General features: G+C 43.3%; 3 protein-coding genes across 4 annotated transcripts; 2 read left to right on the top strand and 1 right to left on the bottom strand.

Moving 5' to 3' along the window:
• Positions 1–11,426: 11,426 nt before the first annotated feature.
• PRDX3 (peroxiredoxin 3) lies at positions 11,427–20,825 on the top strand. Its single transcript, XM_081267965.1, has 7 exons — positions 11,427–11,528; positions 12,736–12,871; positions 15,467–15,608; positions 16,156–16,291; positions 17,258–17,361; positions 19,451–19,616; positions 20,058–20,825. The coding sequence occupies exons 1-7, from the start codon at positions 11,493–11,495 to the stop codon at positions 20,109–20,111; spliced, it is 774 nt and encodes a 257-aa protein (XP_081124091.1). The 5' UTR covers positions 11,427–11,492; the 3' UTR covers positions 20,112–20,825.
• Positions 20,826–23,255: 2,430 nt separating this feature from the next.
• Positions 23,256–41,221, top strand: SFXN4 (sideroflexin 4). The gene is made up of 14 exons (XM_081267768.1): positions 23,256–23,523; positions 25,005–25,070; positions 26,829–26,903; positions 27,297–27,323; positions 27,410–27,464; positions 28,655–28,680; positions 29,756–29,809; positions 29,892–29,948; positions 30,113–30,178; positions 31,302–31,380; positions 32,203–32,318; positions 35,736–35,821; positions 36,941–37,058; positions 39,746–41,221. The coding sequence occupies exons 1-14, from the start codon at positions 23,485–23,487 to the stop codon at positions 39,821–39,823; spliced, it is 942 nt and encodes a 313-aa protein (XP_081123894.1). The 5' UTR covers positions 23,256–23,484; the 3' UTR covers positions 39,824–41,221.
• A 1,592-nt stretch (positions 41,222–42,813) lies between these two features.
• Positions 42,814–65,020, bottom strand: DENND10 (DENN domain containing 10). 2 transcript variants are annotated; one of them, XM_081267766.1, is made up of 9 exons: positions 64,839–65,020; positions 61,699–61,895; positions 58,670–58,749; positions 54,236–54,384; positions 52,813–52,924; positions 49,761–49,861; positions 47,587–47,694; positions 46,651–46,745; positions 42,814–44,175 (listed from the first exon to the last, which is right to left on the bottom strand). In XM_081267766.1, exons 1-9 carry the CDS (start codon positions 64,891–64,893, stop codon positions 43,999–44,001), a joined length of 1,074 nt encoding a protein of 357 aa, XP_081123892.1. In that variant the 5' UTR covers positions 64,894–65,020; the 3' UTR covers positions 42,814–43,998. The 2 variants fall into 2 exon arrangements, with proteins under 2 accessions (XP_081123892.1, XP_081123893.1); XM_081267767.1 differs by lacking the exons at positions 58,670–58,749; positions 64,839–65,020 and having other exon boundaries at positions 61,699–61,839.
• Between the last annotated feature and the right edge of the window lie 5,886 nt (positions 65,021–70,906).

The raw sequence follows: 70,906 nt of genomic DNA, 5'->3' as shown, positions 1-70,906 counted from the left end.
CAGCAGACAGTCTAGAGCATTCCATTCATTTTAAGATAAGTGGCTGACACCAGGGAACCTTGGGACCAGGAGATCACCATAGACACTGGGGAGCTCAGGTTTGACTGGGCCCTGAGCAGATGAATTCCTATGTGACTTGAGGCAAGTTATTTAACCACAGGTGATTGCCTCAGCTTCCTGTTTGGTCAAGGAGTGATAAGAGTGAAACTTCATCTCCAATGGCCAAAAAACCTGGAATTGGGCTGTGTGTTGGGCCTCTGTGCCTGCTGAGAGGCAAACAGTCGTGCTCTGTTGAGCGTGCCTAACATGTGGATGTGGGGAATGACTGTTGAATGAGAGATTTATGGAAACAAAAATTACAAAATATCCTGGCTTGATCTACACCAAGGGAAGAAGCAAAGAGATATCTATGAGGAAATGCATTCTTTTTTAAAAAATATATGTTTAGTTGTAGATGGACACACTACCTTTATTTAATTTATATATGTGTTATTGAGGATCAAACCCAGTGCCTCACACATGCTAGGCAAGCACTCTACCACTGAGCCACAACTCCAGCCCAGGCAATGCCTTCTTTTTTTTTAAAATATTTTATTACGTATTGATGGACCTTTATTTATTTATATGTGGTGCTGAGGATGGAACTCAGTGCCTCACACATGCTAGGCCAGCACTTTACCACTGAACCACAACCCCAGCCCCAGCCCCAGGCAATACGTTCTTAAGATGAAACTTAAACCTTATGTTAGAAAGAGATATTAAAAATGTCAGGCACAAGCCAAGACATTGGAAGTTAGGTCTTTTCATCTGACAAAGAGAACTTTTGTTCAAAATCATACCAAGATACTGTACACCTGGCAAGTAGGAATCAGAAGTCTATATCAATCTTGGAAATGGTCAGGATGTCTGCTAAGTTCAATAAAGGGGCTAAGGAACTGAGCAGTCACTTCACAGAAGAAGATATACAATTGACCAACTAAAATATGAAAAAAAATCTCTAGAAATTAAAGAAATGCAAATCAAAACTACTCTAAGATTTCATCTCACTCCAGTCAAAATTGCAACTATCAAGAAATACAAAAAACAATAATTGTTGGCAAGGATGTGGGAGAAAAGGCAGACTCATACATTGCTGGTGGGACTGCAAATTGTTGTAACTACTCTGCAAAGCAGTATGGAAATTCCTCAGGAAACTTGAAATGGAGTCACCATTTGATTCAGCTATCCCATTCCTCATTTTATACCCAAAGGTCTTAAAATCAGCATATTACAGTGATGCAGACACATCAATATTTGTAACAGCTCAATTCACAATAGCTATACTGTGGAACCAATCCAGATGCCCTTTGATAGATGAATGGATAAAGAAACTGTGGTATATATACACAAAGGAATATTACTCAGCTTTAAAGAAGAATGAAATTATGGCATTGGCAGGTAAATGTTTGGAGCTGGAGAACATCATGCTAAACAAAGTAAGCCAATCCTAAAAAACCCAAGGCCAAAAGTTTCTTCTGATAAGTAGCTGCTGATCCAAAATGAGGGGGTGGTTGGGGCAAGGAAGAAATGGAGGAACTTTGGATTGTGCAGAGGGGATTGAAGGGAAGGAAGGGGGTATGGGAGTGGGAAAGACAGTGAAATAAGATGGACATTATTACACTCTGTACGGGTATGATTGCATGACTGGTGTGACTACATCATGTACAATCAGAGAAATGAGAAGTTATGCTCCATTTGTGTACAATGAGTTAAAATGCATTCTGCTATTCATGTATAATTAATTAGAACAACAAAAAAAGAAATGGTCAGGATGTCTTTGTGTGTGCGGCAGGCGAAGGTACAGGGGCTTGAACTAGGGCCTTATGACTGTTAAGCAAGCACTCTAAAACAAGCCTTAAACTTGTGATCCTCCTGCCTCAGCCTCCCAGGTAGCTGTGATTATAAGTGTGCGCCATTGCTCCTGGTACAGGATGGCTTTTCTTTTGGGGAGTAGATTACCCAGGGATGATTCCCAGAGGCATTTAACCAACCACTGAGCCACATCCTCAGCACTTTTTGTTACCTTTATTTCTTGTTTTGAGACAGAACCTCACTAAATTGCTGAGGCTGGCTTTGAACTTGTGATCCCCCTGCCTCAGCCTCTGAGACACTGAGATCGCAGGCATCTGCCACCATACCCAGTTTGAGACGGCTTTTTAATCACACCTAAAGTCTGTTTCAAGTATATGGAGGTCTGATATGTGGTCGTCATAGTTAGCTTTGAAAGAAAAAAAAATGTTAAGATTTCCTAAGCGGGAACAGAGACCCCAGCAGAGGCCTGAAGCAAAGATCAGTCTGTGGTGAGCAGGTGGGCAGTTCCTGGTATCTTCCTTGCCTTGCATGCATATTCTTCCAGCTTCCAGAAGAGCTTAATGCGAGCTTGTTTGGGGATCAGTAATTATACAAATGCCTCACCCCTCATTCCAGAATAAAATAAGGAAGAGGAACTTCATCATTTTGTAAAAAAAAAAAAAAAAAAAAAAAAAGTAAAACCAAAGTCTGTGCTGTTGTTTGGGAAAACATTCTGTCTGCCTCAGGGCAGAATCAGAACTACCATTTATTTAACATACATTCTGTGGCAGCTGCCCCTGTACAAGTCAGCTCTCCATCACTATAACCAAATACCAGAGATAACTAACTTATAAAGAGAAAAAGGTTATTTTGGCTCACAATTTTGGAGGTGCTAGTTCAAGAGTGAGTGGACCCACTGCTTTGGGCCTCTGGTGGGCACGCTGGATGCCAATGGTGGGGAGCATGTAGTGGAGCAAAGTGCTCAGCTCATGACCAGGAAGCAAAAGAGAGAGAGAAAAGGAAAGGGCCAGAGTTTCACCATCCCCTTCAGGGTCCACCCCCAACCACCTCAGGACCTCCCACAAGGCTTCTCCTTCCAAGGTCCACAGCACCTCCTGATAGCACCACCCCGGGGACCAAGACTTTAACACCTTTCAGGGCACATTAACCAATGGTAGCACCCCTAGAAGTGCACATACCTTATCGCACACCCCATGCTGATGCTGTGAGGTAGGAGCCGTCATTATTGTAGCTTTACAATGTGGAAACTGAGGTACAGAAAAGGTAAGTAACTCTTGTAGCCAGAATGCCTAAGACACATGCCCCCCAAGCCCATAGGGGGCAGACCGAGTGACGACATGCCCCGAGGCTCCAAAGCTTGTGCCCTACCATCACAGCAGTGTTTCCAACTAGGGTGATTTGTTTCCGGGGGACCCTTGACAATATCTGAAGATGATCTGGATCATTACAACCTGTTAAACAGGAAGACAGGAGCAGACAGACCCTAGAAAAGGAAGAGAGAGCTGGGGCCACAGCCAACAACAGCCAGGCGAGTCCCCGAGCATCAGTCCAGGAGCAGAACCCACCAGAACTGTTCAGCCAAGAGAGCATCAGAGGAGTGGCTCCCCGGGGGCCCTGGCCGGGGAGTATTTGCAGGTGTTGTGCTGAAGGATGACAGAAGTCAGTGCTCCTTCATGTTCTGGTCCCGCCCACCTTCCTCCTAACATCTGTCACGTGCCCTGTCACTTACCATCTCCTCCAGCAAACGCTGCAGAGCGGGTGCAGCCTTGGGTCGAGAACGGGACTCTGCGGTCAGCGTTCAGGTTTGAATCCTGGCTCTGTCCCTTTCTAACTGCGCACTTTGCGCAAATGACTCAGTGTCCCAAGTCTGAGCATCCTTACCTATGAAATGGGGACGACAGATTAAATACGGCGCTATCTCCAGGGCTATGTGACAATTCTATAAAACACTGCATTCAACCCAGAGCCTGCCCGTGGTCAGTTCCCAGCAGGTATTCACCTAGATGATAATAAACCAAAGGAATGAGGGTCATTGATTACTTCTACCTGTCATCTCCCCCTCTACTGTCCCCTCCCCCCTCCACAGGAGCAGGATTGATGGGCTCCTCTATGGAACCCTTCTTGGTCTCTCTTTTCTAATTCTCATAGCAGTTGGACTTCTATTCTATTTCATATAATAAACACTATGTGCCTGCCAACTGTGCTAAATGCCTTTAAATTATTAACTCATTCATTCCTCAAATAGCCCTTGTGGTAAGTATTAATCTCATTCCCACTTTACAGATGAGAAAATGGCAGTGTTGAGTGACTTACCCAAGGCCACATGCTCCTAAGTGGCAGAGCGGCTATTGGAGCCCAGGCTGTCCACACTCCACCATGACTCCTTTCTCATGCCCCTGAAAATGTTGGATCTTGGACTTCGGTTCTTTTTATGACTCAGTCAGTTTTTAGGATTCGCACAGAGTTCATCAAGAGCAAGGCCTGAGTGATGTGTTCAACACATGTTTATTAACTGATCAAAATTACATTAGTAAAATGAATTCAGCAAAGTGGCAGGATATAAAATCAACACCCATAAATCAAAGGCATTTCTGTACATCAGTGACAAGTCCTCTGAAAGAGAAATTAGGAAAACTACCCCATTTACAATAGCCTCAGAAAAATAAAGTAAAATAAAATACTTGGGAATCAACTTAATGAAAAAGGTAATGACCTCTACAACGAAAACTACAGAACGTTAAAGAGATAAATTAAAGAAAACCTTAGAAGATGGAACGATCTCCCTTGTTCTTGGATAGGCAGAAATAATATTGTCAAAATGACCATACTACCAAAAGCACTATACAGATTTTAATACAATTCCAATCAAAATCCCAATGATATTCCTCATAGAAATAGAAAAAGCAATCATGAAATTCATTTGGAAAAATAAGAGACACAGAATAACCAAAGAAATCATTAGCAAGAAGAGTGAAACAGTTGGCATGACTATAAACAGACCTTAAACTATACTTCAGAGCAATAGTAACAAAAATGGTATGGTATTGGCACCAAAATAGACTTGTAGACCAATGGTACAGAACAGAGGACACAGAGACTAACCCACACAAATACAGTTATCTCATACTAGACCAAGGCACCAAAAACATATATTGGAGAAAAGATAGCCTCTTCAACAAATGGTGCTGGGAAAACTGGAAATCCACATGGAGCAAAATGAAATTAAGCCCCTACCTCTCACCATGCACAAAACTCAACTCAAAATGGATCAAGGACCTAGAAATTAAGCCAGAGACCCTGTGCCTAATAGAATAAAAAGTAGGCCTAAATCTTCATCATATTGGATTAGGCCCCAACTTCCTTGGTAAGACTCCTTATAGCACAAGAAATAAAATCAAGAATCTAGATGGGATGGATTGAAACTAAAAAGCTTCTTCTCAGCAAAAGAAACAATCAGTGAAGCGAATAGAGAGCCTACAGAATGGGAACAAATTTCTACTACATGCACATCAGATAGAGCACGAATATCTAGGATATATGAAGAACTCAGAAATCTTAACACCAAAAAAACAAATAACCCAATCAATAAATGGGCCAAGGAACTGAACAGACATTTCTCAGAAGAGGATATATAATCAGTCAACAAATATATGAAAAAAAATGTTCAATATCTCTCATAATTAGAGAAATGCAAATCAAAACTAAGATTTCATCTCACTCCAGTCAGAATGGCAACTATCAAGAATACAAACAACAATAAGTGCTGGCGAGGATGTGGGGGAAAAGGCACACTCATGCATTGCTGGTGGGACTGCAAATTGGTGCAACCAATCTGGAAAACAGTATGGAGATTCCTTGGAAAACTTGGAATGGAACCACCATTTGCCCCAGCTATCCCATGCCTCAGTTTATACCCAAAGGACTTTAAAACAGCATACTACAGTGACGCAGACACACCCATGCTCACAGCAGCACAATTCACAATAGCTAAATTGTGGAACCAACCTAGATGCCCACTCAGTATTAAAAGAGAATGAAATCATGGCATTTTCAGGTAAATGGATGGAGTTGGAGAATATCATGCTAAGTGAAATAAGCCAATCCCCAAAAACCAAAGGCCAAATGTTTTCTCTGATAAGTGGATGCTGATCCATAATGGGGGTGTGGGGGTAGCATGGGAGGAATGGAGGAACTTTGCAGAGGGCAAACGGGAGGGAGGGGCAGGGGGTAGAAAGACGGAGGGATGAGATGGACATCATTACCCTAAGTACATGTATGAAGACCTGAATTTTGTGACTGTACTTTGTGTACAACCAGAGACATGAAAAATTGTGCTCTATATGTGTACTATGAATTGAAATGCTTTCAACTAGCTGTATAACAAATTAAAATAAATAAATAAAATTTTTAAAAATTACATTAGTAGTCGATACAATTTCCATGGGACACCTGAGGGCCTGACTGGGAAAGAAAGTGTCTGACTCAAGAAGCTACTCGGGGTGGGGGCGGGAGGAGGATGTAGGGGGTCCCTGTGACCTGCAGGAAGAAGGAGGGACCGTGAGGCAGAAAGTGATGCTACCTTTAAGCTAAAATAGGCCCAGCCAATGAGAATGGGCTGATCAGTGCACCTAGGGTTTAACAATGAATGCAGGACCAGGGAGGCTGAGCTGCAGGGCAAGGCCACTCTTCCGCTGGTTTGCCCTCGGCTTCACTCTGTAGTTAAGCTCAGTCATGAACAATCGGCCAGTGGGTGGGAACGAGTGGCCCGCCAAGGCGCCTGGGGAGCCTCTGATACCAGAGACTCAGCAGAATGAGGCTGGGGGAACACAAGTTCAAGGACAGCCTCCACAATTTAGCAAGGCCCTAAGCAACTCAGTGACCCTGTCTTAAAATTAAAAAAAAAAAAAATATATATATATATATAAAGGGCTGGAGCTGTGGCTCAGTGGTAGAGTGACCTTGGGTCCAATCCCCAACACCAGAAAACAAAGCAAAGCTCTAGAGGAAAGGGAGAGGTGAGCTGCGAAGGCCATGGGCAGAAGGGAAAGAGCGGCTCTGCCCCGGTTTGTCCTTGGTTCGTCCTTGCCTCGCACCTGTTCTGGACTTGAGCTGTGGCATCTGCCTAGAAACCAGCGTGAAGGAAAAGATGAGAGGGCCAAAGAGCGCATGTCATCTCTCACAAGGGCCGGTGACACGGAGGCTGCTCTGGCTGTCTGGAGTGAGGGAGTTCTGGCTTTGAGGTAGGATAGAAGCCTAAAACGGCAGGTAAAAAGGAGACACAGGAAAAACAAGGAGACGGTCACTTTAATCTCAGTCTTGTGCCAAAGTTGTTCAGACCTTCACTTCCCAAAGCCAGTTCTCTCTCCCAGGCCTGTCACTCCAAATTTCTGGGAAATCGATAAATCTTCGCTCACAATCTTAAGGTTACTGAAGATTCATCCACTTACAAAATTTGCCCTCTGCACTGTAAATTAGCCCACAGATACATGTGTTTTTTGAATAGATTGAGCAAAGGGAATGCAAGACCTATAATCTAGGGCGCTTTCCCAACATTACCTATTGATCAGATAATGAACCTAAGGATCCTGAGGCAGGAGGATTGCAAGTTCAAAGCCACCCTGTGACCGCCAGACTGATGTCCATCCCACTCGCCTTCCCAAACCCACCCCTCACCAAGTGTCTTTGGAAAGAAGAATGGAGAACTCCAAAACACCTTCCCCCTTGAACATGCATACCTTGCTTTCCTAAATAAATCTCTGTGTCTCAGCATCTGTCTCTGTTCAATTATTTTCTGTCACATACCTCAAGGACCTCCATTGTCATCATGAAATTCATTTGGAAAAGAGGCCTAGAATAGCTAAAGCAAACCTTAGTGAGAAGAGTGAAGCAGGTGGCATCACAATACCAGACTCTTAATTTATGCTACAGAGCAACAGTGGCAAAAATGGCATGGTATTGGCACCAAGACAGACACGAAGACCAATGGTACAGAATAGAAGGCACAGAGACAAACCCACTAAACATAGTCATCTTAAATTGACAAAGGTGCCATAAACATACATCAGAGAAAAAACAACCTCGTCAACAAATGGTGCTGGGAAAACTGGAAATCCATATGAAGCAGACACTAAACTGCGATCTCTCACCCTTCAAAAAGCTCAACTCAAAATGGATCAAGGACCTAGGCATTAGACCAGAGAACTTACACCTACTAGAGGAAACAGTAGGCCTGGGGCTGGGGTGTAGACAGTGGTAGAGCACTTGCCTAGCATGTGTGACGCACTGTGGTTGATCCTCAGCACCACGTAAAAATCAACAAGCAAAATAAAGGTATTGTGTCCATCTACAACGAAAATAAAATTAAAAAAAAAAAGTAGGCCCAATTCTCCATCATGTCAGCCTAGGAACTGACTTTCTCAAGAAGACTTCTAAAGCATAAGAAGTAAAATAAAGAATCAGTTAATGGGATGATATCAAACTAAAGTATTTCTTCACAGCAAAGGAAATAATCAAGAATGTGGAGAGAGAGCCTACAGAATAGGAGAAAGTCTTTGCCACTTGCACTTAGATAGAGCATTAATCTCCAGGATATATAAAGAACTGAAAAAACTCAACACCAAAAAAAAAAAAAAAAAAAAAAACCAAATAACCCAATCAATAAATGGCCACAAGAACTGAACAGGCACTTCACAGAAGAAGAAATACAATTGGTCAATGAATATATGAAAAAAATGTTCAACATCACTAGCTATTACAGAAATGCAAATTAAAACTGCACTGAGATTTCATCTCACCCCAGTCAGAATGGCAATCATCAAGAATACAAGTAACAGTAAATGATGACAAGGATGTGGGGAGAAAGGCACACTCATACATTGCTAGTGGGACTGCATATTGGTACAACACTTTGAAAGCAGTATGGAGATTCCTCAGAAAACTTGGAATTGAACTACCATTTGACCAAGTTATCCCACTCCTTAGCATATACCCAAGGATTTAAAATCAGCATACTGTAATGATCCAGCCACATCAATGTTTATAGAAGCTCAATTCACAATAGCTAAACTGTGGAACTAATCTAGGTGCCCTTTAACAGATGAATGGATAAAGAAAATGTGGCATATTATACACAATGGAATATTACTCTGCCATAAAGAAGAATGAAAGTGTGGTATTTACTGGTAAATGGATGGACCTGGAGACTATCATGCTAAGTGAAATAAGCCATCCCAAAAAACCAAAGGCCGAATATTCTTTGATATGCAGATGCTAACACACAATAAGGAGGTGGGGTGGAGAATAAAAGTTCACTGGATTAGACAAAAGAAAATTAAGGGAAGGGAGTGGAGATGGGAATAGGAAAGACAATAAAATGAACTGAACATAACTTTCCTATGTTCATATATGAATACATGACCAGCGTAATTCCACATCATGTACAATAACCGCAAGAATGGGAAGTTATACTACATGTATGTATAATATGTCAAAATATACTCTGCTATCACATCTAAAGAGTATTTTTTTAAAAAAGGACCCCATTGTCCTTAGTTGAGCTTCCCCTCTTGGGAACTTCCTCAGGCCACCTTCAGGCCTGAGAGGTTTTTGTCCCCCCTCTACGTGGCCTTGGGAAAGTCTTTCCATCTCTAACAATCTCCATCTTCTTGTCTATTAAACCACTGGGCTAGACTATAGTATATTTTTGTTGTTGTAAGTCTTTTTGTTCTTTTGCTTTTTGTTGTGCCGAGTGAAATCCACACAGTAAAAAGTTAGCCACTTAAAAGTGTTTTGGGGTGTAATGGTGAACACCTGTAATCCCAGCCACTTGGGAGGCTGAGGCAGGAGGATTGCAAAGTTCAAAGCCAATCTCAGCAACGAAGTGAGGCCCTAAGCAAATTAGCAAGACTCTGTCTCAAAATAAAAAATAAAATTAAAAAAAAAGGCTGGGGATGTAGCTCAGTGATTAAGCACCCCTGGGTTCGATCACCCCTGATACTAACCCCCCAAAAAAACATTAAAAAATAAAAGTGTTTTTATAATTCAGAATGTACAATCAACATCTCCACCTAGTTCCCCAATATTTTCATCAATCCAAAATAAAATTCTGGCAGTACCCTCCTCACAGAAATTGGCTATCATATAAGACATACAGTAGCCTTTTGTGCCTGGTTTCCTTCACTTAGCATAAGGCTTTTGAGGTCTTACAGTTGTTGTATAAATCCATTCTTCATTCCTTTTTATAGCTGAATAATATTCCATTCCATGTTGAGCTCCAACATGATCCTCTTTCATTTCTGATCAACTGCTCAACATGCGCATAATGAACACAAATTAAGCACAAGGCAGGTACTGAGAGGAAATAGTTGGGAAAATGTGTCCCCTTGAATCTATGGCAGTTCCTTCTAAAGCAGGGGACAGGAGCAAATGGTGCCATCTAGTGCTACTTGAGATAATTTTAGGAAATACACAGCTGGGGGAGTGGGGGAAACAAACAAATAACACCAATTCTCAATTATTCTCTTTTTAATTATCTTTCAATCCTTCTGATTACATCAACAAAAAAGATCTGATCCAAGGTTAGAATGTCTCTAACTGCCTTCTCTCATTCTCCCCTTTTTAACAAAAAGGCTTAGACTTTTGGCAGACAACTGTACCTAGCTGGAACTGTATAATATTTTACTTTAATGTGTTTATTTTAAATCACTTTCTATTTTACAGCAAATTATAAGGTTTTTCCATGTAAGTTGTTTAACATTTTCTTTCAAATAAATTCATTTATGTTTTCAAAAAGTGAGTTAGTTGAAAGAAAACAGCAAATAACATTCAGGTGTTGCAAAGATTTGAGGAACTAAATTGGTGCTTGGTGTCAAACCAACTTAGAGACTGCAGTTTGTCACATTCACTGTGAGGCACTGGGTGATTTTTGTGTATGTTTGGGTGCTTCTTCCAAGTACTGCGCTTATTACTGCTCTCCTGGTTCCAGTAATTGACAAAAGCCAAATTTTAAATTTGTCCCAATTCTTCTAATTTGGGGAAGAGAGGCCAAATGAAGTAGCATACACAATCCCAAAGGTTTTCAGGCAAACAGAACTCCATGGGTCTAAGTCACTTAGCTCATTAATAGGGCTCAATTAATAGGGCTGGGGATGTGGCTCAACTGGTAGCGCACTCCCCTGGCATGCGTGCGGCCCGGGTTCGATCCTCAGCACCACATACCAACAAAGATGTTGTGTCCGCCGAGAACTAAAAAATAAATATTAAAAATAAAATTCTCTTCTCTCTCTCTCTCTCTTTAAAAAAAAAAAAAAAACAAAACTCAATTAATAGTTGACTCCATTTCCTGTAGAAGCCAGAAGCTTTACAAGAGCCAGAAATAGAAATAGTAAATGGATGCTCCCAGGGACCCGATAGAAACGGGAATCCACACGAGGTCAACAGGAAAAAACAAATCAAGACACCCAGCTCCCTGCCTGGATTCGTTCTTTTTAGGTGACGAGGTACAAAGAACACTTTCCTGGTGAAGTTAGGGAGGAGACCATGGCTCCTCCGGCCCCGCCCCTCCGAGGCCCCGCCCACACCACGCCTCCGACAGGCCCCGCCCCTCCGCCACGCCCACTCCGCGGCTCCCGCGTGCACTGAAGATGGCGGCGGCGGTGGGAAGGTTGCTCCGGGCCTCGGTGAGTGGCTGCCGGCTGGGACAGGTGCGGAGATGCTGCGGTGGCTCCGCGACCCGTTTCCCAGGCAGGATCTTGCCCTCCTGGGCCCGGGGCCGTCCGTCTTCCTTGGAGGGCGCCTGCAGGTCACGGACCCAGAGGCCTTCGCCTGGAGGGCTCCCTGCGCCTGCGCAGTACCGCCTCCCCACCCTCTGCTCGCGGTCGGGTCCCGGGGTCCCTCCGCGCTCCCGGGTTCCTGCTCCCCTTAAGCACCTGGTTATGTTGCTGGAAATAGGCGTCCTGGTCCGTGGTCCTGCTTCTGTCACCGACTCTATGACCTTGGGCAGGTGACTTCGCCTTTCTGAGCCTCAGTTTACTTTCCTCTAAGTTGGAAAGAGTGATGCCTAAATCGAGGCGTTGCTGCAGCATGGTCTTAAATAGTGGATGGAAACACAGAGTGCTGCAGTAACAAAAGCCACTTTCTCCGCCCACCCTGGGTGTTCTCTGTTACCTGCTTTTCTCCTCGTGCCCTCTTGCTCCCCAACCTCCTCCTTTCTCATCGTAGGGTTCACGGCAGGCCCTGTCTCTTTCCTGCGTCATGCTGGATGTTAGTTGAGCAAACATTTCCCTTGAGCCCTGTCCAAACTTTGCCAGAGGCTGAACTGTGCTCTACTTATTTGCTTATCTTTTGGGCTGGAAAGACCTTGCCTTTTCTAAGGAAAACCTTGACATAACACACGTGCCAGATAGTGCAAGGTAAGGACTTAAATACCCAGGGCCTGGCCAGGTCTCCCTAATTTTTTAACCTTCAGTGTTGCTCTTAAGAGTATGGAGTTTTTGATTCTTGAGTGTTTGTGTTCTTAGTTTCCCTCCACCTTACAGTCTTTGCTTTTTTTTTTTTTTTTTTTTGGTACCAGGGATTGAATTAAGGGGTACTGAACCACACCTCCAGCCCTATTTTGTTATTTGTTTAGAGACTGAGTTGCTTAGTGCCTCACTTTTGCTGAGACTGGCTTTGAACTCACTATCCTCCTGCCTTGAAGGAGAAGGAAGCAGAAGAGAATATCAAGAACATGGGGACTCAACCCATGCTCCTAAGAGTTTTGGATGTGGTATTTGGTTCACAGGGACAAGGACAGCTGAGGCCATCATGGACACGAAGCCCTTTCAGCAAGGCCAGCCTTTAGTCACCATTTGGAAAGGCTTTCTAACAAAGTGTTTCTCTTTCCAGGTTGCTGGACATGTGAGTGCCATTTCTCGGGGCATTTCTGCCACTGCAGTCCTTAGGCCTGTTGCTTCTAGAAGAACACATTTGACAAATGTACAGTGGTCTGGCTCTGCTCTATCAAAATTCACTTTTAGTACCAGTAAGTGTTACTGTGCCATGGTTGGACTCAGGTATAAGGAAACACAAATTATTCTCTCTGGACAGGACAACAGCGCTGACCCCTGGCTACCCATTAGACACTCCTAGGAGCTTTTGTTTTGATGGGGCAGCCTTGTTAACTAAGTACTCTACCACCGAGCTACTCCTCAGCTCATTTTATTTCAGCCACCTGAGTAGCTGGGATTACAGTCTATTGCACCCAGCTCCTTGGAGCATTAAAACACATAGCATGATGGTATTCAGATCCATGAGAAATTGTGTCCAAACAGTAGGTAACTGACCTCATCAAAACTTTAAGATAAACCTATCAGAAAACACTAAGAAGAAAATGAATAGACAAAGCCAGGCTCAGTGGCATGCTCCTGTAGTCCCAGCTACTGAGGATGCTGAGATAGGAGGATTGCAAGTACTAGGTCAGTCTAGGCAACTTAGTGACACTCTGTCTAAAATAAAAAATAAAAAGGGCTGGGGATATAGCTCAGTTATAAAGCATCCCTGGATTCAATCTGCAGTACTTGCCAAAAAATCAAAAAGAAAAAATGAACAGGCAAGTCATAATGTAGGAGAAAATATTCGTAAAATATATATATCTAACAAGGATGATTATCTAAGAAAGCTAAAGAAATATAACAGCTCAATAAAGAGACAAACAACTGGATAAAATAAAATAGCAGTGCCTTAGTCCCACCCCCAGATAAATTAAGTGACTCTGGTAAGACCACTAGTTCAGTATGTTTATTTACTTGTTAGTTTATAGGTGGACACAATATTTTATTTTTATGTGGTGCTGAGGATCAAACCCAGTGCCTCACACATTGTTGGCGAGTGCTGTACCTCTGGGCCACAACCCCAGCCCTAGTTCAGTATATTTTAAAAGTTCGCTGGGTAGTTCTAATGTGCAGCTAGGACTGAGAATCACTGAGGCAAACTGTTCTTGCCTGTGTTGCATTTCCTTATTGGTTGCCTCTGTTGAGAGGCATGGGGGCACTCAGGTGCCTTCTGGGCCGACTGTGTAAGAAGGGATGTGAGCAGTTGGTGGCCACCACTGGGAATCGAATCTGTCTGCTGGCACCAGCTGGCCACTTGGGAGCCAGTCCTATTCAGTGGCATCCTTCAATATTTGTGTGAACCTTAGACATTTTTGAGCTTTCTACTTCGTTCTCTAAACTGGACTTTGTGAAGATCAGCCTTGGATAACAAGTGATACTTGAAAATTCCTCCTTAAGATTTCTCTTGTCCTTGAGAAATGAGTGTTTAATATGTAATGGTTTGAGGGGAATGTTCTAAAGTTTCTCACAATTTTGAAAATACATCTAGTAGTTATTTGATGCCAGAGGCTTGGACCTTTCCTCCACTAGTCCCAATCCCTGGCCCCAGCAGCTCCTTCTGTTTCTCTTGGTGTCAGTCCTAGGCAGTTTAACGCTGGATCTCCTTTGTCCCTCATTCCCAGGCAGAAGCAAATCCTCTTTAGCTTTTTTATTTTTACTGAGGTGCTGGGGATCGAACCCAGGGTCTGGTGCATGCTAGGCAAGTACTCTACCACTGAGCTACACCCCCAGGCCTCCTTTACACTTTTATCATATCTTTTGCATCCATTCTTTTCTTTTTTCTTTCTTTTTTTTTTCTGTTCTCTCTGCCACACCTCAGTACCTCTCACTGAGATAATTGAAATCACCACCTAACATCAGTTTTACCCGCCTGCCAGACTTATCTGCTGGAAAACAGCTGTCTGGGCTCATCTCCTGTAGAAGAACCTCCCCTGGCTCCCAGTTCTCTCTCTCTGACTGGCCTGGCCTGGCCTTCCATCATTCTTGCTTGCTGTGTCTCCAGCTCTTCTTCTCTCCAGACCTTTAGATTCTGTTCATTCTAACCAAATTGCCATAGGCAGTTCCTTTGACACACATGTCCTGTTCCTGCCATTCCTCCATACCTTTGCCCTGTCCGCTCTAGACCTGGCAGAATCTGAACAATATTTAGAATCCCTCCCCATGTCTCTTGCCTTCTCTAGTTCTACCCCTACTGCCTTTGTCTTCCTCTGGTTTCTGGAGCACTTCCTTTTGTTCTCGTCTTTGTCTTTCTATTTATTTATTATGGCACTGGGGATTGAACCCTAGGGTGTTCTACCACTCCTATATCCCCAGCCCTTTTTCATTTTTTATTTTGAGACAGGGTCTCCCTAATTGCTAAGGCTGGCCTTGAACTTGAAATCCACACCTAACTGTTTTGTTCCTTTTTGAAGTTTCTCCATAGCACTTTGTATTGAGTTTGAGCACAGTCTAGAGGCCCTTGCTCATCTCATCTTGCACCTGCCTTGTTCCAAGTGTATTTTATTTTTTAACTGACAAATAATATATAATATACAATGAAAACATTGTGTGTGTTTATGAGGTACAATGTAATGTTTTGATATAGGTATACAATACATTGTGGAGGGAAAATTTACTTAAGATATACATTTTCATTCATACTACTAGACAATTTATATTGCAAGTTAATTATCATGGGAAGTTTAAATACAATCAAATCAATGCTGTGTAGCAAGTGGTGAACTCATGTGGGTGTGGGTTTTTTCCAGGCTCCTCCTACCATGCTCCTGCTGTCACTCAGCACGCGCCCTATTTTAAGGGTACAGCTGTTGTCAACGGAGAGTTCAAAGAGCTAAACCTTGATGACTTTAAAGGGAAATACTTGGTGCTTTTCTTTTACCCTTTGGATTTGTAAGTGCAATTTCTGTCACATTTTCCTGTTATTTTATTTTATTTTTTTTTTTTTCAGTTGCTCTTCTAGTTCAGGGGAGGACTCTTTCTGGCCACTTGTCACTGATTGCCTTGTTAATCTGGGGCTACTTTACAAGTGGTAATACAGCAGGAGGGAGTGGCATTACCTTTGAAGGTGCATTTTAATGTGGCTCTGTCTTGGGGGCTTTGGAGCAGTGGTTCCCTAGACCAGTCTTTGCAGATGTTTTTGCTGGTCTAAGGAAAGACTAATGATAATAAATTTTTGTTCTAAAGCTACTTTATTTAGGTACAGTTTTTAAAAGCATTCTTAAAATGTGCCCCCCACTTTTGGTATAATTCCTTAAACAGGACAGTGATAGGAGATAGTAGGTCTTTTTCGGGTGTTAACACAGGAGTCTGGTGAGGATGGTTAACCGATGTGCCTTTTTCACCTGTGAGCAAATCAAGCTAGTTTTTAGACTACTTATTGTTCAGATTTTAAATTCTTGATATATTATCTGATGAAACGTTTTACTTTTTTTCCAAGCACCTTTGTGTGTCCTACGGAGATCATTGCTTTCAGTGACAAAGCCAATGAGTTTCACGACGTGAACTGTGAAGTGGTTGCAGTCTCGGTGGATTCGCATTTCACCCACCTTGCCTGGATCAATACACCCAGGAAGGTAGGCTCCTGCTCACCTCATCTTGCACCTGCCTTGTTCCAGGTGTATTTTATTTTTTAATTGACAAATAATATATAATATACAATAAAAACATTGTGTTTACGAGGTACAATGTAATATTTTGATCTAGGTATACATATACATTGTGGAATGATTACATCAGGCTAACACATCTAGTACCTCAAATATTTATCAGTGGTGAGGAAAATTAAAATCCTCTTGTTTACCTGTTTTGGAACATACTGTCATTGGCTGAAGTCACTGTGCTGTGCAGTAGTTCACCGGAACTTAGTCCTTCTAACTGTAACTTTGTACCCGTTGCCCAGCCTTTCCATTTCCCAACTTCCCCAACCGTTTATAGGTCTCTCCCTACCTGGAAAGTCTGCTGAACTGTCTGTTTCCTGATGTATATGCACAGCTCACTACTCTTGTATTTTTCATGGAAACAGACTGTTGTGGAGACAGGCTCAGCAAGCAGGGGACTTGGTTGGAGTCTGTTGGCCTTCCCTCAGGCCTGTACTCTGTGGATCCCAGGTACCCTGGGTGGCATGTCGAACTGTGGTGATCTGTGTGATCAGTATTGCCTAGAACTTTGCTTGGAAAAATCCAAATTTCTAGCTATGCTGTAGGACCATCCATATGGAAGTATTCAGTGTCTATTATTCTAATTTTTGTGTTTGAGAAATTGGTCTTCAATTCAAAGAATGTTTTAAGAATTAGGAAAAGAAAGGTCTGTAGTATCGGCTAGGTTATTAAATCCTGCCTCTGGAAGGCACTTCGCCTTTGTGCCTCAGTGTCCTCATCTGTAAAGTAGTGTCTGCTCCAGGACGAAGTGAGTTAGCAGGAAGAATTCATTCCTGCTCTTACTGTTACCTGTTGACACTTTTGTGGTCTCAAACATTGTTACATGGTCAAAAAGGTTGTGAGAGTAGCACAGACAACCAGTCACCTTTGTGTTCTTATTAGAATGGCGGTTTGGGCCACATGAACATTGCTCTCCTGTCGGATTTAACCAAACAAATTTCTCGGGACTATGGTGTGCTTTTGGAAGGTGCTGGTCTTGCACTCAGGTAAGAGTCTGTTCCTTATGAATTCAAAATGGTTTTCCATGTTCAATATCATCCTACACGGACCCTGGCAAAGTGTTTCTTGTGTTTTTGCTGTGGTGGGATGTTTTATTTTTCCTTTTGTTGGTTTTTTTTATTTCTTGTGATTTTGCTGTGGTGGGATGTTTTATTTTTCCTTTTGTTGTTTTTTTTATTTATTTATTTTTTTACAAAAAAATTTTTTTAGGAAATCATTTTTAAAAGCAAAAATTCCTTAATTTTAGTCCGAATAAGCATTGATGAAATTCCTCCTGTGAGAACCCGGCAGTCTCTCAGAAGTAGCCCAGACAGGTGTGCCTCATCCACAGCCTGTGTCTGTTCTGGAGAAAGCTGTCCATGTCTCCATGGGCACACTGCTCCCGACCTCTGGGGGCCCCTACCATGCCCCCCCCCGCCACCCCCCTTCCTGGCAGCAAAACCCTCAGGCTATTTGGAGAAGGCGCTGTAGCAGGGCAAAGAGGCCACCTTCTGGTGTAGTGACAGAAATATCCCTGGAATCAAATAGATCTGGACTTGATTTTTTTTTTTTTTTTAATCAGCTACTTAATGGCTGTGTTTCTTTGAGAAAGCTATTTACTTCTTGGAGCCCAGTCTGCCTTTAACTACAGTGAAGATGAATATCTCACAGGTTGGTGGTGGGGCAACTGGAGCTTTTAGTGAAGTTCCTGGCAGCGATTGCAGCTGAGATCTGCCTCCAAATGCCATTTCTGCCCTCCCTTGATCTGTGATTAAACCTCGACTCCTTTGGGTGTGAAAAGCTTTCAGTCTCCCACAGTCGCATGCTCAGATGCAGCCTTCTTGGGAGGAGGGGAGCAGAGCGTTAAGAGCTACCCTGCATCCCGAAGCTTATGGAGAACAGAGTGGGATGAGGGAGGACTGGGCGGAAGTTGACCTCAGGAAGGAGGGCCCCACCCTCAGGTACCTCCCTGTTTTGCTGGAGTCACCCTGAACTCAGGAAACCTGCCCTCTCTCTCTTTGCTACCCTCTGACCTGCTCTCCTCCTGGGTTACACCTGAGAGTTTAGCTCTGGGCAGCTCCTGGTTGATGTCAAGGTCATTGTTATGTCCTTTAATAAATCACAAGCTGGCTCCCTTGGAGGTGGCAGTAGCAGGAGAAAGAATGTTGGCTGGCTTTTTTCAGGGTCCCTTTCCCCGTGGGGTCTTTATGATTTTTAAGTTAGCCCCCACCAGGGTCAATATTGGGATTACCAATGATCTTTAATCAATCTAGTAAGTTAACCTCTCTGGAGTGTGTGGGCCCTGTGTCCTCCCTGCTCTGCCTCTGCTGCTGCCAGAAGCACTTACCACGGCTGGTTCAGCCTCAAAGCCGAGCCCCCTAAGCACCTGGCCTGGGGAGGGACAAGCCCCTTTCACCTGGAGTGTTCTTGAATGTGTCTTTTCCCCGAGTGACTAACACTTGGACTTCCCACACCCTTAGGAGAGGGATGCTACAACCACTGAGTTGGGTGTACTGTGTGCATCAGAGCCTGAAAACAGTCACCATGGGGTGGGCAGCCTGCCACACTACCACTGAGTGACCAGTCGTCAGGAGCCCACATCTGCTCGGGTGGACTTGAAGCCAGCTTGCTCTGGCTACAGATATTTCCCATGGGATTTCCCCCTAACCATCCAATAATCTGCTCATTTAATAAGTATTTGTTGGATACAGATAAAATACATCTCTGTCCCTTCCCCTTTGCCTGTGGTTTCTTGCCAGGGTTTGATTCAGCTGCCCAAAGAATGCTGGCCAAGTCATTAATAAGTAAAGAAGTCTTTGCTCTCTCTAGTCCAGTGACTTTCAGATACTATGTGACGTTCAGGGACTATCCTGCATGTTTTCCATGGTGGCCTGGTTCAGTCCTGCATCATTATCTGTCCTTAATAAGAGATGATAAGCTCTTTATACATTATATACTCCAATTTTAAACATATGACAGCGCTTAATTTAATAAATGTTACATTAAAAGGAGAATTAAAGACAGGAAAGGGTGGTAGTTAGTTGTTTCAGTTCTGGTACTGTTGTGTTACTGAGGAGAAATTCTGAAACTCTGCAGAGGTCTCTTCATAATTGACCCCAATGGAGTCATCAAGCATCTGAGCGTCAACGACCTGCCCGTGGGCCGGAGCGTGGAGGAGACCCTGCGCCTGGTGAAGGCCTTCCAGTTTGTGGAAACCCACGGAGAAGTCTGCCCAGCAAACTGGACACCAGATTCCCCTACAGTAGGTTCTTTTCCCAAAAGTAACAGGATCTGGCACAGGGTCCCAGGTCCTCTCTGCCTCAAGGGCATATCTATCAGAGGGAGCCTATCAGGGGACCAGGGGTAGACTGTGCAGTGGGAGAGGCTGTGGGGGTGGGGGTGGGTTTACAGAGCCAGAGATCACATATTTTAAAGAAACAGGCTGATTTTTAAAAATTGTAAAGAACACCAGGCATGGTGATACACACCTATAATCCCAGCTACTTGGGAGGCTGAGGAGGAGGATTACAAGTTCAAAGCCAGCTTGGGCTGGGGAAATAGTGGTACAGTGCCCCTGGGTTCAATCCTCAGCACTGCAAAAAGAAAAAAAAAAAAAAAAAGAAGAAGTTTAGGTTAAAAATTGGGAACTTATCAGCTTCCAAAGTCACTGTTACACATTTATAAAATATTTTTGTATTTTCAGATCAAGCCAAGTCCAGCGGCTTCCAAAGAGTACTTTGAGAAGGTGAATCCGTAGATCATGGCCCGTGCCCCTGCAACTTCTGATGCCAGGAGAGAGCCACAGCTGGAACCTTTTTAGCATTGCAAAGATGATTATTTATAGAAGGAAAAACCTAATTATGCTTGTATTTATATATATCACTCTGAATGTTTTTGTTTCTGTGACACTGGCTAAGCCTTTCTAACAGTAATTGCTTAACATCAGGAGTCACTGGGATCATCTTGATGGCTAGTAAGTTTCCATAGAAGGCCTGGCTTCTGTTTCTTAGATCATGTCTTTAGTGGATAAAGGAAACACTCTTTAGCCTTACTTGTTGTACCTTTGTCTACGTCTAAGTAGCACAATAAGTGCTTAAAGCTTCTGATCAATGGTCCTGAAAATTTCTTTTTGAATTTCTTTGTATTAAACTGCTTTTTTTTCAAGGTAACAGAGATCATAAGTTTTACATTATTAACCTCAGCAGTCCAAGTTAACTCTCAAAATGGAGATATATGTGATGGAAAGAACTGTGAATCATGTTATTTAAAAAACATGGTGGCAAAGTGACATAACTGATCATGCATGATCCCTATCTCTGAGGTTTATTGTTTACATAGTTGATGAGGTGTGATTATAAAGGATATATATTGAATTATTAAACCCAGGGATTGCTTTGACATTATTTTAATTATTTGCTTTCTTGAAGTGATCAAAGTGATATGTATTATAAAAAATAAATGTTTAAAAATATCTGCATCTTTTTTTTTTTTTTTTGGTACTAGAGATTGAATGCAAGGCTGTTTAACAACTTAGCCACATCCTCAGCCCGTGTGTTTATTTTTATTTTTTTTAATATATTTTTAATTATAGGTGGACCCAATATCTTTATTATATTTTATGTGGTGCTGAGGGTCAAACCCAGTGCCTCACGCATGCTAGGAGAGCATTGAACCTCTGAGCTACAACCCCAGCCCGTGTTTTTATTTTTTGAGACAGGGTCACACTAAGTTGCTGAGGCTGGCTTTGAACTTGCTATCCTCCTGGCACAATATTTGCATTTTTAACATCAGCTGTTGGGTCAGCTTATTCTGGGCTCTACTCCTCCTCCTCTGATTACATATCAACAAATAATCATTGGGCATTTAACACAGGAGCCACTTGCAGGGAACTCATTTAGGGGCAAGACAGATATGGAAACATTGTTTCAGTGGCGACCATGTGCTAGGCACTGCTATGGAAGTTTAAGAATGAATAAAAAAGACCCTGCCTGGGCTGGGATTATAGCTCAGTGGTAGGGGCTTGCTGGCATGTGAGAGGCACTGGGTTGGAGTCTTAGCACCGAATACAGAAAGCAAAACAAGGGTCCATTGACAACTAAAAAAAAAAAAAAAAAACACCCACTTTATGCACTCAATCCAGAGGGAAAGCACAATAAATAATAGAAATACAGAGTATTAGGAAGGAAAGTAGGGCGAGGCAAGGGTCTGGAGCAGAGTTGCAGGGTTCTAGGTAGGGTTGTCAGAGTATGCTGCTATAAAGATTCAGTTTTCTAATCTAAAAATGAGGACAATAGTTGTGCGTATCTCAGGGTTTTTATGAGAGTCAAATGAGAGGAAAAAGGAAAATGAGGGTGGTGGGGGAATAAGGGTTTTCCTGGCAGAGGCATGGAAAGAGAACTGAGGCAAGGGTGAGCTCTGGGTGGAAGAAGACTTGCTAGGAAGACAAAGGTGGAGCATGAATAGTGAGAATAGCAATAGGGCCTCACAGAGGGCCTCTTGGGCAAGATAAGGACTTTGGAATCTGTTGTAGAACAGGGAACATTTATCTGAAAGGTTTTGGGGGAAAAAAATTGACAACCTGTGTGGCTGGGGTTGTGGCTCTAGGCCCTGGGTTCAATCCTCAACACCACATAAAAATAAATAAAATAAAGGTATTGTGTCCAACTACAACTTTAAAATAGACTGAGGGCATGCCTGTAATCCCAGGGACCCAGGAGGCTTTAGCAAGAGGTTCACAAATTCAAAGCCAGCCTCAGCAACTATGTGAGGTCCTGAGAAATTTAGCAAGACCCTGTCTCTAAAAAGAGCTAGGGATGTGGTGTGGTGGTTAAGTGCCCTAGGTTCAATCCCTGAGTACCTGGTACAAAAAAAAAAAAAAAAAAAAAAAACTGAACTGTAGGGCTCCAAGGTGGGGAAGCAGAGAGGCCAGCTGCATTGGATTTGTGACACCTTAAGGGTAGAGCCAACAAGGACCATGCAGCTGCTGTAACACTGGCACAGTGGGTGTATGGGAAGGAACACTGAAGAGGGCACACCTTACCCAGCAGAGAGGTCAGGGGAGGGTTCCCAGAAGAGAACTGCTCAAGACTTTAGAACATGAGCCAGATGAGCTGAGCAAATACCAAATACCAGTGAAGTCACATAGACCTGAAGAAAGTCCCGAGCTGGACTCCCCTCCTGGGTGGAAAGACCAGGGGGGAGAACTAGGCCCCTGGTTCATTGCCAATACTGAGCGTTTGCACTGGATCCGGAGCTGTGGGGTCATTTACGGGTTTTATTCCCCTTATCTTCAACAAACCCATAAAATTGGAACAATGGGTTATTCTCATTTTAGATGAGAATACAGACCAGGGACATTAACTTGAACAGCTAACTGTTGTGCAGGGTCCCCTAGCCCAGGACTTTAGAGGCCCTCTGAACACACACATTGGTGGCTTCCATGAACTCAAGTGCACTCACTCTCCACCCACCCTGATGATGGAGGACAGGGATGGGACAGAGGAGGGAAGACATTTTCCTCTACAAATGGTAATTAATCTGGCATTCAACCAAAGAAGTAGATTTGGCCAAACGCTGGAAAACAATGAACCCAGAGCCAGATGCCAGGGACTGGCAGCAGGTCTCTACCCTGGGTTTAATATTCCGCCTTTGCCCTTTTGCAGTTGTGAGTGCGTCGCTTTCATTTTTCACTGGGCTTTGCAGACTGTATCCACCAAGTGCGCACCGGACAATAAGGGCAACTGAAGGGATTTTCGCGGGTAATGTCCAAAAGCTCGGGCGCACGGTGGAAGGTGCGGCAGGAGCGGAGGGCAAGGTTGTGGACGGTCCCTCGCATTGCTTCCAGGGTCTTCTCGACAAGTACTGAGATTCCCCACGTGACCGGGCCTGGTAGGACCCGCTAAGGTGCGGAGCGGGATCTGCAGACTTTGCCCTCGGGAGTAGCCGGCTCTTTGGAACCCGGCGCGGAGCCGGGGCGCGTGCGCGCGGTGACATGAAGCGGCGCGCGCGCGGGTGTGGGCGGGGCACGCTGCCCAGCTCCTCCTCCGCGCCCGGCCTGGCGGCGACGGCCACTCCAACCCTACGTAGGTCCCAGCAAGAGGAGGAAGCGCGAGGCCAGCGCCGCCAGACGCATGGAGCCCAACGTGCGCTTCTGGATCGCGGAACGCCGAGTACGCCCGGGCCCGCGCGGCTGGGGGCGGGGAGGGCGCGCCGCGCGCCGTGTGGAAGCCACCTGGCCCTGGCGACCTTGGCGGCCCACGTGGCTGCCCTGCGCCTCCTGTCCCTAGTCCCAGAATGGCCCTGGAGGATGCATCCCCCTCCCACCACCATCGCAGGCCCGGGAAGGGGGACGGAGGGGTAACCCAAGCTTGCGGGTGGCCACGGCGGCTGTTAGTGTGCATCCTTTATTCCCCAGACTGGGCTGGGGAGGGTCGCCACAAGGTCACCACCCAGATTCCCCCACCCCCACCCCCACCCCCAGCTTGGTCCTACTGGTGTGTGCGGCCTGAGTTGCCCAGCAGCAGTTTGGTCTGAACAGGATTCCTGGCCTCCCACCCTTGATAGGCCAGCCACTCAGTGAGACCCCAGGTCGTCCCTGCACAGGAAGTTCCAGGGCTGATAGAAATGTGACCTGAGCCACAGAGGTACTTAAAAATTTTCCAGAAGCCTCATTTAAAAAGTACAAAGAAACAGGTGAAACCAGTTTTAATAATGTTTTAACCCCCAACAGATGTGAAATAGCATTTCAACATGTAATTTTAAAAACTTTTTTTTTTTGGTACCAGGAATTGAACCCAGGGACACTCAGTCGCTGAGCCACATCCCAGCCCTATTTTGTGTTTTATTTAGAGACAGGGTCTCACTGAGTTGCTTAGCCCTCGCTAATGCTGAGGCTGGCTTTGAACTTGCGATCCTCTTGTCTCAGCCTCCCATTATTAGACTCATTTTTGGTACAGTTCTTAAAAGCTAGGTGTGTTTGCTATACCTAAGTCTATCCCGTGCTCCATAACACACAGGGCAAGCTGGACAGTGGGGCCCCAGGCATTCCTTGCAGCCTTGACTTAAAAGTAGGGCCTAGCTTTATTTTGGGTGAAGAATTTGAGAGTGGACCAGGAATTCGAGTTCTCTAGGTAGAGCCAGGACTTAAAGGCTGAACCCCTGCAAAGTCTGGGGCCTGGTTGGGAGCCTCTTTTCTGCATGTGATCTGAGCTGCACTGACTGAGGCTTTACTGGAGTGTCTATCTGTTCTTTACTATTGGGACTAATAAGCCTTACAGAAACCAGAGGTCCAGGAAAGAGATTTTGAGACCTTCTAGGTTGTTCCTCTGAGGTCATATATGGGATGTGAACGCAGGTGTGTTTGATTGCAGAGTCTGGGATGTTAACACTCGATGGCAGCTTGATCCTGAGTGGTCAGTCACAGACTGCTGCCTGATCCTGGCTGTTGCCTGGACTCCATCCAGGAGTCCTTCTAAGCCTCAGCTTCTTTACCTCTAAAATGGGCATGTTATGAGGACTCCAGGAGGTGATTCCTCTAAAAGGCAAAACACAAGACAAGGCCATAATAAGTTAAAAAGAAAAGAAGAAGTTCACTGTTACTGTATCCATATGTCTGTTTTTCTGTTAACCCTTATGGTCTTTTCTCCTTCAGTCTTTTGTTCAGAGGCTTCTTCAGTGGACAGAATTATTAGATCCTACAAACTTGATCACTTCAATTGTAAGTTCTTGTTTTCAGAGATGGTGAATTTATTTTGAATTTGAAGATTGTGTGTGTGTGTGTTTTATTCCTTTCAAATGGGCTTGTTAGATTGAAAGAGTGATAAACATAAGCATACATCTGGTTAGCAGGGAATAGCACGCCTGCATCTGGGGTCAGAAAGTCGGAAAGAATCGAGACTATCTTTCTGTGTAGCAGGACAGGCAGCCAGAGCCAGTCAGCAGCCTTGACCGAGGCCCCAAGGGAACAGGACGCTGTGTCTGGGTCGGTGAGAGAAGGCTGGCATGGGAGCCAGTGGGCAGAACTGTCAGCAAGGGGCCGTCAGCAAAGCCCAAGGCAGAAGGCCAGATAGCACCAGGTCACTGGCCTTTGATGCAAGAAGAGGATCTTGCAGGACTTTGTGTGTCACTGAATTGAGCAGGGTTGGCATTTGTCCTCTGAGGCCAGGTGATGAGGGTTTGGTCTCTGTGTGGTGACAGCCAGAAGGGTCAGTATGAGGGCAAGGCCGTTCTGAGGATGGCTCGTCATCCCAATGAAAGATGAGGGTTTGAACCAGCGTCCCTGGGCGTGAAGAGGAGTTGCCCTGTCACCAATAACCCTTCAGGGTATGACACTAAGGGAGACTTGCATATTCATGCTCAAGAGGTTTCTTACAGTTTTATTATAAAAGCCAGAAACTACCTGAGTGCCCATCAGCACGAAAATAGATAATGTGGCATATCCTTGCAGGGTCACGCCGAATAGCCATTTAAAGTGATGAACTTGTTATCTCTCTGTGTGTGTGTGTGTGTGTGTGTGTGTGTCTTTTTGTGGTGCTGGGGATCAAACCCAAGGCCTTGCACATGCTAGGCAAACACTTTACCACTGAGCCACACCCCCAGCCCTATGTTTTTCCATTTAACATAGTATATATTCTAAGTTTCCACTTAGTGAAACACTGAGGCCTGGGGATGTAGCTCATTGGTTGAGTGCTTATCTGGTATGTACAAGGCCTTGGGTTCGACTAGATACATACACATACACACACATACACACAAAACAAAACAAAACAAAACATGATGTCTGTAAAGTTTCATGGAAAAAGCAAGATGCAGAAAGTATATGCTATCTATTTGTTAATGGATACATGTGTTCGTGTATATGTAAGTATAAAAATAGGGACTGGAAAGGTATACCTGAACCTGAACTCATAGTGGTGGTTTCCTTTGATAGGATGGGGAGGGATGAGATGGGGCCGGTGGGGGTAGTGGTAGTGATAGCAGGGAATAATTGGTTTTGAAAAATAAAATGAAAGCAAATATAACCGAATGTTTCACAGTTGCTACTGCTGGGTAAGGGGATTAGAGTAGGCAGTCAAACTAAGATTGTATTGTCCTTTGTGTTTGATTTTCTTTCTCAGATTAAGAAAAGTTCAGGGAATTGAACTGATTAGACCTGTGGTAGGTAAGACAGGAGGCACTGCCAGTGTTCTGATTTGTGCAACCAGGAAGGTAGTTGATGTCAACAAGCTGGGAAATGGTCACACAAGCAGGGCTGCTGCTGGAGCTGTCCAGGAACCTGGAAGGTTTAAATCTGAGTGACATGTGGGACCATCCTAATGGAAAATTTCAGGGTAGAGAGCCTTAGTCTGCACACTGAAATCAGGTGTGCAGCGAAAATACTGATGACTCCTCTGTGTGTGCTGGTGAGTTGTGACTCTTCAGTATGTAAAAATCTGAACAGTATTGAGATGACTGATTTCTTGGTACTTGATTACAGGAAAAAATAGAAAAATCGAGGCAACTGCTGTTTACCAGTGAAGATGCATACAGATTCGATGTGGATGACCAGAGGGTATGTCCCATGTGCTCAGCTGTGCCCAGTTGCCTTTAGGTGGTTCCATTGTGCATGGTGTGAAATCAGGTGGCATTTTGGCCATCAGTCTTGTCACTGTACATACTACCTAGGGATCAGCCTTGCAAAACTGGGTTAGTTTATTAAATGTAGTTAGAATTCCATCTCATAAACCACATAGAACTGGGCATGTTACAATCCCAGTGTCTCTGGAGGCTGAAGCAGGAGAATTACAGGTTCAAGGCCAGCCTCAGCAACTTAGCAAGACCCTGTCTCTAAATAAAATTAAAAGGACTGGGGATACAACTCAATGTTAAAACACCTTTGGGTCAATCTCCAGTACGAAAAAAAGGCTATTGCTTGTTCTTTTTTTTTTTTTTTTTTTCTTTTTAGATTAAAAATGCTTGGAAAAGAAGCCTCGTAAGTTTCAGCTCCTTTCTAGTTTTTAATCTCCTAAAATCACAAAACTAAACCTCCAACTAACCTTTGCATCTGTCCCTTTGAAGTCAACCGTGCATCCTGACAGCAGCAGGCTGATACCCATTCTTTTCCGACCTGCAGGTGAGCTGGTTCTCATTTCAGAAGTGGGTTGGGAAGGGCTGGAGTTGTAGCACAGTGTTAGAGCACTCGCCTGGAACATGTGAGACCCTGGGTTCAATCCTCAGCACCACATAAAAAAATAAATAAATAAAAATAAAGATACTGTGTCTATCTACAACTAAAAAAAGAAGAAGAAGAAGTGTGTTGGAAGATATAATTTGCAGAAAACCCTGCCTGCTTTATTTATTTATTTTATTTTTTGTGGTACTGGGGATTGAACCCACTCGATTGCTCAGCTACATCCCTTTTATTTTTTGAGACAGGGTCTTGCTAAATTGTAAGGCTGACCTGGAACTTAGAATCCTCCTGCCTCAGTCTCCTTAGTCTCTGGGATTATAGCCTGTGCCACCTTGCCTGATTGCTTGGTCTATTTTATTCTACTTTTTCCCTAAAGGGATTTCTGTGGAAATTCTGGAAGCCACAGCTTCAAAAGAATACTTGAAAGGTCTGGTGTTGACAGTGAACAGCAGGCTCAGGGCCCAGAACTGATTCAGTCCTGTGGAAAGATCTGGGCTTTTGGAACAAGCACCAGGCCTGTGGGTAAATCTCACTCTGCACCCTCAGGCCCCGGGAGCAAGCCAGGATGCAGCTTGTCAAAGCAGGATCAAAGCTGGCCTCTTGTAAGGGCCACTTATAAGCCAGCCTCAGCAATATAGCAAGGCCCTCAGCAATTTAGTGAGACTCTGTCTCAAAAAATAAAAAGGGCTGGGGATGTGGCTCGGCAGTTAAGTACCCTGGGTTTAATCCCCAGTACCAAAAAAATAGCATTAAGGGGGGAAAACTTAGCATCAGGTAGTGCATAGTGACCCTGTGTGGATGGTAAGGCCATCTGTAAGCGAGGCTTTGTGGACATTCTGAGAGACCATCCCAGACTTCACCTGCAAGGTGATAAGTGTGTACACCGCTGGCCTTCAGGGAGAGGGCCTGGGAGGGCTGGTGGCAGCCCTCTGCTTAGGTCTTTCTGTACTGTGCTGTTTTAACTTTCTGCCATGTGCACCTGGTTGTTATTTTTATGTGAGGTGAGGAGTATAAATCGTTCCCTGAGGCCTGAGCCCTGGGGAGGCTGGAGAAGGGCCTTCAGGGAGTGGCACCCTGGAGGCCACCTCTGCCTTAGCAGCCATGGTCACTGATGCTCTGCTCTTCTCTGCCAGCTTTCCTGCCTTTGACGGTGCCCACGGTGAGTAAGCCGTCATTCACTATAAGGTTTGGGAGGATGTAAACTGTCTCTTGACCTTGGCCACGTCTCCCAGTGCTGGATCCTTGTCCTGGGCCTTCCTGAAACATGATAGCTGTGGACCCTACCTGTGGCCTTTGTTGCTGTTCCTATATCGGCACCCCCACCCCACTTACCAGTGAGGCCTCAGGCTTCTCGAAGGCCCAAGTCACCAGGGTATCCTTTTTCAGGTCTCTTACTATACAAAGCACCATAGAAGAGGCCCGTGAGTTAAGATGTGCAACTAGTCACAGGCTTCCTGTGATTGTCTGTTACCTCTTGTGTCAGTCAGCTCTCTGTCACTAGAACAAATACCTGAGATAGTCAGTCAGCTTATGAAAGAAAAGATTTACTTTGGCTTTGAAGGTCTTGGTCCGTGATCAGTTGCTGCGTTGCTCCTGGGCCTGGGGCGAGGCATCCCAGCACAGTGGAAGTGCCGGGGGGAACAGGACTGCTCACCTCGTGGCAGCTGTGAGCAAAACAGAGAAGAGAAGAGACTGGGGTCTCACAGTCCTCTCTGAGGTCATGCCCCCAGTCACACAAAGACCTCACACCAGGCCCACCTCTTTGTGTCCACAACCTCCTAGTGTCACCAAGCTTTTAACACACACAGTTACAGTCCCTCTGGGAAACATTCAGGTCTAAACTAATAGCACCTTCTTTCCCTAAGTCCCCCCGCCACCCCCACAGGGCTTCTCAGCTGGGACACTGAACTCCCTTCCAGGAACGTCCTCCCACAGGGAGGTGCTCTTTGTCACATCCCTGGGTGGTCACTGCGCCACACCTGCCCGCTGTTTCCCTCCTTGGCAAGTACATGGGCTGGCAGGAGCTCCCAGTGTCCTCGGAGCCTTTGGTTCAGGGCCTGCTGGGTGCTCGCTCGCCCATCCGGGCTTGTCCACTGGCAGTCATGCACCTGCCACCCTCCTGCTGTCCCAGCCCCTGGGGGGCGCAGTGCTGCGGCTCCCTTGGGAAGTCCTGTGCTGCTGCCAGCTCTGCCTCCTCCAGACATGTGCGACTCTGCTCCATTTTCTTCTTTAAGGTATTTTTGTCAATGATGCCAGCAAAAGGGATGAAGTCCATGATTTTACCCCAGGTAGTAGCTCCTCCTGTCTCCTGGTGTTGGGGTCTGTTGTGCTTGAAACCAGGCTGAGGCCTGCATGCCTTTCATTCTGCAGGTTTCCTTATATGCCTACACCACAGGGTTCACCATGGTCAACGGAAACGCAAGTTACGTGAGTGTCCTGAAACCCAGAAGGGACGTGATTTGGGGTTATTTCTTCTGGAGGTTATTTCCTTTGTCTGTGTGTGTGGTTTAGGTTTCTGTTGTTGTTGCTTAAGTTATTCTTGCTGGGCAAAACTGTGCATTTGCTAACTATGTACTTCTCTTTTCCTTAAGAGTCACAGTCTACCAGCAAAAATATTATTAGGAGCAGGAGTAATTGCTTCTTCGACCTTCTTTGGGGTAGGTATTTTTACAACCTGTCAAATCTTTTTTATTCCTCAGAATCAAAAAAGCTTTATTCTGATTATAAATTTATATTCTGACCTAAACGACTCGGGAGGTGTGAATAGGAAAGTGACTGTGGGCCTGTCACCTCAAAATCAGGACCCTGAATTTCTAGGCATGCCCAGTGTGCCCTTTGCGTTCACATCTGTGTATTCAACCAACTGTAGATTCAAAGTATTTTAAAAAAATTGTGTCAAGGGGCTGAGGTTGTGGCTCAGCGGTAGAGCACTCACCTAGCACGTGCGAGGCCCTGGGTTCGATCCTCAGCACCACAAAAAGATAAATAAAGATATTGAGTCCAACTACAACTAAAAAAAAAAATAAATATTTTTTTTAAAATTGTGTCTGAACTGAACATATATAAATGCTTTTTTTCTTCTTGTCATTATTCCCTAAACAATGTAGTATGATAGTTATTTACATCACATTTACCTTGTATTAGGCATTATAAAAAATCTGGAGATAATTTAAAGTATGTTTATGGAAGGATAGGGTAAGGTTATATGCAAATAATATGTCATTTTATATAAGGGACTGGAGAAGCCTCTGATTTTGACATCCCGGGTGAGTCTTGGAACTAATCCCCTATGGATACTGAGGGATGACTGTACTTAGTACTGTTATCTTTTTAAAAATTAACTTATGCTGCACAGATGTATTGTTCAAGTTATGTGTTGCTTTGAATGCCCAGACACTGAAATGGTTAAAAATGTGGACCAGAGTCAGACAAGCCTGAATTCCCATCCTGACTCAAGCCCTTTGCAGCTCTCTGACTCTGGACAAAGTATATAAGCTAAGCAAGCCCTCGCCTACTCATGGAATGAACAAGGATAGCACCTCAGTGTCATAAGAATTCAAACAAGTGAAAATGCTGGAAGTGTAGCTCAGTGGTAGAGTACTTACCTAGCACATGCAAGGCCCTGGGTACAGTCCCCAGCACCATTAAAAGAAAAAAAAAAAATGCATGTACTCACTGGCCACCATCTGCCCTGGGACTAGGTCAGTTTTTGCTTTGCTTTTAGGTGTGTTTGGCTGATTTTTTTGTTTCCGTGCAATAAGGATCTTTCTCTCTTTCTAGTTAATTCCACATTTGGTACAAATGAAGTATCATCTGGATAACCCTTGGATCAAAAGAGCCTTACCGATTTTCTTTCTTGGTGAGTTATAAGGGTTGGGCACATGCAGTTCTGCTTGTTGTTGTGGGCTCTGAGTTTTCCTCTGTCTCCAGACACCCTGGCTCCCTGGGCCACATTGAGACTGATGGCCCCCACCATCTGCAACTTACCAGGGCCCCAAGCCCAGATGGGGTCTGTGGTTTGAGAGATGGCACTTTCTCTGTAGATACCCTTTTAATTCAGAGGACAAACTCAAGCCTGGAAACACAAATACATTTTTTTTCCTTCAGTTCTAGGGATCAAACCTAGGGCCACATGCATGCTAGGCGAGTACTCTACCCTGGAGCTGACCCTCAGCCCCCACGTACCACGTTCTAACGAATATCTGCACAAACCCTCTATTTCCACCTCTTCACTTAATCCTGACAGCAACTTATGGGTAGGAAATATTCTTCCCACTTACGAAGAGACTGAGGCACAGGGAGATTAAGTCACTTGCTGAGAGTCACACAGTAAGCAAGCACTAGTATAGGAATTCCAACCTAGCGATCGGACTCCAGAAGGGGTGGCAGAGGTATTCACGGAATATTTTGTGTTCACCAGCCTGCAAGTTCACTAGTTCATGTTGCACATTTGGGTTTGGGAATCAAAGCAGTTTGAAGAGTTGGCAGAATAAAATCATTGGAAAAATTATGTTACAAAAGCCTAAGTGGTCTGCTGGGCCTGTGGGAGGTGACCATTTGAGGGTCAGGAGGAAAGCAACTGTCCAAGAAGGGCTGGAAATGGACACAGCCCTTTAAAGATGTCCTTTTTCTGAGCTGAAGCTCTTCCTTTGGTTTCATGTTCTTTTCCTAACATCCACAGCACAAGTCAGTGGAATGAATGTTTTTGCTTCTCGGAGTTTGGAGCCTGTCCGAGGGATTGAGGTCATGGACAAGGATGGCAATGTCATAGGACGTTCCAGAAGAGCTGGAAGAAAGGTACAGGGACTTTGGAGCTCAGCTGCTCCAAAGAGCTGCTGGCCCTTTGGGCAGAGTTGGATTTTCTGTTTCCTCTTTTCTTGTTCCCATCCCCCACCCCATGCCACCAAGAGTTTCTGCATTTTACACCCTGAAGTTTAGAAGATGGCACGTTGGTTTAGACAGTGCTTCCGTCTTGAGGCAGTTTCTTCTTTGGGAAACCAGTTTTTGCCCTTAAGGTCTTTAGCGGCCATCCACATATGGAGGAGGGTCTTCTCCCTTGTGTCAACAGATTGTGGATGTGAACATATCCCATAGCAAAACACCCCACATCAGCAGCTTGGTTAATGTCTGGTTCAATAACTGGGTACTTTTGCCAAGCTGGTCTGTAAGTCTGACCATCATGGGGGCATCGTAGGAGCTAGTGTGAGGCCTCCTTCTTCCGTTCAGTATCAGCGTGTGCTGCCTGGGGCCCTCTTGGAGACCACCCCCTCCCAGCCTGCCCTGCCCTCCTGCTCTCTGTCTACCTCACAGTAGATTTCTCTACCATCTTCATCTGTAGAGACCAGTCTGTTGTCAAGGATGGGCCTGGGAAAGAAATCCAGTCCTCTGAAGTCAAACTCATTTAAATGTCCTCAGTTATTAATCATTTTTAACATTGGTTTATTCTTTTGTTCAATTCAGCAAGTAGCCTCCATGTGTGTTTCATTTATAAGAAACTAGAATGGTCTATGGTAGTTTCATTTTGGATAGGGACTTTTAAAATCATATACACACATATACATATATGCCCATATTTATACATATACATATGCATGTTTATATACACAGATGTATGTGTATGTGTACTTATATACGTATAAATACATTACATATATGTATAAATATGCATATAGATTTTTTTTCTGTTTTTTTTTTTCCAATACTGGGAAGTGACCCCAGGGTCTCGTGCATGCTTGATTTTCCACTCAGTTTTAACTCCCAGGTGGTGGTATTGCCTTGAGCCATTCATACAGCTGAAGAGCGAGAGCCAGTAGTAATCAGCACATGGCCGCCTAGCTCCTCCTGCTTGCCTGGCACTGCTGGGCTCTGGAGACCCAAGCCCTTATCAGTGAGAACCTCTGCTTCCAGGAGAACCCACCCAGGCTCCCAAGGGCAGGGAGCTCAGGCCTGACAGACACTGAGTCTGTCTCACCAGCAGAAATTTCATTTCTTGCATAAGGGCCAATTGAGGGAAAAAAAAAAAAAAAGGCTTGATAATGTGCTTTAAAAAAAAAAAAGTATTTGTCTCTTAGGAATAGTGTCTGCCACTGTGCGTAAGCGTAAGCAGTCTTCTGTGTTTCCCTGTCACTGAAAGGCTTATTTTGTTTGGCTAAAATTTCAGAAACTGCGTAACCAGCAATATCTGATTGTAATAAGGCACCTGGGATCAGATTTCAGGAGGTCGGTCCCAGTTGTTCCCCCCTGGCCTTGTAAGCCACTCACTTGCAAACAGGGGTGAGTCTACCCATGTCGGGCATCTTGTTTGAAATGTCCTTCTGTTTTACACACAGGACAGGTGGACAGAGGCATCTTGCCCACCAGCGTGGAAACGCCATGCTCAGCAGCCCCTGTTCTTTTCCTGAAGCCAAAGGATTTTACTTCATGTTCTTGAAACTTATTTTAAAAATGACCCTCTCAGCTCCTTCTGATCTTGTGTGGGGAAGGGCCATCCCTGCCCAGGGACGCCTGGAGCCCAGTGTGGGTGTGTGTTGTTACGGTCTGTGGGTGGTGGTATGAGCAGAGGGCAGGCCGCAGGCCCCAGGAGAGGAGCCTGGGAAGGGAGGTTGTACCAAGTCTGGAAAACAGCAAGGGGCGGAAGGAGCGCAGGGGAGGTGGGAAAGGTGTGCCTGTACATTTTTTTGGTGGTATTAGGGGTGGAAGCCAGGGCCTCACACATGCTAAACAAGTGTCCTTCCACTGAGCCACGTCCCCAGCTCTTGCCTGTTCTTGAGCACAGGACAGTGCTGCTTGTCTGCTCAGGGGCTGGCTCTGAAGTTAACATGTGAAAGCTAGGCACAACAACATAGTCCTGACTCAGGAGGCTGAGGCAGGAAGATCACAGGTTTGAGACCAGCCATTTTAAAAAATAATAAGGGCTAATGCAGCTCAGTGGCAAAGCTCCCCTGGGTTCAATCCCTGGTACGAAAAAAGTTAACATGTGAACCATTTTATAGTCAGATATTCTCTTCAGAGTCCCTAAAATTGCGCTCAAGAATTCATGGTTTTGTGCTTATAATCCATACAATTATACCATTAAGTGTTTAACATATGGAATTTGTGTGTGTGTGTGTGTGTGTGTGTGTGTGTGTACCAGGGATTGAACCCATGAGTGCTTAACCACTGGGCCACATCCCCAGCCTTTTTTATTTATTTTTTTAATTTTGAGACAGGGTCTTGCTAAGCTTAGGGTCTCTCTAAAATTGCTGGGACTGACCTTGAACTTGTGATCCTCCTGCCTCAGCCTCCTGGTTTGCTGGGATACAGGCGTGCACCACTGCACCTGACTTAATATATGGAATTTAATGTTTAATATTTAACACATAGAGCAAGATACAGTAGAGAAAAAAGATGACACTTTATTTTTTATTTTTTTTTTAATATTTATTATTTTTTTTTTAAAGAGAGAGTGAGAGAGAGAGAGAAAATTTTTTTTTTAATATTTATTTCTTAGTTCTCGGCAGACACAACATCTTTGTTGGTATGTGGTGCTGAGGATCGAACCCGGGCCGCACGCATGCCAGACGAGCGTGCTACTGCCTGAGCCACATTCCCAGCCCCAAAAGATGACACTTTAAAAAAAAAATTTTCCCCATGGTTCTGGGTGTGCTGGCAAGCCTCTACCACTGAGCTGCCCCCTGGTCCTGTAGAACACTTTCTATCCCACAGGTGAGGGCTGGGTCCTGACATTTGGTCTTGAGAGGGGCAGTGCTGTAGCAGCATACTCAGCTGGGCTTCTGCTGACATCCCCATGGGTAGGAAGGAACCCCTGGGGAGCAGGTCCAGGTCTAGGCTCTGAGGCAGAGACCTGGGTTGAGAGGAAATTACACCGTGAACAGAAGGGGCAGATCCAAGGTTCCCTCCAGTGAGGCTGCCATCTGGTTCTGAGGCTTTGTCTGGAAGCTGCCTTGGTTCCTACGTGGTGGGAGCTCATTTGGGTGGTTCTGTGGCCTGATGGAGACATTTGTGGGTTTGGGAAGTAAATCCTCTTTTACTCCTCCTGGCGCCAGCCCTGCCATCCTGCTGCGCCTGGCCTGGAGAGGACAGTGAAAGTGTCACTCACTTATTTCCAGTGCCTTCTTTTTCTGGGTGGGAAAGGGAGTTGTGTTGGCTCATCTCTGTCACAAGACCTTTCATTTCACTCGGTGTCCTAAGCTGTTCTCTTTGTGTCTTTATCAGGCTGTTAGAGAAACAGCAGTCTCCAGGGCAGTGCTGTTTGGGACCTCGGCTTTTATTCCTGAAGTCTTCACCTACTTTTTTAAAAGGTAAGAGGGGCTGGGCACAGTGGCACATGCCTGTAATCTCAGCAGCTCAGGGGGCTGAGGCAGGAGGATCCCAAGTTCAAAGCCAGCCTTAGCAACTTAGTGAGGCCCCAAGCAATTTAGTGAGACCCTGTCTCAAAATAAAAAATAAAAAAGGCTGGGATGTGGCTCAGTGGTTAGTATCCCTGGGTTCAATTCCTGGTACCAAAAAGAAACAAGGTAAGAGGGACATTCATCTCCCCAAGTAGGAATAACATTTTGAAGGTCAAACCCCTTATAAAACTTGTCTGATACTGAGACTAGAGGGAGAGTGGGAGGAGGGGGCTTCAGTGAACTTCCTGCTAAGCACCTCTCAGAGTTAAGATGATTGATCAGGGGAGGTGTGGAAATCCAGAGATGCACATTGCAGCAATCCTGGAAGCTAGCCCAGGCCCTGCCCTGAGTCTGCTCTGTGTCCTTGGGCATGTCAGAGGACTCTCTGAGCCACATTCCTTTACTTCTAGAATGATAGATTTGGATGATTTGCAGGTTTGCCCAGCTCTGATGTGCTATGAACTTTGCTCAAGCTCCCCTCTCCCCCCACTGAGCAGGTTTTAAATGAGCTTGAGAGCCAGGCATGGTGGCACATTCCTATAATCCCAGAGACCTGGAGGCTGAGGCAGGAGGGTACAGCTTCCACCAGATCCTGGTCTCAGACCACTGTGCTGGGGTTCCATGCATGTTACACTGTCTCTTACACTCTCCCAAGGTCAAGGTCAGTGTCACATCCTTGTCTGGACCAATGGAGGCTCTGGAGTCTGACCTTTTGTGCTGTGGGGCTTTGGGCAGGTTGCTTTACCTGAACAAAACCCAGTGCTTCTGTTTCCTCGTTTCTGTGGAGGGGTTGGTGACCACACAGACCTCCCAGGCTCTGGGGTCGGATGAGCAAGGGCAGGAGCACTCATCTCCTAGCGCTGCTGCATGTTGAGCTGCCAGTGTGGCTGCTTCACTGCCTGCTCATGGGTTGTATGGTAACCAAGGCCTGGGCCTGCAGTTACACAGGAGGCGGGATTAGCCACCATGAGAGCAGGCCAGCCCCAAAATGTTTAGTAAAATTTGTGAGCTTTACCTGGTGTCTTCTAGAACCCAGTTTTTCCTGCAAAATCCACAATCCTTATGGACCCTAAAACTGTCCTGTACTCTCCTGGTGATGGGGGTGATGGTGCCCGTGTCTTTCAGTATGTTTCCACAAATTGGACAGGTAAGTCCCCTGTCTCTGATTTCTTCTCAGAGGGAAAATGGGATTTTATTTCATGATCATGAGAGTAATATAAGTTATTATTTTTTTAATACAAACTTTATCAAAGTATAAAACAAAATAATATTTAGACATAATTCCATTTCCCAAATATCTTGTCGTTTTGAATTCTGTCTTTTTAAAAAATATTGTTAGTTGTAGATGGACATAGTGGCTTTATTTTGTTTATTTATTTATTTATGTGGTGCTGAGTATCAAACCCAGTGCCTCACATGTGCTAGGCAAGCCGTCTACTACTGTGCCACAACACTAGCCCTGGATTCTGTTTTTCTTTTCTTTTTTTTTTAATATTTTATTTGCATTTTAGTTTTTGGCAGACACAACATCTTTGTACGTGGTGCTGAGGATCGAACCCAGGGCCACACCCATGCCAGGGGAGTGTGCTACCGCTTGAGCCACATCCCCAGCCCCTAAAAAATAAATATTAAAAATAAAAATTAAGGGCTGGGGATGTGGCTCAAGCGGTAGCGTGCTCGCCTGGCATGCGTGCGGCCCGGGTTCGATCCTCAGCACCACATACCAACAAAGATGTTGTGTCCGCCGAGAACTAAAAAATAAATATTAAAAATTCTCTCTCTCTCTCCTCTCTCACTCTCTCTTTAAAAAAAAAAAAAAAAAAAATATTTATTTTTTAGTTCTCGGCGGACAGAACATCTTTGTTGGTATGTGGTGCTGAGAATCGAACCCGGGCCGCACGCATGCCAGGCGAGCGCGCTACCGCTTGAGCCACATCCCCAGCCCTGTTAAATTTAATTTTAACCTATGTGCTCACATGTAGCTAGTGGCTACTGTGATAGCACAGTTCTAGAGACAGTTTATAATATATTGTAATTTAATTTGTAATGACTGCTTGGATTCAAATTCCCAGCTTTTCCATTATCTTGGTCAATTTTCTGTTTCCTTACCTATTGAAGAGAGTCCAAGGTAATAGTAACAGTGTCTCAGAAAAGGGTTGTTCTTTATATATTTATTCTATACCTATTTAAAATTCTGCTGCTGGGGAAGAAGAGAACAGACATTGGGGGACAGGTAATAGTCTCTCATGGGTGTTTTCAGGAAGGATAGTGGGTTGAGTGTGGAAATCTCAAGAGACCAGAGGCAGGAAGTGGAGTCCATCTCCAGGTGTGGCCCCAAGCACCAAGATCTGCTGGACCTTGAAAATACCTGCCCCCAACAATATCAACAACAAAAAGCTCCCTTTTCTGGGTGTGAGAGGTGCTCAAGGAAGTAAGACCAGCAGCTTGTGAATGGTTGTTGCTGAGTGGGTATGGAGGTACCTAATGCCTGTCCTGGGCTATTGGGGGTCCTTACCTCCCTGTCCCATCTTGGGTGACCAACTGCATTCACAGAAGCCCAAGGGTGGGAGGGGTTCAGTGCCCAGGGCATCTCAGGAAGGCCAGAGGCTGCATTGCCTTCTAGAACTGGCCTGGGAGTTTGTCCCTCCAGAGCTTTGCCGGCCACCACCTATAGTCTCATGGGCCTAGAGATGGGTATTGGATGGTGTGAAGGGATAGCTGTTCATTTTGTTAGGTGTGATAATAGCACAATAGTTCTATAACTACATGGAAGAGTTTTTTAATCATTTGAAATTTCATACTGAAGTATTTGTAAGTAAAATGGTACATCTGAGAATTCCCTCAAAATACTCAAGAAAATCCAGGCCTGGTTGTGCACACCTGTGATCCTAGCAACCCAGGAGGCTGAGGAAGGAGGATGATAAGTTCAAGGCCAGGCTTAGCAACTTTGTGAGATCCTATTTCAAAATAAAAAACAAAAAGGGCTGGGGATGTGACTCAGAGGTTAAGTGTCCCTGGTAACCGTGCCCCCAACAACATATCAACAACAAAAAGCTCCCATTTCTGGGTGTGGGAGGTGCTCAAGGAAGTAAGACCAGCAGCTTGTGAATGGTTGTTGCTGAGTGATAAGCACATGAAGGACCATTATATTCTTTCTACATTTTTTGGTTGGTTGTTTTATCGTACCAGAGATGTTTAACCACCGAGCCACATTCCTAGCCCTTTTCTTTTTAATATTTATTTTTCAGTTGTAGTTGGACATAATAACTTTATTTTATTTATTTATTTTCATGTGGTACTGAGGATCAAATCCATGACCTGTACATGCTAGGCAAGCACTCTACTGCTGAGCTACAACCCCTCATTTTTTAAAAAAATACTTTGCTATAGATGGCACAATACCTTTATTTTATTTATTTATATTTATGTGGTGCTGAGGATTAACAGGGCCTCACACATGCTAGGCAAGTGCTCTACCACTGAGCCACAACCCCAACCCCCCTTTTCATTTTTTGAGACAGGCTTTCACTAAGTTGCTTAGGGCCTCATTAAATTGCTGAGACTGGCTTTGAACTTGTGATCCTTCTGCCTCAGCCTCCCAAGCTACTGGGATTACAGGCCTGCACCATTGCACCCCATCTACATTTGTTTACAACTGAAATGTTCCATTAACAAGTTTTTAAGAAGTTAGGTGATCCTTTTTGCTATTGGTTAGATATCACTGAAAGAGATGGACTGAGTGAAATGGTTACTCTCAGAAAATGCTTTTTAAAAACTTGATTTCTAAAGCAGAAGTCAGAGTGTAAATATTGAGGATTTAACTTTGTTTTTCAGATAAAGTACAGTAAACTTGAAGAGGAAATTCAGGCTTTGACGGAAGAAACAGAACTGTTCTATAACAGAGGGGTGTAGGCGCCAGGTATAAGTGATTCTGGCTCCTGCTTGAAGACCTCCCTGCCCTCCAGGTTTCAGTTCACAAAACCCTGAGAACCTCTAGAAGCAGGATGACTTCTAGGGACTTTGAGGCTGGTGGAAGAAGTGATGGGAGTGTGTCCTGACCAACACCCCACGTGAGGCTGCTGTCCAGCAGCAGCCTGTGGGAGGACTGTGCAGCTACTAATGAACTTTGTCTAAAGTTGAATATTGAAACAGTACAATGAAGGGTGCACCTGGCCCAGGAGGTGGGCACTAAAATGACATCCCATCTCCAGATAAGCGCAAGCAGCCCTGTTTCCCTCCTCAGCTCACTCCATCCTGGACAACCTGCAAGTCCTTCTATGCTGCCCACTGTGCTGTACCCGCTGCGCACTGACAGGAGGCTCTCTGCCTCCTTCCATGGAAAACCAAGGATGTTGGCCAGCAGTGACCTCCTGGTTGGCGCCCAATTAGCAAACCTCCTCCACTCACACCCAGCCTGTCCATATAAGGTTACCTGTCCCTAGGTTTTGGGCTCCTCCCTTCAGGCCTCAGGGCCTTGCACTACAGCCTCTGCGGTCCCCTCTGGCCTCAGCCTCCCTCTCTGCTGGCTCCTCCCCAGGAGCATTTAAACTGCCTCATTAAAAAAGCAAAAATCCATCCACAGTCAGTGCGCACTGCATCAGCCCAGCTTCCATTCTGCCGAGACTGCTGTCACCAGTGCCACCCAAAGGCCTCACTGCCACCATGCTGGGCCCTATGACAGTCCTGGTCCTGAGGCTCTTATCCAGCTGCCTGCTGCACCTGGCTCTTGGGATGCCCATGGACTCCTCACACTGGCTGTGTGGACAGGAGCCCTGGTGGCCTTAACCCCCTCCCCCTCCCTCCTGGTCAGCAGATTGGCCCATCTAGTCAAGAGTCCAGAACACTTCATGATCTCTGCTGCCAGCTAAGCTCAGTGCAGCAGTCCCCCCTGCTGGTGCTCCTCATCTGCTGCCCAGTGTTGAGAGCCACAGCCCAAGGGGCCCCAGCAAACTTCCAGCTGCCGGCTGATGATTGGCTCACAGTGGCCCCAGCAACATCTAGCTGATTGGCTCCTCTGCGGTGATGCTCATTGGGCTGTTTCCCTGCCCTTTCAGACCACGGAGCTGCTCATTGGGGGACTTCTTTGGCTCCACCCATGCGGCCCAGCCAATCAGCCTCAAGAACAGGAGGATTGTGGGAGGGGGGGAGGCTGGTGGGAAGCCGGTGGTGGCAGTTGGGCTCTGAGGGTTTTTCCTGAGGAGCTGTTTTGTGTGGTTCTAAAAATAAAGTTCATTTCTTTTGACAAGTGGCTCCTGAATTGTGCCCAGCCAGACTGCGGCAGCCCAGCTCCAGCCAGTCCATGCACCAGCCTGCTTTTCTAAACCATGCCTGAGAAGCTACCCAGTGTGTCAAGTCCATGCCTTGCCATGCCCCACAGGAGCTTCTGCCTTACTCATCTCTCCTCATTGTTTCTCCATGGGCTCTGGTCTCCTCTGGGCCTTCACATAAGCTCTTCCCTCTGCTCTGGGTTTGGACAGTTGCTGCCTCCAGGAGGCTTCCAGGATTCACAGTGCTGAACTCTATGTCCCTGCCTGGTGCTCCCATAGTGCCCCATGTTTCCTATGTGGGATTTAAGTCTGGCCACAATGAAGTACAACCTGTTGGCTGATCCTATTCCCCCCAGAAAGACTTCATGTGCCTGCAGAGCAGGGACTGTTGCTATCAGGGTAGCCCCAGGATATAGCCCAGGGCATGGCACAGAGGTGTCCACACACTTGGGTACTGGAGCAATGTCTCCAAATGCCCTACCCAGACCACCAAAGAATGTTTCTGTGACTCACTTTTCCCTTGGTTAGAATAACAGTTATTTCCAAACTTAGTAAAAAGGAGTTTTACAGAAGCCTATAGAACAAAACCAGTAAAAATTACCTACTGGATGGCTCAGTCTGGCCACAGGCTTACTTTAAAGGTAGAGATCAAGATGGAAAAAAGGAGGTGGGTGCAGTGGCACATCCTGTAATCCCAGCTACCCAGAAGGCTGAGGCAGCAGGATCACAAGTTTAAGGTCAGCTTGGGCAACTTTGTTAACACCCTGTCTCAAAATAAAAAGAGCTGGGGATGTAGATCCACGGTAGACCACTTGCCTAGCATGTGTGAGGCTCTGGATTCAATCCCCAGTACTGGTCAGAGGTTAGGGTTGGGGGCACACAGGGGGAATGGGCTGGGTGCAGTGGTATATACTTGTAATCCCAATGATTTGGGAAGCTGAGGCAGGGGGATCACAGGTTCAAGTCCAGCACTAATGCAAAGTAAAAAGGGCGGGGGATACAGGACAGTGGTAGAGCACCCTGGGTTAAATCCCAGTGCACATACACAGGCAGATGATGGACAAAGGCCTAATGGAGGTTCAGCCACTTACAGATGAGCAAGTAGAAGCGTGAAGGCCTCTTCCCAGGACAGTTCTCCTGGAAGTGGGGGTGGAGTGGGGCAAGGCTGGGAGCCTCGTGGTAGCCTGGAGACTGCTTTACCTTCCAGGCAACTCTTTTCATAACTCCTCAGTCCCTTAGCAATTGGAAAAGAGGATTTTTTTTTCTCTTACTTGGAATGGGGAGAATGAGAGAGAAAGCCATCTTAATTCTGCATCATAAATTTGTAATTTTAACAAGTTTGTCCATTAGCTAATACAATATTACCCCCCAAAGGGGGGGGGTGTTAGTATTCATTTTCATAAAGTGCAGATTTAATTCTCAATCATTTGCCTCAGTAAACATCATCTCATCTCAGGTCCTCTCTGGCCCTGCCTAAGGAAGGAGGCTATTTTTGTTTTTACTTAACAATTGTCTAACACCCAGGAAAAAAAAAAAGAAAAATCCAATAGATAGTCTGTTTTTTTTTTTTTTTAAAGAAAGAGTGAGAGAGGAGAGAGAGAGAGAGAGAGAGAGAGAGAGAGAGAGAGAGAGAGAGAATTTTTTAATATTTATTTTTTAGTTCTCGGCGGACACAACATCTTTGTTGGTATGTGGTGCTGAGGATCGAACCTGGGCCGCACGCATGCCAGGCGAGCACGCCACCGCTTGAGCCACATCCCCAGCCCTAGATAGTCTGTTTTACAAACGTTTCCAGGTAAGATTTCAAGGACAACAGTTTTGAGTAAAAAGTAATCTTTCAAAATTAATATGAATATACATAACAAAATAACAAGTATATAATTTCGACCTCTAGGCTTATTTGGCAATTTAAAGTTCTCCAGTTATGAAGGTATACAACTGAACAAGAACAGTCACCTTGATCTGTAGCCAAATTATTTTTACTGAAGTCATTTGGAGACATTCTCTTGTTTTGGCCCCTGTAAGAAGCTGATTCTCACATTTCTTTACTGATTATTAAAAAAAAAAAAAAAAAAATCACTGTTTCAGTCCTAAGACACTAATACTCAAGATGGGTTATTTGCTCCACCATATAAGGACTGGCATCTCCTCTGAAGACTAGTGCTAGCACAGGGTTAGGTGCAGAGGTCTAATGGCTTCTGTGGGAGTATAAATATGGATTATTAAAGTATAAAATCTGCAAAACCCTCATAATATAGGCAAAATGTTTAAAGGCCAAGAAAAAAAATGTTTTCTTTTATAAGAAAGTGCAACTGCAGGGTCTCTTGAATGATCTTTTAGACAGTTCTGCAGAAAACTTAGCAGTTTGGCTCAGAAAGAAGAGTTCCTTGTGAGGAATGAAAGTTCTTCCTAGAATTACAAAAGCAAAATTTCAGGCAGCTTTCTGGTAACAAACTGTTAGTTTATGGTACACGATGAGACACATGGGAACTAATAATGAAGGCTTTTGCATCAGCTGTGATTTGCCCAAGGACAGAGCTTCCCCTCACTCCAGGACACTGGGCAGAGGCATTCCTCACATGGAATAGTTACAGACAGCACTTTGTCAGACGCTGACAGCAGGCAGGAAACTAATAGCTGGGAGAAAATCACAAGTGTTTTCATGTGTTTCAGTGTTTTTCAGGTCAAATCTCAATACTTTCAAATAAATCACTGAAAATATAGCATTTCCTCTTATCTCCAGTATTTTCCACAGTCAACGGATAATCAGAGTGGAAGGAGAGCTTTCCAGCGGTCAACAGCGCACATCCTATCTCACAGTCAGAGTTTCAGCATTTGTTCGGCTGCTGCTAGGTGGTAAAGGAAATTCTCTGTTGCTGGTGGAAATCTTTTTTGCTTGAGCGCCTCCAAATTGAGGACTCGTTTTCCTCCATCACCCGAAACTTCAGAAAATGGTGCTAGGTTGGTGAAGATTTCTTTTGTTTTTAGGGCAATATCCTTTATAATAGAATAGGAAAATATGCAAAGTGTTAGTATGTGAAAGGTTCAACAGTTATTCCCTAGAATTCTTCCTGCTATTTTATAATTTATCAAACTAACTTTATACATTATGAAACAAAATGACTTAGAAAAACATCATTGATTCTTTTAACCATTTTAGCCATTTGTAAGTATATACTGCAGGAGTGCTAAATTTATTCACCATGTTGCACAACCATCACCACTATTTCTAGAAATTTTCCACTATCCCAATCAGAAATTCCATCCCTATCGACAATAACCCTCCTCCTCTCCCCTCTCCTCCCCTCAGAACACTGTGGAGCTCTATTCTGCTTCTTCTAGCGAACTGCTATTCTAGGTACCTCATCTAAGTAGCATCACACGGTATCTGTCCTTTTGCGAATGGCTTATTTCACTTAGCGTAACATCATGATGTCCTCAAGGTTCATTTGCAATGCAGCATGTGTTATATCTTCATTCTTTCTGAAGCTGAATAATATTCACTTGTATTTATGTGCCACCTGTTGTCTCCCCATTCATCTGTTGGTGGGCACCTGGGCTGTTTCCACCTTGTGTGGATTATGAGTAATGCTGCCATGAACACTGGTGTACAGACACCTGTTTGAGTCCCTGCTTTCATTTCTTTTGGGTATATTCCTAGAAGTGCATTGTTGAATCACGGTCATTCTATGTTGATTATTTTTTTAATATATCTCTTCTCAATAGCCCTCTTTGCCAGGGACAAATAACCCAGCACCTGCCATGGGCTTTCCTCCTGTTCACTGACACTCCTCTGAGGGCTGAGGACTTGCTGAAGCTCCCGTTACAATCATGCCTTTTCCTGGTTTGCTGACATCATTAACTCAATTGTATTTCAGAATTTACAACATGCTGTGCCTTCACTTTCCTTCCCTGAGGTCTCACACTTTATACTGAGTCATCTAAGTATCACTTTTTTTTGTTTTTTGGGATGCTAGGGATTGAATTCAGGTGCATTCTACCACTGAGCCACACCCCAGCCCTATTTTGTATTTTATTTAGAGATAGCATCTCACTAAGTTTCTTAGCACCTTGTTTTTGCTAAGACTGGCTTTGAACTCCCAATCCTCCTGCCTCAGCCTCCTGAGCTGCTGGGATTACAGGGATGTGCCACCGCACCTGGCTTATGTATCACTTTTAGTCCATGAAAAACAATCCAAATCCAACCAAATCCAAATATCCCAAACTCAAATTTATATAATAGTGTTTTTTACTGTCATGTTGATGGGGACAGTGCCAATTCATATGGTAGGAAAGAAGCATCGGCACATTGTCTCATGTCCTTGGAACAAGACCTGTCCACTCTTCCTGGCCACATCCGGACAGGCCGCCAGCACTGAACAGAAGAACAGTGCTGTTGGCCAGTCCCTGCCAAATCCTGCGGCCCCTCATGTCCTGCTCAGAGGGCTGTCTTACCCCCTCGGCCACCTCAACACAGTATTTACTAAGCTTCACAATCATCCTGTTGTGTATTCATTTTTACTCATCTGCTCCACTAAAACACAGGCTCTCTGAGGGCAGGGGCTCTGCTCACCACGTGTCTATGCTATTCACTGCTTGATGAGTACTGTCTGGGTAAACAGGTATGTGAAGAAGTGTGCCAGGTGGGATGAGGCGAGTACAGCCTGATTACCAGAGGTGCCCCCAGGTGCCTCAGATGCCGACAAAGGGAGACAGTCTTTCTAGGCTCCCCAGTCCCAGGGTCTAAGACAGGTTCCGGAGCAGGCACTGGAAGAGGGCAGGCCGTATTCCTCAGGAGAGGAGCAAGGAGCTGGGAACAGGCCAAATACAAAGGGGTTGCAGGCTAGGGGGAGGAGACTAGGCAATACAAGAGAAGTGGGACTCTGGCACCATGTGGAAAGGCCCCAGAAACATAAGCCCTTGCTATCCCATTCTGGCAAGGGCAGAGGAGAGGGTGACAACTGGTGCACATGGACAGTGGTCAGCTTGACAGGCAGACCCCAAAGAGGAGTTGTCTGTGCAGCGTGTGATGGTAGCCTTGACTCCACGACTACTGCTGTTCTAAAGACAATATGGCAAAGCTAACTCCTAGCATCTGTCTAGTTCCCTGCTCAGCAGCACTCAACAATCTGTTCCTCTATGAAAATTCCCCTAGAAGGAGAAAAATGTACTGGCCAGCCCAAAATGCATTCCAGTCTGCTTGGCTGTTCACGTCTTACCACCAGTGGTCGGCATCAGCACCAGCCCCTACAAGACCTTTCCCCGGAGCCTAATAAACTAACGAGGCCACAGTAGCCACCCCTGCCCACCCATCATCACCACGGACATGCTGCAAACCCCCACCTGAGCCCTTGCTGCTGGCCTGACCCCCAGTACGTCACTCTGCTACTGTGCACAGCACAGAACAAGCTGGATGTGCCACTCAACAAGGCTGCTGGGGACTTCTAGTGAATGAGCAGGTCAAAGAGTCACCTGTATAACCTGGCTGTCTGACTTCTCTGGATCCTCTGCAGACTGCACAATTAGCTGGCCGATTTCTTTGTGCAGTTTTCCCATTGTCATGGACTCTGGTGAGAGCAAGATAAATAAGTTGTGTGAATATTTAGAAATTTAAAGAATAAAAATAACCATGCCATTTAACTAAAAACTTGAAAGACCATATTAATCAAAAGGCAGCAGATGACCCCCCACACTTCCACTTTATTACCAAATGCCAATGTGACAAATGCGAGGGGATAGGGCATCATTGGATTTATACACTTCATGGTTCAATACAAAGCATGTCAAAACCAAACCAGATTTCCCCTCCACACCTACCTGATATGAATTTTTATTTTTCTTTCCAGACAAAACCTAATGAAAACTTTAGACTACAATTAAGCTGTGACTTTAAGGCAAGAGTCTGGCTTCCTTGTCCAAGTCTTTACAGTTGAGAATTTTTCCTCATAAGAAAATCTTTATGAAAGGAATGTTGTGAAAGAAGTGCTTCCTGTCAGTTCTGCAGAAGCCAACTGCGCATTCTGTGTGTTAAAGTCCATAAAACATGAACAAAGGGAACAACCTAAATGACATAAACACTGCTACTGTCCGCAGCATCATTAACAGAAAGTTCCTTTGCCACTCCATTCAGATGGTGCTGCATGGGATAAGCCCATTTTATAGATCCAGTGTAACGGAAAAATCTATGTATCAATGATCCCTAATGAGCTGACATTCATCAGCCCCCACCTTTAGAAGAAAGGTAAGTGACCACACAAAAGCTGGGATCAGTAATTCCGTCTGCACTACTAACAGTCTAGGTCTACGGGATGAATACTGAAAAGCCCCTCCAGCTTCAGCAGAGCAGGCTAAACAGGCCTTGAGTGCAGCCACTGGGCTTATATCTCATGTCAACAACAGGGGACTAACCTTTTGCAAGTGGAGCAATGGTGATCTCGCTATCTGCCAGATTCACAAACACGTCATAGAGATCTGGTCTGTTGCTCACCTCCAGGTCTACGAACCCAGCAATGTAACCTGTATCACAAAGATGACCAAATTACTGGAACAGGAAGCAATCATACTGTGAATGTATCAAAAGGGATTTGAGTCTAACAGCTCATCAGTTACTTATCTTCATGATTTTATTTATTTTGAAACTTTTGCTGTATCCTGTGACATTTATTAAGAGTATATGACTGTCAACTGCCTAAAGAAATTCACACAAATTTCAGAATTCCAGAATTTGACTTTGCCATTAGGAATAAGGCTCAAATAAAATATTTACTGTTCAGTCACTGCTTTCTGGGTCAACAATGCCAGGAGGCCGAAGGTAGCACAGACTCACTTAACTGATGTTTCCACCTCAGATCTGTCCCCAGGGAATCAGAGCCAAATGTTGTGTTCTCAGGGACTACATGGACAGGGCATCATTCTCTGCTTTCAGATCTGATATCATAAATGCTAAAGGAATCTCGACAAGACACTAGTATGGCAGTAGGTAAAAAAGTGGATGTGTAACCAATGTGAATCTGCAATATGAATACAGGGTAAAAATGGGAGTTCATAATCCGCTTGAATCAAATGTATGAAACATGATATGTCAAGAACTTTGTAATGTTTTGAACAACTAATAATAAATTTTTTTTTTAATTTAAAAAAAAAATAAATAGATAAAGGAATCTCGACAACTTAAGAATTAGCAGACTTCTGGAATTGGTGTCAAGACAATGTTCCCAGATTGTTTTAATTTCACAGAGCAATATAATTTGAAAGATGTTTTTTTAAATCATTGCAAATTTTTCTTTTATCAAGTAAGGATATTCAAAAAACTAAAGAAATAAAAACAAAACCCACTACTAAAAGTTAGACCCATACCAATCACATGAGAAAATATGATACCTGCCAGAATGACACTGCTGATTGCTAATTATTCAATAAAGGTCCTGGGCCAAGTGGTTATCCATGTGGAAAATAAATGAGATCAGGGGCTGGGGTGTAAATCAGTGGTACAGCTCATGCTAAGCACATGAGGCGCTAGATTTAATCCTTAGCAATCCCCCCAACACACACACACAAATCAGATGTCAACTTACTACACACAAAAAAAATAACTCCAGGTAGAATGTGTAAGAAAAACAGTTTTGATTAGAAAATATAAGAGAAGCTGGGTGCCATGGCATGTACCTGCAGTCTCAGCTACTTGGAACACTGAGGTGGGACAATTACGTGAGCTGAGGAGTTCAAGGCCAATCTGAAAAACATGTCAAGACCCCATCTCAAAAAAAAACAAAAAACAAACAAAAAAATAATCAAGGGGGAGACTATCTCTTTACTCTTGTGATATAGATTTTTTTTTCTAAAAATCATAAAACTCTAATAAATTCCAGTGCATTAAAACTAAGAATTCACTGTGGTGTAATCCCAGCAGCTCAGAAGGCTGTCAGGAAGATTGAAAGCTCAAAACCAGATTTAACAACTGAGTGAGGCCCTAAGCAACTTAGTGAGATCTGTTTCAAACTAAAAAATAAGGGCTGGGGCTGTAGCTCAGTGGTAGAGTGCTTGCCTTGCATGCATGAGACCCTGGGTTCGATCCCTAGCACCACATAAAAATAAACAAATAAAGATATTGTCCATCTACAATTAAAAAAAAAAAAAACACTAAAAAATAAAAAGGGCTGGGGATGTGGCTCAGTTTTTAAGTGTTTCTGGGTTCAACCCCCAGTACCAAAAAAAAATAGGTTGCATTTTGCTGATGGCTACATAACAATGTGAATATACTTAAAAATAGTTATAATAATAAACTTTATAACAATTTTTTAAAAGTTAAAAATATTTTTTAAAAAACCACTGCATTTGCCAAAGAAATAACAATGATCAGGATTCCCTTCAGGAATGAGTGTGCGCCTGCGCGCGCGCACTCACACACACACACACACACACAAAACTTAAACGGGGGGGGGGGGGGGGGTAGCTCAGTGGTAGAGCACTAGCCTAGCATGTGAGGCCATGAGTTCAATCCCCAACACCATAAATCAACAACAACAAAAATATAAACCCTCTTTCAAGCAGGGTCCTTCCTCCCCTGGAATGCTCTTGTCTACCTGTGCACATCTGCAGGGCTTCTAGCTCATCAGTGTTGAGGTGCACATAAGAATGCAGGATGGTCCAATCCTGTCGATGCCACACCAGGGCAGGCAGAGTCCTGGGGAATCAAGGCAAAAACTCAATCACCTGGTTGCTGGCCCACACCTTAGAGAACTTTCCCTTTCTTTCTTCCAGTGGTGAAAATTCAGTGGGTAGAGTCCTTCGGTAAGTCAGAGGCAAAGGTAAGACCACGCCCAAGTGTGCTAACACATCCAGGCTACACATCAAAGCAATGCCATGTTTGAAACTCAGCTTTTGGGGTCATTCTGGCTACAAAAAGTTGAGGTTTCCAAGGATCTGCAAAGAGTGATGCTTCTAAAGCTTTCCTCCAAACATCCCACTCTGCAGCCTACCACAGAAAAACTAGGAGTAACAACCAAAGTGGCCTGTCCCTCTGGAAGTCTTTCATTTAAATCTAAAATTCCAGTCAATCTTGAAAACCACATTGTGTTTGTTTTCAGATAGTGTAAGATTCATTAAAAAAAACTTGTACTATAGGGCTGGGATTGTGGCTCAGTGGTAGAGTGCTCGCCTAGCATACAGGAGGAACTGGGTTTGATCCTCAGCACTACATAACTATAAACTAAAGATATTATGTCTGGGCTGGGGATGTGGCTCAAGTGGTAGCGCACTTGCCTCGCATGCGTGCGGCCCGGGTTCGATCCTCAGCACCACATACCAACAAAGATGTTGTGTCCGCCGAGAACTAAAAAATAAATATTAAAAATTCTCTCTCTCTCTCTCTCCCCTCTCTCACTCTCTCTTAAAAAAAAAAAAAGATATTATGTCCACCTAAAACTAAAAAATTTTTTAAAATTTTTTAAAAAGACTATACTACAGAAAGATGTGCCAAAGTTAACTGTGGCTTTGGGAACACACTGGTGCCTGGTGACATATCTCAGAAGCTATGGACACTGCAGTTTAAGAAGTATAAAGTGTGTGCTAGGGTGCAGCTCAGTGGTGGAGTGCATGTCTAGTGTACAGGAGGCCCCGGGTTCAACTGGAAGCCCTGCCAAAAAGAAAAAAGAGTGTCCTGCTTCACTCAGAAGTATACATGTAGGGAGAACAAGTGAGAGGGGAGAAACATACAGAGTTTTAAAGCCAGAGAGGGCAGGGTTCAAATTCTGGCCCTCTCACTTACTAGGAGGCAATCATGAACAGTAGTCACCTCTAAATCAAGAATGAAGGGCAGGACACATACTAAGCACATGGGCATAAATTATGTTCAGTCCTAAAAACCAGTGTATAAAGTATTATGATCCTGCCTTCAGAGACAGAGAAATTGAGGCTCAGAAACACTTAGCATCTTTTTTTTTTTTTAAGAGAGAGTGAGAGAGGAGAGAGAGAGAGAGAATTTTTTAATATTTATTTTTTAGTTCTCGGCGGACACAACATCTTTGTTGGTATGTGGTGCTGAGGATCGAACCCGGACCGCACGCATGCCAGGCGAGCGCGCTACCGCTTGAGCCACATCCCCAGCCCTACACTTAGCATCTTTTATGTGGTCACAAAGCTAACAAGTTGTCCTCCTAGGATTTGAACCCAGGTCTTTCTGACTACAAAGCCTTTCTCCTCAGTATCCTGCCACTTAACCTCTTGAGCCTCATTTTTTTTTTTTTTTTTTGGTGCTAGGGATTGAACCCAGGGCCTTGTACATGGGAAGCAAGTACTCTACCAACTGAGCTATATTCCCAACCCAGCTTCAATTTTTTCATTCATAAAACAAGGCAATGATGTATCCTTGCAGAGTTCCCTATCCCAATAAATAAATTATTTCAATTTAAGGTATCTTACATACAGTAAACCTACCACAAATGCCAATTCCTCCTGCTTTTCAAAAGGATCTAAGAAAAAGTTAGAAAAAGTTAAATAAAAACTCTTTAAAAAAAGTACATTTAGGGGCTGGGGATGTGGCTCAAGCGGTAGCGCACTCGCCTGGAATGCATGCAGCCCGGGTTCAATCCTCAGCACCACATACAAACAAAGATGTTGTGTTGGGCTGGGGATGTGGCTCAAGTGGTAGCGCACTCGCCTGGCATGCGTGCGGCCCGGGTTCGATCCTCAGCACCACATACAAACAAAGATGTTGTGTCCGCCGATAACTAAAAAATAAATATTAAAAAATTCTCTCTCTCACTCTCTCTTTAAAAAAATAATAATAATAAGGACAATAATCATTATCATCATTTAAAAAAATAAATAAAATAAATAAAAAAAAAAACAAAGATGTTGTGTCCGCCGAAAAACTTAAAAAAATAAATAAATAAATATTAAAATTCTCTCTCTCCCTTTCTCCTCTCTCTCTCTCTCTCTCTTAAAAAAAAAAGTACATTTATTTTAACAATAAGAGAGATTGGCAAATTGGAATAGAAGAAACAAAAACTTATCCTTAAAATAAAGGTCAGTAAACTATAGCCTGGGGGCGAATTGCCTGTCTTTGTAAATAAAGTTTTATTGACACAACCATGTTATTCACTTATATGTCTGTGGTTGCTTTTGTGCTGCCTAGTAGCCAAGTGATTAGAATAGAGATTATGTAGCTCACAAGTCTATAATATTCATTCCCTGGTAAAGAAAGTTTGCTAACTCCTTGCTTTAAAATAGTCCCATTTTTTAAATAGACCCATTTCTAAAGTTAAAGAAGAACCTGTCCAAATCCTTGAACCACTAGATCTAGACTGAAACATTAAACCCCAATGGTATTTTACCATCAGAGTAATACATGCTATTCATACCAAATGTGCAACAGAACAGAGCACGTTACCAGCTAGTGTTCTGAACTGTCTGCCAAGAGTGTGTGCTTTTTAATAATTGGTGACAAGAGCCAGGTACAGTGGCCCACATCTATAATCATAGTGACTTGGGAGGTTGAGACAGAAGGATCCCAAGTTCAAGGTCAACAATTTAGCAAAAATAAAAAGGGCTGGGGGAATAGCTCAGTGGTAGAGCACCCTCGGATTCAATATCCAATACCACATACACACACAAAAAGACAATCAGTGACAATACCTGGTAAACTCCTGAACAGCTTCTATTTTAGGGTGATAGACAGCAATTCGTTTTTTTAGCATCAATGCCGTGTGTAAGATAACAGTTTCCATTCCAAATTGAGATACAATGTCTTAAAAGAAAAATGATCATGTTATTACATTCAATATTACATAACGGTATAAAGTTTTTAACAGAAAGAATTCTTGTCATATGAATGCAGAATTATTTTTAATACAGAGAAAAAAGTTAGGCAAATGTTTAAGCACAAAAACACCTCATTTGGTGGACAGGCATATCTACCCACGTGCTGGATGCAAAGATGAAGCCAAAATGATAAGGGAACCAACATCTTTCTGTGTCACAAAAATTTCTAACTAAGCAGGCACGGTGGTACCCCCCTGTGATTCCAGCTACTTCTGCCTCCAGACTGAGGTAGGAGGATTCCAAGTTTGAGGCCAGCCTAGGCAGTATAGTGAGAACCTGTTTCAAAATAAAATAAAAAATTATTGGGATGTAACTCAGTGGTAGAGTGACCCTGGATTCATCCCCAGTGCTGAAGGGAATAGAGAGAGAGAGAGAGAGAGAGAGAGAGAGAGAGAGAGAGAGAGAGAGAGAGAGAGGAAAGAGAAAGAGAAAAAAGAAAAAAAATCACCTAATTAAAACAAAAAACAAAAACAAAATCCATTATTTTAGTTCTTTTTCAGCTAGCTTAAAGAACACTAAACACCTCAACAGGATGCTTAGAAATCACAAAGGACAGGAGATCAAAAGCAAAAGGCAGGGAAACAGTTTTCCCTCCTAAAAACCCTAAAGTCTGGGGCTTAGTCTGGGGTTTCTGCCATTTTGGATTTCCTAGCTGGGCGTTAGATTAGGGCTTGATCTTTCCAGATGGAAGCACTAACTGATAAGATCTAAGGAAAAGAAAAACTGTGGAAGTCAGTAGAGACCTTGAGCCATGAAGTTCAACTTGCTAGTGGAAGAACATTCCATTCTGTAGGGTGTTAGACACTGGAAATTGAACCCAGGGCTTTTCTTTGCCAGGCAAGTGCTCTTCCATTGAGCGACATCCCTAACCCTCTTTATCTTATTTTGAGACATGTCTTGCCAAGGTGCCCAGTGTGGCCTCCAACTTGAGATCCTCCCAACTCAGCCTCTTGAGCAGTTGGGATTATAGGCATGCAAAGCCACTGCACCAAGATGAAAGAACATTTCTGTGGTAATAGAGTAATATAGGAATTAATGGCACAAAAATATTTTCCTTTGACAGAATTCTAAACCAATTGGAAAATATGGGAGTTGAAGCACTCTCCTATGTAGGCAGCGCGTTACACAGATGAAAAGAATGTATGGAGGGGTGGTACAACAGTCTACAGAGAGGCAGGCCTTGCCTCAGGGATTCTGTTCATGGCCTGAGTTTTTCTTTCTCTTTTTGTTTGTTTACCTTTGATGGAGCCTGCAAGGTATGCCCTTCGAGCATCAAAGTCCTTGCTAAGGAAAGAGCCATTTTCTTCACTCTGGCAGATCCCCTTGGTAAGAACTGCAATATAACTCTCCATCATTTTAACTGGACTCCCATGTTTCAGGTACATTCTGAAAGAAACAGAAAAAGATGACTGCTTTTACTTTGGCAGCGTTAATCAGAGAATTGTACTGAGGCTAGGCACTGGTACTTTCTAAAGAATCTAAAGCCATTTTGCTCATACACTTGAATGCCTAAATCTTTTCACATGTATTACTTTTCTAATTTATGTAGTAAATGTATTTAATAAAACTTCTTCACAGCTAGGCACTGTGGCACACGCCTGTAATCCCAGTGGCTAGGGAGGCTGAGGCAGGAGGATTTCAAGTTCAAAGGCAGCCTCAGCAACAGTGAAGTGCTAAGCAACTCCGTGAGAACCTGTCTCTAAATAAAATACAAAATAGGGCTGAGGATATGGCTCAATGGTCCAGTGCCTCTGAGTTCAATCCCCAGTACAAAAAAAAAAAAAAAGGGGGCTAGGATTGTGGCTCAGCAATAGAGCGCTCACCTCGCACAGGCGGGACCCGGGTTCAACCCCCAGCACCACATAAAAATAAAGGCATTGTTTTGTGTCCATCTAGGCCTTAAATAAATAAATAAATAAATAAATATTTTTTAAAATATTTAAAAAAAAAACACTTGACAGATCTTCAACAGTTCTTTGAAAGCAGTTCTAACCTTACATCTGGAGAAGACTGCTATGATTCCTTACAGCAGGAGAAGAGACTATGGACTCTCCGAGTCCCCATTATTCTCAAGAATATCATATTCTTATCTCCTTTTATGTCTTTGTTCACAACTGGTGTTTTCAGTCATACAACTTTGTTTTATTGCTTCGATTTTCTTTGACAAGAAAAGAGTTTTCCGCATTGTTCACAGAGAAAGCAGTAATTAGTTGTAGAACCTATACTTATTATCAGAGCTCCCAGAGGTGGCTATATTTAGATAATTAAAAAATCCAAGCTCTTTTAAGTTTCCAGTGATAAATGCACACTAGAGACATTCGTCATCAAATTAAGACTTCCAGAAAATGCTGACAGGAAACTGGCTGCATTTATAGCTCACACAGAGTCAGTCTCTTCCCTTGAAATCTTTTCCTGTGAGCAACTAAACCTAAATTTTGCTTAAGAAAAAAGCCTGGGGCTGGGGTGCGACTCAGTGGTAAAGCGCATGCTTAGCATGAGTGAATTTCAATCTCCAGCTCCAAAAGAAGAAGAAGAAGAAAAAAAAGATATGATTCAGTCTAGCTATGCCTTTCAGGAGCTGATATGATAGAAAGTTGGGAAGAAAATAACACTGATGTTTTAAGAAAAAACACTTAAGGGGCTGAGGATATGGCTCAAGTGGTAAAGCACTTGCCTAGCATACATGAGGCACTGGGTTCGATTCTCAGCACCACATAAAAATAAAATAAAGATATTGTGTTCACCTAAAACTAAAAAATAAATATTTAAAAAAAGAAAAAAAACACTTGAAATTATATTTATTGTAGACTAATTGAAAAATGCTCGTGTTTTTTTTTTCTTTTTCTTTTTTTTAATTTTTTTTTTTTTAAGAAAGAGTGAGAGAGAGTGAGAAAGAGGAGAGAGAGAGAGAACTTTAATATTTATTTTTCAGTATTTGGCGGACAAAGCATCTTTGTCTATATGTGAGGATCAAACCCGGGCCACACGCATGCCAGGCGAGCGCGCTACCACTTGAGCCACATCCCCAGCCCAATGCTCGTGTTTTTTACTTTTTTTTTTTTTTCCTTTTGGTATTGGGGATTGAACCCAAAGGGGTTTTGCTACTTAGCCACATTCCCAGACCTTCTTATTTTTTCTTTTGAGAGTCTTGCTAAGCTGCTTAGGGCCTCACTGAGTTGCTGAGGCTGGCCTTGAACTTGTGATACTCCTGCCTCAATCTCCCTTGTTGCTGGGATTACAGGTAAGCATGACTGTGCCCAGCTTTTTTTTTTTTTTTTTTTTTTTTTTTGAGATGGATCTCATCATATTGCTTAGGCTGATCTCGTACTCTTGAACTCAAGGGATCCTCTTGCCTCAGCCTCCTGAGTGTGGGGACTGAGCTAAATGTTAGTGTTTTAACTGGTAACCAAGTTTTGTTAGTCATCAGCAGGTTTTTTTTTTTTTCCCCTAATTTCAAATAAACTGGGGGTAAGGGAGGTGAAGAACAATGAATACAGTGGGTTTTCATAATGGAAAACCATGAACTCAAGCTTATATATGAAGAAAACATCTTTGTTAGGATAGAAAGAAAAGATCACAAAGGCTGAATGGGGGGAGTCAGGAGGCAAAATGGGAGGCTGGGGAACAGGGAGGAGGGATCTTAATTTTCACTATATACTCTTCTGTATTACTGATCTTTAAAATATTCTGTTTTATTGCCACCAACAAAAATGCCACTAACATTACAAAATAGAAATAATATACAGTAATGCAGAAGACAAACATAAAAGTTGATGAATAAGATGACTTCCTAGGTGGCAACTCTGGGCTGTGAAGGACACAACAGAGAAAGGAATTCCTAAACTACTCCATGGGAGTACAATCCAGTGGGCCTTGTCCAGACAGACTCCATAGGCTGCCACATCTGTCACAGCTGAGTCCAGGTGTTCAGAAAACCATGGTTCTTCACCAGGGCCACTGCTACAGGGACTAGAGGATAAAGGAGGTCACGGCAGAGGGTGCCACCAAGGGACTGAAGCCTGTGCATGTGGCTTTTGCTGCCACTGTGAGCAATGTGTTGTGGGAGGCAAGCCTGCCTGCTTCTCTGCCCAGAAGTAGAAGGAGCACCTCCATGCTGACCTCACCTCCATGAAGAAGCATTTGCCTGCGCATAAGCACGTAGACATACGTGTGGGCATGCGATACAGGGTAGGGGTAGAGGAGATGGCTGGCAAGAGCTCCAAGTCCTTATTTCTTTTACTCCATGATGGAGAAGAGAATCCAAAATGCTACCACACCCAGGCACTGCAGAAGCTAAAGACCCTCTAGGTATCCTCCGGGACAGGAAGTGGGGTCTGAAACAACCCTGCCTTCTGGATCCTAGAGTATCTCCCAGGGATTTCAGTTGAGTAACCTAACCCTGACTCCATCAAGTGAAATGGGAGTCCAGTATTTGTTCAAAAAACCTCTGTTAGGCTGGGGTTGTGGCTCAGTGGTAGAGCACTTGCCTAGCATGTGTGAGGCACTGAGTTTGATTCTCAGCACTACATATAAATAAATGAATAAAATAAAGGTCCATCAACATCTAAAAAAATATTTTAAAAAATACCTCTGTAGTGTTTTTGGTTTATGGCTTCTGGGTAGCGTCTCTTCTAGGAATCATAGCTACCCTCCATGTCAGTGCCACAATAGCAGAAAGTTGTTTATATTCCATAGTGAGCCATGTGCCTGGAATTTACCTTACAACAGCAAGAGGTCTTTCTTATTGTAGCTAGCAGCACAAATGGTAAAAACCTCAGTCAAAAATATAATCTAACTGAAACCCTTAAGTAATAAGATTTAAGTTTTTGTTTTTTAATTTTTTTTGTTTAGTGTACATGTATGTGGGGGGATATGCAGCATGAAAAATGCAAAAAAGCAACCATTTATTGGGTTTACAGTGGGAAAAACAATTTCTTCTACTTTTCCACAAAACTATACATAACATCTAGAATTGCAATTTTTTCAAGTGGTAATATTAAAAAGAATGACATGAAAACTAAAACTTATAGAAACCTCCATCATTAAAGAGTCAATGCCCCTAATAATAGGACACAATTTCATTAAGTCATTTAGATATACTTGACAAAAAAACAGATTGGTATATTTTAGATAACTATTTTCAATAGCAGGGATGAAACTAAAAGAATCTACTTGAATCACAATTAATATATCAATCACAATTTCCCAGCCCCTCAGCAGTCTAGCTAAAAAAAATATTTTTCTGTGCTTTGGCAGAATTCAAAATATCTATTAACTTTACCCCAAATCACTGCCACACACAGATATGGACACACATGAACCAGCTTACCACTTCGTCAAGTATTTAATTTATCCATCCTGCAAAAGAAACTTCCTAGGTTAAAAGTCAGTAGAAGTAACAGAAAAAAATGGCAAGTAACCTGAGGCACCCAGACTACGACAGCTATGCAAACTGCTTTTTCTCTTCCCTTAGCCCATTCTCCCAGATCAGCGGCAAAATTAACAAAGCAGAACAGAAAATCCTTCTTTACAAAAGAGGCTCTGGAGGGCCACTACAGGGTGAGTTAGGGGGACAGAGGGCTGAAATTGGCTTCCTCCATGTAGAAATCTGCTTTATTGAGTGTGATCTTCATTTTGGCATATTAGCATTTAACACAGTTTTCATACAGACCTACACAATATCCTAGCGAAGGCAGCATATTTCTCTGGATTAAAATCTTTGGCGGTCAGAACAATAGAAAAATGAGTCACCTGTCCGAAAGAAACAAAAAGGATACCTTAATAGAATTTAATAGATACTTTAACAGAAGGGTAATTTATTACTTTGGTCTAGCAAACCTCTTGTACAAGAAATACCAGCATTAAAAGGAAAAGCTGAAAATATAAAAAGTTCTCACTTGCTTCTCTATTACTTGTATATGTTTATTTATAATAGATAAGTATGTATTTATTTATATGTACATGTATTTAGTTAGATATTTACATTCAGATATTTAATTTCCTACATAAAAATCCAATAATTTTAGAAATCTTTTTTCAAAAACACACAAAAAATTTCACTCATATATCAAAAAGGTAAGTTTTTTTAGTAGCCAGTGTTTGTTTAAAAACACTCGTCATCCCTAAAAAACAAATGCCAAATGTCTTCTTTGATATAATGAGAGCAACTAAGAACAGAGCAGGGAGGAAGAGCAGGAGGAAAAGATTAACATTAAACAGAGACATGAGGTGGGAGGGAAAGGGAGAGAAAAGGGAAATTGCATGGAAATGGAAGGAGACCCTCATTGTTATACAAAATTACATATAAGAGGTTGTGAGGGGAATGGGAAAATAAACAAGGAGAGAAATGAATTGCAGTAGATGGGGTAGAGAGAGAAGATGGGAAGGGAGGGGAGGGGGGATAGTAGAGGATAGGAAAGGTAGCAGAATACAACAATTACTAATATGGCATTATGTAAAAATGTGGATGTGTAACCGATGTGATTCTGCAATCTGTATTTGGGGTAAAAATGGGAGTTAATAACCCACTTGAATCTAATGTATGAAATATGATATGTCAAGAGCTTTGTAATGTTTTAAACAACCAATAAAAAAAAAGAGGCCAAAAAAATAAAAAAATAAAAATAAATAAATAAAAACACTCGTCAAAGCAAAACTAGGACTGCTAAATCAGACCTATGAGGGTTGCAATTATAGCTAAGTGGTAGAGTGCTTGCCTAGTGTGTATGAGGCACTAGGTTCAATCTTCAGCAGCACATAAAAAATAAATAAACAAATAAATAAAATAAAGGTATTGTGTCTACCTACGACTAAATTTTTTTTTTTTTAAATTCCATCCTTATAGGGCTGGGGATATAACTCAGTTTGTAGAGTGCTTGCTTCCCATGCACAAGGCCCTGGGTTCAATCCCCAGCACATACACACATACACCCACAAATATTATATATATAAAAGAACCAGACCTATCAATTTAGCAACTGTTTTTCATCAATGAGACAGAATGGAAAATAGCAAAATACATGTCAGATTCTGAAATAGTCAACTCTCTATACAGTGCTCTAAGGAGTATTATTCTAGGGCTGAGGCTGTAGCTCAGTGGTACAGCCCTTGTCTAGCATGTGTGAGGCACTGAGTTCTATTCTCAGCAATGCATATAATATAAATAAATAAAGATATTGTGTCCATCTACAATGAAAATAAATAAATAAATGGTATTATTCGAACAAGCTTCCTTTATTCATATGCCTCTATTATTGTAAATGTACATTTCTGATAATCATATGCCTGATATTTCCATTAATAAGACAAAATTCAGAACTTTAGTAAAAGCAAAAGCATTGAAGAAAAAAAAAATTTTTTTAAATCACACTTGAAGCATAAGAACTTTCTCTAAATCTTGCTGACAGTGATGCTGCCATAACTTGCATCTGTAGTGCAAAACATGAGATAAGTCCACTGGAAGCTGCATCAAGACTTCTCATCAAAAACTTTAAGGACAGACACCAAAGATCTTAAACAGCTTGGAACCTATCTTCTTGCAAATTTTCATTTTCTAATTATAAGTCTCTATTTTATCTTAAACTTGTAACCATTCCTAAATTGTTGCCTTCTTAATATTTTAAATGTAATTTCTTAAGTTTAAATTCGTTTTCTGTACATGCTTCATATAGTTCCATTACAGCTGAAAAAAATTAACCCAGAAAAGGGAAGAGAATTGCCTCTGGTGTATGGTGTATGCCAGAGGTTCAGCCGCTTCATTCTAATATTCCTTTTTTTTTAAAAAAAAATTGTTTTTATAGTTACAGATGGACAGCATGCCTTTATTTATTTATTTATTTATTTTTAATGCGGTGCTGAGGAGAACCCAGTGCCTCACACATGCTAGGCAAGTGCTCTGCCACTGAGCTACAGCCCCAACCCTACCTAATATTCTTTCCTTTGGAAAAACTTGCCTGCTTGTGATTAGGAAAGTCCACAATAACCATGTAATGATTTCACCATGTCACATTGATACTATTGTTATTTTATTTTATTTTTTGTCAGTACTGGGGATTGAACCCAGTTTCACCCATTCTAGATGAGCACTCTACCACTGAGCTACATTCCCAGCCTTTCACTGATACCATTCTTATGAAACAACACACCTATAAAAGCCTTCTTAATACAAGAATTTTCTTTTTTTAAAAACATTTTTATTAGTTGTTGATGAATTATTTTGTCTATTTATTGGTATGTGATGCTGAGAATCAAACCCAGTGCCTCACACATGCTAGGCAAGCGCTCTACCACTGAGCCACAATCCCAGCCCAATACATGAATTTTCTTAATTATCATTTTTAAATTCCTAATATATCCTTATTATTTATAAGCAAATGAAAAAAAACTTATATCTGCCAAGAATAATTATATCTTCTAAGATAGCTTCTAATTATGGAAGAATACTTCTTTCCACTTTTAACCAGTCATGGCTTTAAAACTACTTTTACATTTTTACTCCACCCAACTATAACCTTGATAAGGAGGAGACCAAATGTGTCAGTATTGGTTACCACTCTACCAACCACAAAAAATACTTATAGAATCAATGAGTGAAGTATGAAAGAAAACATTCCCAATGAAAGTAGCAATGTTTTCCATAAATAAGATCTAAAGCTGAGTTTTGGAATAATTTTATATCACTTAAAATTTTTGCAGTCATACCTTTTTCAAAACTGAAGCATCTGGAACTTCAATTGTTGTGATATAAAACCATGTTCTTCTGTACTGCCCAAAGACAAAGGGATGGAAAAGTTTGTTTTCGTCTGTGAGACAGCATTTTCTGAGCAGCAGATTCCTTAATGCGGCTGTCGTGGAAGGGTAACACCACACCCACAGAACTTCTCCATTTGTGTCCTTTTCTACGGTGGAAAGATGGTCACTGTGAGAATGCCAAACAGCAGCAAGGAAGTGAATTGATTGGTTACTCACAGGCACCTAGTGGAATCAGTTTTAATACCCCATTTTACAAAGAAACCTGGAGCACTAGAGACACCAATTCCCATGAATTCATGATTTTGAACTGTAGACACCAGAGTAAAAGTTTTTTTATGACAAATCACAAATGAAAATTTAGCTATAGATATTTGGTATATCCTCCCTATCTCCTCCCACACCAATATTATTTACTTCTAATTATACTAAGTTTTTATCTAGTTCTAAGAATCTTTAATAAATATGGAAAAGATTTGTTATAAAAGAAAAAGAAAAAGGGATATAGCACCCCAAAGCTGGTGCTGAAAAAAAAATTTTTTTAAATAAGAAGTGAAGAAGATGGTGTCATTTCTTTTAAATCATGTCATATACCAATCGTGCAAATTCCCAGTCCCTAAAGTTTTTAAAATAATAATAAATAATAAAGTTTTATCCAGTCATATGTGTAGCTTTATCATCAAATACCTCAATTATGAAAAGAAAACTTTGCTAATAATAAAATTCACGGGGCTAGGGGTATAACTGTAACTGAGTAGTAGAGTGCTTGCCTGGCATCATGCAAGAGGCCCTGGTTTGATTTAAAGCAAAGGGTGGGGGGAAGCAAGGCAAAAAGAACTTAAACTTTAGAGAAACAGCCTACTGCACATATAGCAGTAAAAATTACATTTGGGGACTGAGGGATACAGTACTGTGGTAGAGGACTGAACTAGTATGTGTAAGTCTCTAGGTTTGGCTCTGGGGGGAAATATATATATATATATATATATATATATATATATATATATTCATATATTTAAAATATATTTATATATATAATTTTTTTAAATACAAGTTTTGATAGACTTTTTATGCAGTATGATTTTAAGTGTGTAACTAGATTAAATAATATAAACATTTTAAAAGCTCTTATATTATGGAAAATATCAACTATGTAAAAATTAGAGAATAATAAAATTAATTTCTGGGCTAGGGATGTGGCTCAAGCGGTAGCACGCTCGCCTGGCATGCGTGCAGCCCGGGTTCGATTCTCAGCACCACATACAAACAAAGATGTTGTGTCCGCTGATAACTAAAAAAATAAATAATAAATATTAAAAATTCTCTTTCTCTCTCTCTTTAAAAAAAATTAAAAAATAAAATTAATTTCCCTTCTCTATCACTGATCTTCAACAATTATCAAAACCAGGTCTTTCATTTTTCATATGGGAAAGGGATATCCCTCCCTCCCCTTATAAAATTTTTTATTTTATTATTATTATTATTATTATTAGGTACAGGGGATTGAACCTAGGGGCTTTTTACCATTTAGTTACATGCCCGGCTCTTTTTATTTTTTATTTTGAGACAGGGTCTCACTAAGTTACTTAGGAACTCACTAAACTGCTAACACTGGCCTCCTACACTTAATCCTCCAGCCTCAGTGTCCCAAGTTGCTGGAATTACAGGTGTGGGCCACCAAAACAGGCTACAATAATTTTTAAAGAGATGGGGTCTTGCTATGTTGCTCTGCCTGGGCTTGAACCAAGCAATCCTCTTGCCTCAATCCCCTATGTAGCTGGGACTACAGATGTCACCACACCACTGGCACCACCTTTATTTTGAAACAAATCCCTTCTAAATGCATGTCAATATGAAAAACAAATCTTCTGAATTAAAAAATATGATGATAAGGGGCTAGGGATATAGCTCAATTGGTAGAATGCTTGCCTCACATGCACAAGGCCCTGGGTTCAATCCCCAGCACCCTCCCCCCACACACACACACACAATGATAAGTTATCTTTTTCTTCATTGCTACTACATAAAGTCAGAGTCTCCCTCGTCCTTAATTCAGAAGTAACTTCTGGCTGGATTTTAGGTTTTTGCTTTAAAGCGGTTTTCAAATTGGGTTAGAAATGAATTCAGGAAGCTGTTCCCTGATAAATGTACTCTTTTGAGACAATGAAAAAATAATCAACACATTTCTCCAGTTCTCTAAGTCTAAGCAATGTTCTTGTACTTTGTGGGGATAGAAAGAGCATTTGAGGGTGTGTTAAAACCTCAGGAGAATAAGACTTTTTCAAAAAGAAACGATGGATGTTTATTTTCCTTCAGGCAGCTGAGTGCTGACAAATGACTCCTTGAGATCCCCACCCCTCAAGCGCTGCACACGTTCTTGTTTGCCCCGAGATCCAACGAACCTCCCAACCATCAACTCCTCAAAGCTAACCGGGATCCCACTGGAGAGTATGCAGGAACTCCAGCTCCGCGCACGAGCTCGATCATAGCTAGATCATATGATGCCGGAGTTCTCCACTGGTATGAGTGGGGACTCAGGGCTTTCCAGTCCTGGCTGTCACTTCCCAGCGTGTGTCGCGCACAAATGACACCTTGGGCTTACATCTGATGTTACCCACACCCCCCGGTGAACGATACACGGGGTATCGTTAATCTGTGTGTAACGCCCAGCACTCGGGCCCAGCCACTGGGTCTCCAACCGCTAGATCCCACCACCCGGGCCGGGGCTCCGCGGCGCCGCCGGCGCTGCTCCGCAGGATGGTCCAACCATCTCCCGGCCCGCCGCCCGGGAGCGGCTCCCACCCGGCCGACCCGGCCTCGGCAGTCTCCCAGGTCTACGGCAGCCCGAACCTCGGGCTCCGCCGGGCAATCTCAGGCGTGCTGGAGGAGCTCGGTCCTGGCGTCCGGGTGGCCCGGGCTGCCTCGGGACCGGCAGGCCCCACGCGCGGCCGCCGGCCGGACGAGGGCGGCGCGCCAGGCCCCCGCGCCTAGAAGGGCAGGCCCCGCTGCTCCCAGCCCAGGCCCAACACCACCGGAGCCGCGGCCTCCCACGCGGGCGGCGCCGGAACTGGGGTGGGCGCCTGCGTCCTCACCGATCAGCCCAACCCCGAGCATCAGCTGAGTGTCTGCCGCCCCAGTCGCAGCCATCTTCTGCTGCAGCCGATGCGCGCCGCTCTGGCCCCAGACCGCCAGCCCCGCCCCTCAAGGAGGCCCCGCCCCTCACATGTGGGCCCGCCCCCCGCAGGAGGCCCCACCTCCGCCCGGCCCGGCCTCAGCTGGTCTGACTTCTTCCTGCTCCGCATTCTGAGGTCCTTGGACCTTGACCTGCTGGAACCTCTCCCAGCCACCCGGGCCCTCGCGGTTTCTCTAACCCGATCTTCATCGGCCAGCTCCTCAACCCACTCCAAGCTTCTCTACCCTCCTCATTCTAGCTCCTTCTTGCAAACTGGCTCCAAAGGACAAGTTACCCAGTTCCTGAAAATTGAGGTAGCCTGAGGATGGGGGAGTGCCCCCATTCATTCATTCACTCATTCATCCAGCTTTTCGGAAATTGAAAACAAAAATAATCGAGGACCTAACACGTACCAGGAACAGTGTTGACCACAAACATTCTAGTGAGGAAGATGGACAACTATTGAAGTAAAATAAATAATACTAGGACGCGTCAGAGTGATAATACTATGAACGCAAAAAGTGTAGTGTGTTGATGAATAGAGGTGTGCTGATTGAAGATGGGTGTCTAGGAAGCCAAGGAAGCCTGAGGAAGGGATTCCAGAACCTGTAAGGGTCCCGCGAAATGTCAGAGAAGGAGAGACCACACGAGACTAACTCCATGCAATGGCAAGGGGGATTTATTGGGGATCCATTCCAGCGCGCTGGGGCTCCGTGCTCACTCAAGAAGGGAGAGCAGCCCAGAGCCCAGAGCAGAGGTCAAGCAGAGCTTAAGTACACTTTTTGGAGAGGGTGGGGGGCTTTGCATACATCAGAACAAATCATCATGAGGCGTGGGAAAATTGAACAACAACTCTGATACATGATTAGTCCATTCATTGGCGGGAACAGGCTGGGCAGGGGTGATTGGTCACTTCTAAACTGGGTACACATTCAAACTGATTGGTTCGGGCCCTGTGACAAACTGCACAGGGCCCTAGGCTGAATGGCCAGTAGGGCGTTGTCTTAACTATCTCAGGAATCTGGGTGTAACAGAGGAACTTAATAATACCTAATCTTTTACATTTTAATTCAAGCTTTCCAGCTTAGAAACTTTACCCTTTCAAACCAAGATCTGAAGGATAGGTAGAAACTGGACAAAACAAAACTGTTTGGGTGACTGCAGGATCCTTCCTCCTGTGTTCTCTGCCCACCTCCAGCTCCAAATCACACAAAATGAACCATGGAGAAGACCTTCGTGTTTATCAGCACACAATCCCACCCCCATCTTTTAAAAAGTTCTTTTTTACCGGCTGGGGACGTGGCTCAAGCGGAGGCGCGCTCGCTTGGCATGCGTGCGGCCCAGGTTCGATCCTCAGCACCACAAAGATGTTGTGTCCGCCAAATACTAAAAAATAAATATTAAAAAATTCTCTCTCTCTCCCTCTCTCTTTAAAAAAAAAAAGTTTTTTTTTACTATGAAATATTTCATACATGAATACCAACTCTCTAAAGACAAAATCACAACCGTTTATTTACTGATTTGTTTAGCTATTGGATATTGAACCCAGGGGTGTTATACAACCTCTTTTTTTTTTTTTAATTTTATTTTGGAACAGGATCTCACTAAATTGCCCAGGCTGCCTTCCAACTTATGAGGCTGCCTCAGCCTCTCTACTCACTAGAATTATAGGCAACAGCCTCTGCACAGGCTTGAATTTTAAGCTGAGAAGAGGTTGGCTTTATAGACAGAAAAAGAAAAGAAAAAAGCAGAAATGAAGAACAAAAAGGGGATTGGCCGTTTCAAAGTTATTTCATTTTGGGGTTAAAACAGGCTTTCTTTCTGCCTTCTCTGCTACTCAGGTAAATTGGGCCTCTTCTGATGGGTCATTGTGAATCGCCTGTTTTCTGAAAACAGGCCCCATTTTCAAGTTGAGTTTGATTACTTGGCATTTAGGATGAGTCATTTCCTTTTAGTTTGCTATGTTCTGTTGGGCTTAGTGCAGGAGCTTAGTCCAAAACAATGGCCTCCTATACATTTTATTTTATTCAACACATTCTAAGGAAGATGTGTAGTCACAAACCAACTTAGGACATCAGAATTCACAAATGAAATCAAAGCTACCCCTAGTCTTCCTCAATTCCCTTCCCCTGTTATTTTATTAGGTTGTTATTTTCCTGTTTTAAAACTTTAACACATATCATCCCATAAAATATTGTTTTCCGGGCTGGGGATGTGGCTCAAGCGGTAGCGCGCTCACCTGGCATGCGTGCGGCCCGGGTTCGATCCTCAGCACCACATACCAACAAAGATGTTGTGTCCGCCGAGAACTAAAAAATAAATATTAAAAATTCTGTCTCTCTCTCCTCTCTCACTCTCTCTTAAAAAGAGTATTGTTTTCCTTACTTTGAAACTTTATACCAATTTAACAGTAGCTCACTTTAAATTTAATTTTTTTGTAGTTGTGAATGGACAGAATGCCTTTGTTTTGTTTATTTTTATGTGGTGCTGAGGATAGAACCCAGTGCCTCACACATACTAGGCAAGTGCTGTGCCACTGAGCTACAGCCCCAGCCCTCACACTTCTTGACTGCTGGGCATTGTTGTGTTTTATTCATATCACTTCCTTAGATCACCACATCACTCCGTGTGCAGGGCCTGTTCTGACTCCCAATTTACAGGTGATAAAAATGAAAGGTGATGCAACTTGCCCAGGTTCACAGGACTTGCAAGTGGCAGTGCCAGAAAATAGCCCCAAGAGCTTAGACTCCAGTCACATGGCTGATGGCTGTACTTCACAGGCTCCTATTCCGTAGTGTACCATTTGTATTTGTCTGCAACTTGCTTGTCTTGCTCAACTTTATGTTTTTATTAAAAGATTTATTCACATTTGTCCAAGTTCCATATAACTCTGGTTTGGTAATTTCAACTGTTGAGATATGATTTTGTGTATGAAAAGATTATTATTTCCATTGTCCCTTGATGGATATTAGTTTCTTGTTTTCCACTTTTATCATAATGCTGCCATATTTTGTGCAAGTTCCTTGTTCTACTTGCTTTTAACCTTGGGAAATTTGACATCATCAAGATTTCAATGCTGGGCTGGGGATGTGGCTCAAGCGGTAGCGCGCTCGCCTGGCATGCGTGCAGCCCGGGTTCGATCCTCAGCACCACATACCAACAAAGATGTTGTGTCCGCCGAGAACTAAAAAAAATAAATATTAAAAAATTCTCTCTCTCTCTCTCTCCTCTCTCACTCTCTCTTAAAAAAAAAAAAAAAGATTTCAATGCCATTTCTGCATTAAACCTAAGCAAGGGGCTGGGGATGTGGCTCAAGTGTGCGGCCCGGGTTCGATCCTCAGCACCACATACAAACAAAGATGTTGTGGTTGCCGAAAACTAAAAAATAAATATTAAAAAATAATTCAAAAAATAAAAAATAAAAAAAAAAACAACCCTAGGCAAAACTAATCTCTTCCTCTTCCAGGGTTTGATAGCATTTGGCCACAGAGCTAGGATAACATTTTTTCATTCGAGTATACATAGGTGTGTATATGGCTCTTCTGTTTCTCCCACTAGACTGAGGGCAGCACCATGAACTATGCGCCTTTGGATTCCCTATGCTTACTGTCATAGGGAGTAGCTATTTATATATCCAGTTCTCACAGAAAATAAGCAGTATTGGGGTTGAGGAGATGCAGATTCAGAATCAGTTTGGAAGCCAAGTATATACTTGTACTCAGGTATCATTGGCCTTTGCAATATTTAGTAAGGTTTTACAAAGCATTTATAAGGAAAATAGACCCTCTTGTGAACTTCCTTTATTAACCTTCACATGAATCTGCATCAGTCCCTACTTTAAATACACCATCCAATCAACCAGGAAAATTATAAAATCTTAACATATTTCAGTTACTGTTATAGGCTGAATTGTGTCCCTTCAAAATTTATTTTGAAACTCTCACACCCAGTACCTCAGAATGTGACTGTATTTGAGACAGGGCCTTTAGAGAGGTGATTAAGTTAAAAGAAAGCCATTGGGGTGTCCCCTAATCCAATCTAACAAAGTGACCTTATGATAAGAAGAAACATAAACACAAGAGACAGCCACCTCCTGGTGGCTGCTGGAGCCAAGTGGAGGGCCACAGAAACCTGACAACATACTCTGGTCTCAGGCTTCTAGCTTCTAAACTATGAGAAACTTGTTATGATTGCCCCAGCCAACCAAGCAGAGGCTCTTAGGCAATTTATATTAGATATGTGGAGCCTGGCCAGAGATTGTATTTCTGTGGGGTTTTCCCCTCCTCTTTTGCAAAAGAGCAGCTACAAACAAAAACTTTGAATCATTAAAGGTAGCCCCTTCTTTTCTCTGCAGTAAAGATTTGAACCCTTGCTTTCACTTAGATAGTCTCCCATGAACATTCCCTTGTCTGGAATTAAGATCTACAGTCACATTATTTTGTGTTTGGAGGGTTTTAAGAGGAAATGTGCTAGACTCACTAGGTGATTCCAATACCTCCAAGGAGAAAAGGTGACAAGAGACATGTGTGGAATAGTGGACCTTGGAACCAGTCCTGATCTGCTGTTCCTGGGGTAGTTAGCCCCCACCCCTTGCATAGTCTGGGCATAGGGGCCAGATCAAAAGTCCTGGTTTACAGAGTTTATCAGTGAGTCAGTGAGATCTTCCATCCTCCTCCAAGAACCAGCAGAAGTATCTATGCTCTGAGTAAAAATACTGGGGCCCAGACCACAGTCTTCCACAGTGATCTGTGAGGCTGTGATAGTTAGTCTCAAATGGAAGTGGAATGATCCAGAACTTACTTCATAATCTACTTGGATTTGTTTGATGGCCAAAGAGTAAACCCTGGGGCTCTGGAATGCCTTAGTTCCTTCAATCTGTTATAACAAAATACCATAAACTAGGTGGCTTCTAAACAATAGAAATTTATTTCTTTTTTTTTTAATTTTTAATATTTATTTTTTAGTTCTCGGCGGACACAACATCTTTGTTGGTATGTGGTGCTGAGGATGGAACCCGGCCGCACGCATGCCAGGCGAGCGCGCTACCACTTGAGCCACATCCCCAGCCCCAGAAATTTATTTCTTACAGTTCTGTAGGCTGGGAAGTCCAAGATCAAGGTGTCAGCAGATTTAGTGTCTGATAAAAGCACATTTCTTCATATACAGCTGTCTGCTCACTGTAACATCATGTAGCAGAAGATTGAGAGATCTCTCCCAGGCCTATTTATAAGCTTATATTCACGGGAGGCCCCACTTTCATGATCTAATTAACTTCAAAAGGCCCCACATTCTAATACCATCAATTTAGGGTTTAGGATTTCAACATATGAATTTTGGTAAGAGACCATAGCATGTGACAATTAGAGACAAACCCTTAAGAAATATGCTGGACATGGAGGAGCATTCCTGTAATCCCAGCTACTCTGGAGGCTGCTGCAGTAGGACTGCAAGTTCAAGGCCAGCCTGGGTAACTTAGTGAGACCTATCTCAATTTTTTAAAAAGTAAATTGCTGGGTATGCACTTTTTTTTTTTTTTTTTTTTTTTTTTGGTGCCGGGGATTGAGCTCAGGGGCACTTGACCACTGAGCCACATCCTCAGCCCTATTTCGTATTTTATTTAGAGACAGGGTCTCACTGAGGCTGGCTTCAAACTTTTGATCCTCCTGCTCAGCCTCCCAAGACGCTGGAATTACAGGTCTGTGCCTCCACACTCAGCTGGGTATGCACTTATAAATTTTAATAGATATAGATACTCTATCTTCTAAAAAGTCTTCATTAATTAACATATTTTCTTTAAATGCATAAAACCTGTATTAAATACAACTAGTCATTTCCTAGTGAAATCAGTATGAACTGCCACATACTCAACATGCAATTAAAGTCATATTACTTTTATTTTTCCTAGTAAATTCTAAAGTATCTATCTGTCTTATTTTTTTTTTTAAAGAGAGAGGGAGAGAGGGAGAGAGAGAGAGAGAGAGAGAGAGA

Source organism: Spermophilus citellus (assembly GCF_964194105.1).
Source record: "Spermophilus citellus genome assembly, chromosome: 15".
Classification (NCBI taxonomy): domain Eukaryota; kingdom Metazoa; phylum Chordata; class Mammalia; order Rodentia; family Sciuridae; genus Spermophilus; species Spermophilus citellus.
The sequence above is the reverse complement of the archived record's forward strand: the minus strand, read 5'-3'. Positions and strand labels throughout refer to the sequence as shown.

Coding starts and splice junctions, on each gene's coding strand:
- DENND10 (XM_081267766.1), bottom strand. CDS start 64,893: ATGGCTGCGACTGGGGCGGCAGACACTCAGCTGATGCTCGGGGTTGGG. Junction 61,896..64,838: donor GCTCGGGGTTGGGCTGATCG/GTGAGGACGCAG, acceptor TTTCCACCGTAG/AAAAGGACACAAATGGAGAA. Junction 44,176..46,650: donor CAGACAGCCAGGTTATACAG/GTGACTCTTTGA, acceptor TCTATTATAAAG/GATATTGCCCTAAAAACAAA.
- PRDX3 (XM_081267965.1), top strand. CDS start 11,493: ATGGCGGCGGCGGTGGGAAGGTTGCTCCGGGCCTCG. Junction 11,529..12,735: donor GAAGGTTGCTCCGGGCCTCG/GTGAGTGGCTGC, acceptor TTCTCTTTCCAG/GTTGCTGGACATGTGAGTGC. Junction 17,362..19,450: donor GGTGCTGGTCTTGCACTCAG/GTAAGAGTCTGT, acceptor GAAACTCTGCAG/AGGTCTCTTCATAATTGACC.
- SFXN4 (XM_081267768.1), top strand. CDS start 23,485: ATGGAGCCCAACGTGCGCTTCTGGATCGCGGAACGCCGA. Junction 29,810..29,891: donor AGTCCATGATTTTACCCCAG/GTAGTAGCTCCT, acceptor TTCATTCTGCAG/GTTTCCTTATATGCCTACAC. Junction 37,059..39,745: donor TGTTTCCACAAATTGGACAG/GTAAGTCCCCTG, acceptor TTTGTTTTTCAG/ATAAAGTACAGTAAACTTGA.